Source organism: Hemiscyllium ocellatum, unplaced genomic scaffold (genome assembly GCF_020745735.1).
Source record: "Hemiscyllium ocellatum isolate sHemOce1 unplaced genomic scaffold, sHemOce1.pat.X.cur. scaffold_529_pat_ctg1, whole genome shotgun sequence".
Lineage (NCBI taxonomy): Eukaryota > Metazoa > Chordata > Chondrichthyes > Orectolobiformes > Hemiscylliidae > Hemiscyllium > Hemiscyllium ocellatum.
Window position 1 is genome coordinate 189,619 of NW_026869100.1, and position 72,089 is coordinate 261,707.

Here is a 72,089-nt window from a genome sequence, read left to right on the forward strand (position 1 = left end):
CTCAGAATAGTCAGGGCATGGAATGCATGGCCTGAAACAGTGGCAGACTCGCCAACTTTATATGTATTTAAACAGTCATTGGATAGGCATATGGGTCAGAATGGAATAGGGAAGATTAGATGGGCTTCAGATTGGCTCCACAGGTTGGCGCACATTGAGGGCCGAAGGGCCTGTACTGTACTGTCATGTTCTATGTTCTGTGTTCTGGAGGGCATAATGAGATGGGAGAGGAAAAAAACTTAAGAGGGTTTGGAGGAGAAGATTTTCCACACTGGGTATGGTGCAGGTATGGAATAGGTTTCGAGGGGAAGTGGAATTTAAAAGTACAATAACAACATGTAAAAGACATTTGGGCAGGTACATGGAGAGGAGAAGGTTGGAAGGCCTATGGGTCAAGTGCAGGGAAACGCGACTCATTCAGGGACTCTGGTCAGCATGGACTAGTTGGATTGAAGGAACCGTTTCTGTGCTGCATGACCCTGTCTCCTGTTTTTGAAGGAGGAGACTACTGAGATAAAGCACGTTAATGACACTGAAGCAAGTTACAGCGATAGGGATGGTAGTCTGGAATGCAGTACAATTCAAATATGTGGAGGGAGTATCGGGAAGGGTGGAGGTTACTGGGACAGGAACTGTTATAGGAGTTACAAATTATTGAAGACACTAGTGACCAAGACATGCCATAGATAGAGTGTTGCAGAGTAGTGAGTCTTAGCACAACAGAACTTACTGTACGAGTGTTGATTGAGCCTGGGATGTGTCTGTACTGTGCTCCCCTTCCAGCACTGTATCTATGTCATGTCTTGTTAGCCGATGTTTGGAGCCCTCTCTTTGCTCTCTGCTCTGTTCACTGTGTGTGATCTTACCTCACTGCAGGATTTATTGAAGACTCCAAATCTCCCTTCTCTTTGTCTCCCTGGCTGATCAACCATCTTCAATGTGGCGATGGACGAGACACCCAGCAGCTGGGAAGTCTATTGAGTCAGGCCCTTCCTAATATATACAGGAGTCAGAGGAATAGACAGTGTGGGAAATTAGACTGATCCAGTGAGGGATACACATGGAGAATGGCACTAAGTCCAGCAGAGATCTGAAAAACCCTGTCTCCATCCCTGGCCTGTGCTGTCCTGTCTCTCTGCAGTGAAAACTTCAATTGGCTCAGGATCCGGAGTAGCTGCAAGAGTGAGAGACGCTGACAGAGGCAGCAATTAGACCCTCACAGTGAGGGATACCACATGGAGTGAGACTGAGTGATATCACCAGAGGGCAGGAAGATTTCAGAACGAAACAATCATGTAGGAAGAACAGGTTTAGGTTCCTGATGCCCTGGTATCAGTGCTCAGGAATGAGCAAACTTTGAGCAGGTGAAGTGGTGGCCTCGTGGCATTACTGTGAGAGCATGTATCCGAAACCTCACCCAATGTTCAGTGGAGGCAGGTTTAAATCCCACCATCAGAAATGGTGAAATTTGCAATCATCATTTTTTTTAAAAATTGCAATTAACAATCCATGAATAAGTGCAAAATCATTGCTGATGTCCGAAACAATGTTTGTTCATCAAAAATACACTAGGGGACATCTGCCATCATCCCCACAGCAAAGTGTTTGCCTCTGAAATGGCTGAGCAAGTTACTCAGCTCAGGGGCAGCTAGGGCTGGGCAAGAAAGGCTAGTCATCCAGAGACACCCACATCCCATAGCTGAGTTTAAAAATAAACCATTCGGATGGTCCCACTGGGCCCAGTGTCCTGGCCAATCTCGTCGGTAGGTTTAGGGACAGGGCTTTAAACTGGCAGGGAGGATCAGGGACAGGGTTCAGTTGAAAAAGGAGCTTTCCAAATCCAAATGCAAAAGGTGAAGCTTTGGAACAGCATGGGGATGTGGCTGAAGACAAGCAGAAAGGAACAGGATGGGACCAAGTTGAACTAAACTGTACGTCAGCGAATCGATTTGTGACAGAAAATTGTAGGAAACAGTAAATTATGTTTTTTTTGTGGAATGGACAGAGTCTCTGCCATAAGGTAGATGGATTTGTGACACAGATACAAGAGAGTTAGACACCAGGGCGACGTGGTTACAAGGTGAAAAAATGTGGCATAAATATTCAATGGTTCACAACCTTGTGCAAACTCAGGCAAAGTGGACAATGCTAACAAGAATTGATAACAAAGGCATTACAGAGCAATCATTTGGCCGCAGACCATGAAGTAGTGTTAGTTTGAATGTAAATTCTAGCTACTACTTGCCAAGGACACAAGCAGCAGAACAGCTTTAGGCCACTGAACAGCATTTCATTGTTCATCATTGTATTAAACAAGAACTCATTGAATTTTTTAATAAAGGCATAATGACAATTCAGTAAAAAATCAAAATTTGCATAATCTTGACAAACACACTGACAACAGTGATATTGGAAGGCAAGTTCGGAGAATTTTTTTCAGTGTTTTTTTTAAATAACACAATGTGCAACTGGCTAGGGATGTAACTATGTCAGATCGACCGTTGCATGATGAAACTTAGTGAATGAGTAATGTCTTCTGGAGAAATCCTCTGGGAAATTGTGATAAAGTGCATTTTAAAGAAATATAAAATTTTAAAGTGAATCACAGAAAGGACAAGCTACAAATACAAACAAACATTGCCAAGTACATGAGTTTGAGAAGAGAACTGACCAAGCTAAACAATCTAAACAGACTGAGACATGTGTGCGTGTGTAAATGAACAGTGGTAAACATTTGAAGTCACTCAACAAAAGGACATTCCATTGAAACAGACAAAACCTCAGCAAGAAACTCACACCTGTCCCTCAATCAGGACAAAATGGATCATATTAGGTTATGGGGCTGAGAAAATCACCACAAAGTACTTAAAATCCTGAAGTGCGAGTGTGCTTTAGGAGTAAGATTTAAAGGGGTTGCAAAGGTTCTGCTAGCAGGAGGAGGGCAGTTGGCAGAGGAATCCCTGTGAGGGTGTAATGTCACAATAGGAACAGGGAGCGGTGAAGGTGCTGGAGGTGGTGAGAGTGTTACAGAGAGTGGTCAGGGCCCGAAGAATGTTTCAAACTAAGTACGTATTGTTGCAGCTGGAGAGGTTTGCAGAGGTAGGGAGAGACATAGGTATTTTTATTTCTTCATTTATGGGATGTGGGTATCACTGCCTGGACTAGCATTCTTTGACCCCCTCTTAATTACCCAGAGGGCAGCTCAGAGTCAGCCCTCTTGTTGTGGGTCTGGAGTCAAGTGTTGGCCAGACCAGGTGAGAATAATTGTTTTCCTTCCCTAAAGCAGGGAAGTGAACCTGATGAGTTCTTCCGACTGATCAGCAATGTATTTATGATGGCCTCGCCAATGTCTTGTACAGATACAACATGACATCCCAACTCCTACTCTCCATGCTATGACCAATGAAGGTAACCATCCCAAACGCCTGCTTTACCAGCCTGTCTCCCTGTGACAACACATTCAAAGAACTGTGTACCTGCATCCCTGGGTCTCTGACTGACAACACTACCCAGGGCCCGAACATTAACTGTATAAGTCCCACCCTGGTTTGTTTCACCACAATGCAACACTTCACATTTATCTGATTAAACTCCATCTGCTATTCTTCAGCCCACTATCCCAGTAGTACTGTTCATCCTGTTGTGTTATAGATAACCTTCTTCTCTGTCCACATTACCACCAATGTCAGTGTCACCCAAGAAGCTTATTTACCAGGAAACCAATATTCCCATCCAAACCATTTATCCAAATGACAAACAACAGGGGACCCACTCCACCGCTGGTCACATGCCTCAAGTCAGAAAAAAACAACATGTCTCCCATCACCCTCTGTTTCCAATCATCAAGCCAATTTTGTATCCAGTTGACTAGCTTCTCCCGAACGCCATATCATTTTACGTTGATTTGAGCTGATTACCCATTTCCCATACGGATCATAGAACCCAGGACAGTACAGAACAAGACATTTCGGCCATGATGCCAAGCCAACCTTTTATCCGACTGTAAGACAAACCTAACTTCCATACCCTTCATTTTACTATCATTCACGTGCCTATCCAAGAGTCATTAAATGTCCCGAACATATCTAATTTCACAACCACCATTGTCAGTGCATTCCAACCACCTACCATTCTCTATCCTTTTATCCATCCTCCAATCACCTTTAAATTACACCCCCTTGTAATAGTCATTTATGCTATAGGAGAAAAATTCTCCTATCATCTTGTTCACCTCTACCACATAGTCCCATCCCTTTCTTCACTCAAATGAGAAAAGACTTAGCTCCCTCAATCTACCTTCCTAAGAAATGCCCTCCATTCCAGGCAGCATCCTGGTAAATCTACTGTGTACGTTCTCTAAACTTGCACATCCGTCCTGTAAAGTGGGGACCAGAACTGAACACAATATTCCAAGTGCGGTCTCACCTGGAAGCTATAAAGATGCAGTAAAACCTCACTGCTCTTAAAATCAATCCCCTTGCTAAGGAAAGCCAACACAATATATGCCTTTTTAACAACCCTAAATTGGCAATTTTGAGGGATCTATGGACATGGACGCCTTAATCTCTCTGATCCTCCACACTGCTAATAATTCTGCTTTTTACCCTGTATTCTGTATTCAAATTCAACCTTCCAGAATGAATCACTTCACACTTTTCCAGCTTGAACTCCATTTGCCATTTCCAGCCCAGCTCTGCCTCCTGTCAATGCCCCATTGCAACCTACAACAGCCCTCCACATTCCCCACCACTCCACCAGATTGGCAAACTTACTAACCCACTCTGCAACATCCACATCCAAGTCATTTATAAAAATCATAAAGAGCATAGTACCAAAGCCCACTGTAACAGAACCCCACTGGTCACTGAGCTCCAGGCTCAATACTGTCCATCTGCTGCCATACTCTGTCTTCCCTGGGCCATCCAATCATGTATCCAGACAGACAGATTTCCCTGTATCCTATGCCTCCTTATTTTCTGAATGAGCTTCAACATATTCTGCCATATTCTCAAAGAATTCAATCAGGTTTGTGAGGCATGACTTGCCCCTCACAAACCCATGCTTACTGTCTAAAATTTAACTATGGTTTTCCAAGTAGTCATAAATTCTATCTGTCAGAGTCCTCTCCAATAATCTGCACACCACAGACATTAGACCAAATCTGTAATTCCCAGGATTCTACCTCCATAACATGGCCCTGTCTCTACAAATCTTTCCTCCTCTGCCACATTCCCCAAATGGGCACTGGAAGGTGGTGGGGGTTACAGAGATAGGGAGGGATATCAGGACAGAAGGATTTGCAGATATTCAGAGGGTTGCAGTGCCAAAAGGAGGCTTCAGTAATTGAGAGGTCACATGGTAATGATCACATTTGAGGGAGGGAGGGAGGATTGCTGCGAAATGAAATGTTTCACAGTTTAGGTGTTTTGTTAGGACTGCAAGAGGTTACAGAGTTGGGGAAGGTTTAAACGCTGGTGGATTTTACATAAACATGATTTTGATTGCAATGGCAGGAAGAGGATTCAGGAAGCTGGAGAGTATGGGGTCTGAACGAGGTTAAACAAATGGGAAGATATGTCAGAGGTGGAGGTGTTTACAGAGACAGCAATGGTCTGATCTGGAGCAGAGGACCCAGATTGGGAAGGTTGTGGGGACTGCAGGTGTTTTCACAGGGAGGGAGGACTATAGAGCCACAGGAGGTTACAAAAATGCAGAGAGCTATAGGGCCTGCAGGAGTTCATGGAGATGGGGAGGGTGGGAGGGATGGAGCAGTTTACAGGGATAAGGATAGTGGTAGGACAGTGCTGGTTTGTACTGACAGGGACTATAAAGGGAATGGAGCAGATTAGAAAGATAATGTAGTTTGTATAGACTGGAAGAAAAAACACACATGTGGAGGGTAGTCGGGACTGAACAGGTTTAGAGATATCGAAATTCATAGGTTCTGGTGTTATTTAGACATGGAGGATGTGGAATCGGACAGATTTTCTTGGAGATGAGAACAGCAATTTTGATTGGAGACAGTTACACAGATAAAGGAGCATTAGTAATCTCCTCCAGTTTGGCCTAAGTGGGAAAGGGTTGTTGGGGAGGTTGTCGTTAACACAGATATAGGGATGTAAGAGCTGGAGAGGTTTATGCAGATGAGTAGATGGGTGGAAATACTGGAAGAGCATACATTGACAGGGTGGGTGATAGTGATGACAGCATTTTACACAGATCGCAGGTCCTTTAGGAACTGAATTGGAACAGTCACAAGGACTGGAGTAGGTTCGACAGATCGGAGTGTGGCAGAGACCTGAGAAGATTATAGGGTCTCCACAGATTGATTGTGTCTTTAGGGCTGGACGAGGTTCGGTCGATACGGAACCCTTAAACCCAATTTATACCATCTTCATTTGCCAGGCCAGAGCCTCAATATCCCTCATCAGCCAGGGATCCCTAAACCTGCCATTTTCCCTTCACCCTAACAGGTACATACTGACCCTGGATTTTCAGTGTCACACATTTAAAAGCCTCCCATTTTCCAGTCGTTTCTTTTCCTTCAAACAGACTCACCCACCCAACCTCTGCTAGGTCCTGCTTCATGGTCACAAAACTGGCTGTGTTCCAGCATAGCTCATTAACCTGTGGACCTCTCCTATCATTTTCTGTAGTTATGTTAAAACCACGACAGTTGCGGTCACTGGACCCACAGTGCTCTCCGACGGACACGTCAGTCACTTCCTGACCTCGTTTTCTCAGGGGAGATTCAATGTTGCACCCACCTGAGTAGAGTAGGACCATCTACATATTGGTCAAGGAAACTTTCTTGGACCCATTTGACAAATTGTTACCCATATGGGCCTTTTATTCTCTGAATGCATAAGTCAATCCAGGGGAAATTAAAATCTCCATTCAATACTCCTCTCTTATTCCAACACCTATCTACAATCTCTCTAACATCTGCTCTTCTCATACCCACTGGCTATTTGTGAGTCTGTAATACAGTCTCAACAAAGTGACCGCCCCCTTCTTCTTTCTAACTTCTAACCACATGGCCTCATTTGATGACTCTTTAGGAGAATGCTCTCTGAACACTGTTGTTATGTTCTCCCTTATGCTGCCCCTCCTCACTTACTTATCCTTCTGTCACACTTGTACCTTCCGTATCCTGGAACACTGAGCTGCCCGTCCTGCCCTTCTCTCAGCCATGTTTCTGTTATGGCTATAACATCCCAGTCCCCAGAGCCAATCCATGCTTCTGAGCCCGTCTGCCTTACCAGTCAGGCCTCGTGTCAAAATAAATGTCCTTTAAACCAGAAGTCTTTTCCCTCCCTTGACTGTGCCCCTGGATATCCTGAAAAGGAAACTTGCTCTCGGTGGCTGGTGTATTTCCCTCTGACTGGCCGATGGTCTCTCTTTTTTTCAGAATCCCAATCGCCTGGCAAACCAGATTAAGCCCTCCCAGGTAACACTTGCAAATCTCCCTCCCAGGTTGCTAGTATCCCTCTGGTTCAGGTCTAACCCTCTCCCCTTTTCCAGGTCACCTCTACTGCAGAAGAGATCCCAATGATCCAAGACTAAAAACCTTCCCCCTCCACCAGCTCCTGAGGCACTCGTTCATCGGCTTATCTTTCTCTTTCCGTAATCACTGGCGAGCGGCACTGGGAGTAATCTGGAGCTCACTGCCCTTGTCATCCTGCTTTTTAACTTCTTACCTAACTCCCAATACTCACTTGACCAGATCCCACCTAACTGTATCTATGTCCTGTGGACTGATGTGCACAATTACCACTGGTTGTTTGCCCTCCTCCTAGAGTAAAGGGCAAAATCTGACCTCCCCTTGGGAAACAAGGTAGGGAAAGGGACTGAGGTGTTAGTTGGGGAGCACTTTGACAAAGTGACCACAACTATACTAGTTTGAAAAAGGTTATGGAAAAGGACAGGCCTGCTCCATAAGTGAAATATCAAAATTGGCCTGCCCTAATCCAGAAGGTATTGGTCAAGAGCTTTTAACAGTTGATTGTGGAGACTATTTGCAGGTACATGGACCTCAGTCAGGTGGAAAGCTTTCAAAAAAGAGAGATAAAATGAGAGTTCAGGGTGAGGATATTTCTGTTAGTGTGAAGGACAATGCTGATTCCAAGTAGGAAATTCTGGATGACTGGGGATATTGAGGTTCTGGTCAGGAAAAGGCGGCCCATTTTATATATGGCCAGCTGGATTGCTCAAAGAACATTGTGGGTACAGTAATATACTGAAGACGGAGATCAGTAGGCAAACAAGAGACCTGACAAAACTTTGGCTGGTAATGCTGAGGAAAATCCAAAGGGATTCTACGTGAATACTAATAACAGAAGATTATCTAGGCACAGAATGTGTCCCCTTGAAGGTCAATGGGATAATCCATGTGTGAAACCTCAGAAGATGGGTGAGATCCTTAACTAAAATTTCACATCAGAACTTAAAGACTGGTGAAGTCAGGGAAATAAAGTCTTCAAAAGACTCCGCATATCAGAATAAGAGTTGCTGGAGTTTTTAAAATGCATAAAAAAATAGAAAAATCCCTCGAGCTAATCATGTATATCTGAAGACATTGGGGGAAACTCAGGAAGAAGTGCCCCTTACAGAGGTATTCATATCAGTGACAGCCACGGGTGACAAGCTGGTCACCTGCATAAGTAGTGTCTCACAAACTTGACTGAGTTTGTTGAAGAGGTGACTAAGAAGATAGATGATGACAGAACAGGAGACTTTGTCTATACTGACCACAGCAAGGTCTTGGACAAGGTTTAGCGTAGAACCCTGGTTAGTAAGGTTAGATCACATGGGAGCAGGGAGAGCTATCCAACTGGATACAAAATTGACTTGACAGTGGGAGACAGAGAGTGGTGGGAGAGGGTTGTCTAAAAATAGATAAGTCCCTGGGACTGGATGTGATTTATCCTCGGATTCTCTGGGAATCCAGGAAGGAGATTTCCATGCCTTTGGCTTTGAGGTTTATGTCATCATTGTTTACTGGAATAGTGCCAGAAGGCTGGAGGAGAGCAAATGCTGTCCCCTTAGAATAGATTACTTACAGTGTGGAAACAGACCCTTTGGCCCAACAAATCTACACCGACCCTCTGATGAGCAGTCCACCCAGACCCATTCCCTTGCATTTATCCCTTCACCTAACACTATGGGCAATTTAGCACGACCAATTCACCTAACCTGCACATTTTGGACTGTGGGAGGAAACCTGAACACCTTGAGGAAATCCACACAGACACGGAGAGAATGTGCAAACTCCGCACAGACAGTTGGCTGAGGCAGGAATTGAAGCCAGGTCTCTGGCGCTGTGAGGCAGCAGTGCTACCACTGTACCACTGTGCCACCCCAAGCAGAGGAATGGAGACAATCCTAGTAGTTATAGACGTGTGTGCCTTAATTTGATTTTGGTAAAGTGTTGGAAACGCTTGTAAGGGATCGGATTTATATTCATCTGGAGATGAGTAAGTTGATAGGGGATAGTCAACCCGATTTTGTGAAGGGTAGGTCGTGCCTCACAAACCTTACTGAGGTCTTTAAGAAGGTGAACAAAGACAGAGATGGATGACAGTGAAGCAGTTGATGTGGTGTATATGTATTTCAGTGAGGCGTTTGTTCAGGTTCCCCATGGTAGGCTATTGCCGATAATACGGACACATGGGATTGTGGGTGATTAAACAGTTTGAATCAGAAATTGGCTCACTGAAAGAAGACAGAGGGTAGTGGTTGATGAGAAAGATTGATCTTGGAGTTCAGTTACTCGTGGATACTGCCAGGATGTGTTTTGGGTCCACTGTTGTGGTCATTTATATAAATGACCTGAATGAGGGCATTGAAGGATGGGTTAGTAAATTTGCAGAAGACACTAAGGTTATTAGAGATGTCGATAGTGACGAAGGATGTTGCAGATTACAGAAAGGTATAGATAAGCTGCACAGCTGGACTGAAAGTTCGCAAATGGAGTTTAATGTGGAAAGGTGTGAGGCGATTCACTCTGGAGGGAGTAACAGGAACACAGAGTAACGGGATAATGATAAGATTGTTGGTAGTGTAGATGAACAGAGACATCTCTATGTCCATGTACATAGATCCTTGAAAGTTGCCATCCAGGTTTAAGAAATCATTCAGTGTGTGAGCTTGTATTGGATTGAGTTTCGGAACCATTAGATCATGCTGCAGCTTTACAAAACTCTGGTGTGGCCACAAATGTTCAGGAAGGATGTGTAAGCTTTGGAAAGGATTCAAAGGACATTTACTAGGAAGTTACCTGGTAAGGAGGGAAGGTCTTATGAAGAAAGGCTGAGGGACCTTAAGCTGTTTTTGTTCAAGAGAATGTGTTTGAGGTCAATTAATTGAGACATAAAAGATAAATCAGCAGGTGAGATGGATTGGACAGTGAGAGCCTTTTCACTTGGATGGCGATGCCTAGCACGAGGGGAGACAGCTTTAAATTGAGATAGATATTAATATTAATAAATAGATATGGGACAGATGCCAAAGGTAGGTTGTTTACTCAGAATAGTCAGGGCATGGAATGCACTGCCTGCAGCAGTGTTAGACTCACCAACTTTAAGGGCACTGAAACAGTCATTGGATTGACAAATGGACAAGAATTGGAATCGTGTTGTTTCGATGGGCTGCGGATTGGTTCCACACGTTGGCCCAAAATCGAAGGCCGTAGGGCTTATATTGCGCTGTCATGTTCTGTGTTCCAGTGGGCATAAATATGAGGTGGAAGAGGAAAGACTTAAAAGAGATTTTAGGAGAATCTTTTCTACACAGAGGGTGGTGCAGGTATGGAATGAGTTTCCAGGGGAAGTGGTAGAGAGACGTACAATTACAGCATGTAAAAATTGGGCAGGTACATGGGGAGGAGAAGGTTTTTAGGGATATGGGTCAAATGCAGGGAAATGTGACTCATTCATGGACTCTGGTCAGCATGAATTAGTTGTATTGAAGGAATAGTTTCCGTGCTGCATGACTCTGTATCCAGTTATTGGAGGAGGAGACTACCGAGATAAGACATGTTATGGACACTGAAGCAAGTTACAGTGATAGGAATGGTAGTCTGGAATCCAGTACATTTCAAATATGTGGAGGGACTATTGGGATAGGAGGACATTACAGAGATAGGAACTGTTATAGGAGTTACAAATTATTGAAGACACTGGTGCACAAGACATGCCATAGATACATTGTTGCAGAGTAGTGAGTCTTAGTACAACAGAACTTACATTAGGAGTGGTGATTGAGCCTGGGGTTTGTGTGAACTGTGCTCCCTCTACAGCACTGTACCTGTGTCATGTCTTGTTAGCCGATGTTTGGAGCCCCCTCGTTGCTCTCTGCTCTGTGCACTGTGAGTGAACTTACCTCACTGCAGGATTTATTGAAGGCTTTAGATCTCCCTGTCCTTTGTCTCTCTGGCTGACCAACCGTCTTCAATGTTGTGATGGACGAGACACACAGCAGCTGGGAGTACCTACAGCAGACAGAGGAATGGACAAAATGGGAAATTAGACCGATGCAGTGAGGATTAGAAATGGCACTGAGTACCATCACAGACATCTGGAAAATCCCAGTCTCCATCCGTGGCCTGTGCTCCCTCATCTCTCTGGAGTGGAGAATTTGCTTAGCTCAGGATCTGGTGTAGCTGCAATCGAGATAGAGCGAGAGAGAGCGAGAGAGAGCGAGAGAGAGCGAGAGAGAGCGACAGAGAGACTAAGTGATAGAGAGAGAGACTAAGTGATATCACCAGAGTGCTGGAAAATAATAGTATCACACAATTGTGTTGGAAGAACAGGTTTTGCTTCATGATGCACTGGTATAACCGGTCTGGAATGAGCAACCTGTGAGCAGGTGAAGTGATGGCCTCGTGGTATTATTGTGAGAGCATGTATCCCAAATTTCAGCTAATGTTCAGGGGAGTAGGTTGGATTCCCACCATCAGAAATGGTGGAATTTGAAATCAATAATTTTTAAAATAATAATTAACAATCCACGAATAAGTATGAGACCATTGCTGATGTACAACAAATCCAAACACTTGTCCTTTCGGGAAAGACATCTGCCCATCCTGACGTGGTCTGCATGACATCCCCTCTCAATTACCCCCTGAAATGGCTGAGCAAGTCAGTCAGCTCAACGGCAGCTAGGGTTGGGCAAGAAAGGCTGGTCAACCAAAGGCACCTACATCCCATAGCTGATTTACAAAATAATCATTAGGATGGTCCCACTGGAACTGTGCTGGGACCAGTGTCCTGGCCAGTCATGTCAGTAAGTTTATGGACAGGGCTGGAGAAGTTTATAGAGATGGCTAGATGGATGAAAATACAGGAGGAGCTTAAATTGACAGGGTGGGTGACAGTGACGGGAGGATGTTACGTAGTTAATGAATCTTGTAGGAACAGGACCGAGAGAGGCACAGGCATTGGAGTGGGATCGACAGATCAGGAGTGTTGCAGGGACCTGAGAGGATAACACAGATACGGATGGTGTTAGGGTCTCCACAGACTGATGGTATTTTAGGGACTGGAAGAGGTTATGTAGACAGGGAGGACCATAAGAGCTGCAGGAGCTTATGGAGAGTTGAAGATTTGGAGCAGTTCACAGAGGAAGGTTCTTCGACAAGAGTAGGTTACAGATAGTGAGGGTTTTGTGGCCTGAGAAAGTTAAAGAGAGGGAGAGTTTTCACGTGCGTAAGATATTACACTGACAGGAACAGTTGAAGAGACTGAAGCAAATATGCCTGGAGAAGGGGAGAAGGTTACACAGATAGGGAAGTGAGTAGGGATTGAAGGTGAATACACAGACATGGAGGGTTGTATTGTTATATGGAGCTTAGTGGGATAGGGACTGGTGTTGGGATTTACACAGATAGGGAAGGTTGTGTTTTTGGAGAAGGTTACACTGATACAGACAGTGTTAGGGAGTGTTTAATGGACTGCAGAAGAGCTCAGAGAGAATGTATTATGGGGAGTGGAGGAGATTACAGACACAGAGATGGCTGTCGGTTTGAACAGAGCTTCTACAGATCCTCAGTGCTATAAGGCTGGAGGGAGGTTACAATAATAAGGGTTGTCGATACTTAATAACTTTTTTTACATAGAGGAAGTCTCAGCATGCGACTGTCAAAAGGAAGTATAGACAGTCCAGATGAGTTTACAGAGATATGAATGTTTTTGGGGGTTTCAGGATGGAACAGTGATTGGGAGTGATGTAACGAATGAAAACATTTATAAGGATTGTTCTAAAAGCAGGAAGAGGTGACAGTCATATCGATCGTGGTAAGGACTGGAGAAGCTTACATCGCCAAGGAGTGTTTTAGAGACTGTTGGAGATGACACATATAAGGAGAGTATTGGGGATGAGGCAAAGTTCAAGAGACAGGGATGGTTGACAGGACTGGGCAATAACCTGAATAGCATCTCCACACTGTGGAAACAGGCCATTCGGCCCAACAAGTCCATACCAACACTCTAAAGAGCATCCAAACCAGATCCATCCCTCTCCCTGTCCAATAAACCCTGCATTTCTCGTGGTGAACTCACCTAAACCACACTTGCCTGAATACCACAGTTGATTTATAATGGCCAATCCACCTATCGTGCAAATGTTGGGCTATGGCAGGAAACCAGAGCACAAATAAGAAACCCACACAGTCGGGGGGAGAACATGCAAAGTCCACACAAACAGTCGGCCAAGGCTGGAACTGAAGCCAGGTTCCATGCACAGTGAGGCTGATTATACAGAGCACTGCAGAGATTGGACCAAGTCACAAAGTTCACAGGGATTACTGGAACTGGAGGAGAATATAGTCAGGAGAATGTTACATAGATGCTGTCCATGAGAGGGATTGGAGGAGGTTAACGCAATAGGGAGGGTTGTGGATTCTGTCGACAATTAGTGGTAGGGACGGTTGGGGAGACAGGATGAAGTTAGTATACTCAGAGTTGTACACACTGTGTGAGGTTACCATGTTAGCAAAGGTTCTTTAGACTGGCTGAGGTTATGGACAGAGGCAGTTGTGGGAATGAGAGTTGTTACAACAATTGAGAGGATACTTCAGGCACATAGATTATTTTAGTGGCTGCAGGATGTTCGAGAGCTAAGAAGGCTAGAACGGACTGGAGGTGGTCAGAGGTAAGGAACATTGTAGTGATGGGAGTTAGTCACAGAGACAGAGGACATTGAAGAGCGAGATAGGGCAAGGTTTCAGATCTCAGGAGCGTTCAGGTTCAGAACAATACACAAAGGGAGGGTTGGCAGGAAAGGCTGTAGGAACTGGACGACTCTGTACAGACAGGGAGGTGAAGTGGATGGTGGAAGGTGAGAGGTAATGAGGTGCCATAGGATAGGATGGAGGAGTGCTGTTGGGACTGGAGAAGGCTACAGTGACATCATGTGCTGGAGAGGCTGGAGGAAGATACACAGATGGGGAGGTCAGTAAGGGCTGGATGTGACAGACAGAATGGGCTGTAGGCGCTGGACAAGATGACAGACATAAGGTTTTTTTATAGTGTTTTTGTGACAGGGGTCATGACACTAGATTTCAAAGTCGCTTTGGAGAAAATATAAAGATAGGGCAGAAGTGAAGAGGCCAAATTTGTGGAAGCTGCCTTATCATGAGAATATCACTGTCACTGGGCATTATCATTATGCCGAGACAGGATCTGGCAAACACAGACCGGGAGGAACTATTTGCAGTTGGATTCATATTCAGAAAGAGGGGGTATGTCAAAGTGATACAGGGAGAATTCAAGGCCAATGTGTTCTGCGAAGAGTGAATACAAAGGCAGTAACTCCAGTGAATACTGGTCAAGCAATATCCTGAGCTTGCTAAAGTAAGTACAATGCGATGAAAACAGGCAAAGACTAACCAATGTATAGAGAGTGCAAGGGGATGCTTAAAATGATGGGCAAATAATGGGCACAAAATAACCTTGGCTGATACTGTTAATGAGAGGCCACAAGGTATTTAATGAGTATAGTTAGAGAAAGAGGATTCCCAGGTAAACAGCGAGGCCTGTTAGAAACCAAAGGGACAATATGTGCACGGAGCCAGAGGAAGGAGGTGAGGTCTTGAATGAATACTTCCCATCTGTATTCACACAGGAGAAAGACATTGTCGCCGGGGATTTCAGTTGGGACAGTGAGATGCTAGAACATGAAAAGATGAATAAGGAGGTGGTATTAAATGTTTTCACAGGCATAAAGGTGGAGAAATCCCCACTGCCTCATGAAATGTATCCCAAGCTGCTATGGGATGGAAGGCAGGAGATTGCTGGGGCCCTGGTGGATATATTTAATACTTTGCTGGCCACAGGTGATGTGCTGAATGAATGGAGGATCGCTAATGTGGTTCCTTTGTTCAGGAAGGGCAGCAGGGGTAGGCCAGATAATTACAGAGCAGATAGTCTGACAGCGTGGGGTGGGGGGGGGGTGGAATTATTGAGAACAATTCTGAGGATGCATCAACACTTCCAAAGCAAGGATCACCTCGGCAGCGTCATCATGGATTTGGTAGAGGGACATACTGTCTGAGGAATTCAGTTCAGTGTTTTTTTGAAATGGTGTTTTAAAATATTGATGAGGGCAGTGCAGATGATGTGGGTTACATGGACTTGAATAAGGCCTTTGACAAGGTCCCCCATGGAAGGCTGGTCAAAACATAAAGAGCCACTGAGATCCAAGGCAAGTTGGTAAATTGCATCACAATTAGTGGATAGACTTCTTCGTGTTTGAAATTATTTCAACAGTGGGTGTCCCACAGGGATCTGTGCAGGAACCATTGCTGGTTATTATGTACATTAATAACTTGGATGTGAAAGCAAAAAGAATCATTAGTAGGTTTGCAGATTATACGAAAGGTGAGGGCAATGGTCTCAGACTGCAGTCTAATGTCCATCAGATGATAAACTGTGTAGAGTAATGGCAGATGGAGTTTACTTCTGATCACTGTGAGGTAATGCACTGTGGGAAGTCTCATAAGCGAAGGATATACATCATGATTGGTAGGTCCTCTTTGAGTACCGAGGAACACAGGGACCTTGGTGGGCAAGTCCCTGGATGTCTGAAGGAGTGAGAACAGGCAGACAGGGTGGGGAAGACACCTGAACTGGATCAGGAAGGGGACCCATATCCTGGTGGGGCGAATTGTTAGAGCTGCTTGAGAGGATATAACCTAGTCTGGCACTGTGTTGGATCTTAAACAATCGTAAGGCCAGACAGAAGATTGAGGCTGGTGCACAAGTTAAAGAGAGCAATTTCAGCAGACAAGGCGGACAAAAATATAGCAGGAAATAGGGAAAAACTGATGATTAAACTGCATTTATTTCAATTCAAGGGGCCTGACAGCTAAGGAAGATGAACTCATGGTACTGGGAGATTATAGTTATTACAGAAACACAGCTGAGGGAGGGACAGGACTGTCAGCTCATTGTTTCAAGATAGAGGGACTGCAGGAAGGGGAGGCAAGAGAGGAAACGTGATGGTGGGTTTTGATCGCATGAATCATCACAGCAAGACTTAGAGAGGATTTTCCTGTGGGATTGCCCAGTGAAGTTATGTTAGTGGAACTGAGAAATAAGAATGGGTCATTACCTTGATGCGATTGTCCGACTGACCCCGAATAATCCGTGGCAGACTGAGGAACAAATATATCAGGAGATCTCAAATATCAATCAGAATAATAGGGCTGTTATGGTTGGGATTTTTCAACTTTCCAAACATAGACTGGGATTGCCAGTGTTCAGCATTTGCAAGGGAGGAATTTGGTAATTGTGTTCCAGGATTTCCCAATCAATATGCAAATGGACTGAAAAGAGAAAGGGGCAAAACCTGATCGGCCCTTGGGAAACAAGGTAGGGAAAGGGACTAAGGAATGAGTGGGAACGCATTTTGCCAAAATGACCACAATTCTATTAGCTTGAAAATAGCGATGGAAAAGGACAGATCTGGTCCACAAGTTCAAGTTATGAAATGGGGCCAGACCAATCTTGATCGTATTAGACAGGAACTTTCAAAAGGTGATTTGCGAGTCTATTTGCTGGAAAAGGGAAGTCTCACAACGAGAATATTTTAAAAGTGAGTTATATTCAGCGATCACCACCAGTATGTTCCTGTTTGTGAGCAGCTCAATGCTGACAGCATTCAGAAACACTGGCTGACTATTGAGGGTCTGGTCAAGGAAAAGGGGGCACATGTCAAGTATCGCCAGCTGGATCCAGGGAATCCCTGAGGATCACAGGGGCTGTAGGGATACACTTTGCGTAGAAATCAGGAATGCAGAAAGGATACATGAAATAGCCTCGGCAGAGAAGGATAAGGAAAATCCAAAAGTGATTGTATAAATATATTGAGTAAAAGAGTAACTCGAGACAAAATAGTGTCCCTTAAAGAACAATGAGACCATCGATGTGTGGATCCGCAGGATATGGCTAAGACGTTGAACACATTTTTTACTCCCGAACGTACTGTGGACAAACACTGGGGAACTCAGGGAACAAGAGTAATACATTAGACCACATTTGGAGTTCGCTGCAATTCCAGTCTCCCTGCTCTAGGAAGGATGTTGTGAAATTTGAGAGTGCTCAGAAAAGATTTACAAGATGTTTCTGGGGTTGTTGCTGAATAATCTGGGGTTATTTTCCCTGGAGCATCGGAGACGGACTGGTGACCTGACAGAGGTTTATATAAACATGAGGGGTATGGATTGTGTAAACATTCAAGGTCTTTTCCCGGGGGTTGGAGAGTCCAAAACTAGAATGCACAGGTTTAAGGTTAAAGGGGAACGGTTAAAAGCGACTGAAGGGACAGCTTTTTTATGCACACAGTGATGTGTGTATGGAATGAGCTGAGAGAGAAAGTAACAGATACTGATACTATGACAACATTTAAGAGATAGATGGGTATATGAATAATAAGGGTTTAGAGGTACATGGGCCAAATGCTGGTATAAGGGATGGATTTATTTACATCTTCTGGTCAGCATGGATGAGTTGGACCGAAGTCTCTGTTTCCATGCTGTACATCTCTATGACTTGAAAAGAGTGTATGTTATAGAAGAGATGGTGCTCGAGGTTTCAAAACACAAAGATTATGTAAAGACCCAGGACCTGATTAAGTGTATCACAGTACATTGTGGGATGCTAGGGAAGAAATTGTGGAGCCCCGAGCAAAGGTATTTGTACCATTGACAGACATATGTGATGGGCTGGAAGGCTGGAGGCTGACATAGTGAACAGTGAAGGAGGTGTGCTACGATTACAAAAGGGATCTTGATGATTTGGGTGAATGTGCTGAAAAATTGTAGATGGAATTCAACCTGTATAAATGCAAGGCAGTGCACTTGATAAAACAAACAAGGGTAGAGCTTATACAATTAATGTTAGGGCCTCAGTTAGTATTTTAGAGCAGAGGGACCTCCGAGTTCAGGTACATAATTCTTGAAGTTTGCATCACAGGATGGATAAGACAGTGCTTGGCATGCCTGACTATTGCTCAGTCCATTGAGTGTGGGATTTGGGACGTCATGTTGAGATTACACAGACATTTGTGAGACCTGCAATAGTCTGTACAGTTCTGCTCGCCCAGTAATAGGGAGGATATTATTAAGCTGCGGGGGGTTCAGAAGAGATTTACCAGGACGTTGCTGGATACTGAAGGCTTGAGTTCTGAAAAATGGCTGGATAGGCTGAGTCTTTTTTCACTGGAGCCTGGAGTTTGAGATGTGATGTTATAAAAGTTCATTTTAAAAAATGACATATAGATCAATTTAATGGTAGTTGCCTTTTCCCTTGGATGGGGGAGTCTCAAGAGGAGGGACCACATTTTAAACATTAGAAGAGAGAGATGTTAAACAAATGGGTACAAATTGTTACGCAGAGGGTGTTTTGATTGTGGAATGAACTTCCTGAGGAACGTTTAAAAGACAGAGATACTAAACGAGTATTTTGTATCAGTTTTTACTGTGGAAAAGGATATGGAAGATATAGAATGTAGGGAAATAGATCGTGACACCTTGTAAAATGTCAATATTACAGAGGAGCAAGTTCTGGATGTCTTGAAATGCATAAAGGTGGGTAAATTCCCAGGACCAGATCAGGTGTACCCGAGAACTCTGTGGGAACCTAGAGAAGTGATTATTGGACCTCTTGCTGAGATATTTGTATCATGGAATTGTCACTGATGAGGCGCCGGAAGACTGGAGGTTGGCTAACATGGTGCCACTGTTTAAGAAGAGTGGTAAGGAAAAGCCAGGGAATTATAGGCCAGAGAGCCTGACGTCGGTGGTGGGCAAGTTGTTGGAGGGAATGCTGAGGGACAGGATGTACATGTATTTGGAAAGGCAAGGACTGATTAGAGATAGATATTTGTGCGTAAGGGATCATGTCTCATAAACTTGATTGAGTTTTTTGAAGAAGTATCAAAGAGGATTGTTGAGGGCTGAGTGGTAGATGTGATCTATATGGACTTCAGTAAGGCGTTTGACAAGTTTCCGTATGGGATTCTGACTAGCAAAGTTCAATCTCACGCAATACAAGGAGAACTAGCTATTTGGACACAAAACTGGCTCAAAGAAAGAACACAGAGGGTGGTGGTGGAGGGTTCCTTATCAGACTGGAGGCCTGTGACCAGTTGAGTGCCACAAGGATGGGACCTAAGAATGGTGAATAGCCAAGGGTAAGGGAGTCCAAAACGCAAGGGTACAAACTGGAGATGAGAGAGCAAAAATTTAAAGAGGGAGCTGAAGGGGAACATTATCCATAGAGGAAGGTGTACAGACAGAACGGACTGCCAGGGGCACATGGGAGAAACAAGAACAATGACAACATGGAAAACACATTTGGGCAGGTACATGGAGAGGAGAAGGTTTGAAGAGCTAAGGGCTAAACGCAGGCAAATGAGACTCATTCAATATATGAAACATGTGCAGCATTGACTAGTTGGACCACAGTTTCTGTTTCCGTGCTGTATCACTCTGTATCCAGGTAAAGAGGATTACAGTTCGGAAATAAAGCATGCTGCAGACACTGAAGCAAGTTACAGCGATAGAGATGGCAGTCTGGAATGCAGTACGTTTCAAATATGTGGAGGGACTATCGGTAAGGGAGGAGGTTACAGGGACAGAAACTGTTATAGGAGTTAAAAATGACTTAAGACACTGGTACACAAGCCAAGTCATAGGTACAGTGTTGCAGAGTAGTGAGTCTTAGTACAGTGTTGGAGGGAGAACACAGAACAGAAAGATCCCAGGCAGCATTCCCACCCTCTCATGGGAGGCCTGCTTTCCCTTCTGTTGCCCTGAGGTTCATAAGACTGCACCGGCCTGGATTGATAACTATGAACTCCCATGCTGTCTCAATGCAACGTAAATTAAAATAGAGGTGGTGTTTGAGCCAGAGGTGTGTCTGTACTGTACTGTGCTCCCACTCCAGCACTGTATCTATGTCATGTTTTGTTAGCGATGTTAGGAGCCCTCTCATTGCTCTCTGCTCTGTGCACTCTGAGTGATCTTACCTCACTGCAGGATTTATTGAAGGCTCCACATCTCCCATCCTTTGTCTCTCTGGCTGACCAATCATCTTCAAAGAGGTGTTGGACGAGACACACAGCAATTGGGAAATCTATTGAGTCAGCACTTTCCTGAGTACATACAGGAGACAGAAATAGACAGAATGGGAAATTAGACTGATGCAGTGAGGGTTACACATGGAGAATGGAAATGAGTCCCACAGAGATCTGGAAAATCCCAGTCTCCATTCCTGGCCTGTGCTGTTGCATCTCTCTGGAGTGGAGAATTCTGTTGGCTCAGGATCTAAAGGAAGTGCAAGAGCTGGAGGCACTGACAGAGGCGGCAATTAGACCCACACAGTGATGGATACCACATGAAGAGAGACTGGGTGATATCACCAGAGTGCGGGAAGACCTCAGGATCACACAGTCATGTTGGAAGAATGGGTTTAGCTTCATGTTGCCCTGGTACCAGTGCTCAGGGATGAGCAACCAGTAAACAGGCGAAGTGATGGCCGAGTGGTATTATTGCTAGAGCATGCATCCAAAACCTCAGCTAATGTTCAGGGGAAGTGGATTTGAATCCCACCATCAATAAATTTAAAAATAGTAATTAACAATCCATAAATAAATGTGAAACCATTGCTGATGTACAAAAAAGCCCAAACACTTGTCCTTTAGAGAAGGAATCTGCCCATCCTGACATGGTCTGCATGACATACCCACAGCAAAGTGTTTGCCTCTCAATTACTCTCTGAAATGGCCGAGCAAGTTACTCAGCTCAAGGGCAGCTAGGGCTGGGCAAGAAAGGCTGGTCAGCCAGAGACACCCACATCCCATACCTGATTTAATAAATAATCCATTAGGATGGTCCCCCTGGAACTGTGCTGGGACCTGTGTCCTGGCCAATCATGTCAGTAGATTACTGATAGAGAGGATGCAGGGACAGGGTTCAAGTGAAAGGAGCTTTCCAAATCCAAAGGGAAAAGGTGAATTATGAGAGCAACATGGGAATGTGGCTGAAGACAAGCAGAAAGGAACAGGATGGGACAGTTTAACTGAAACTGTACATCAGGGAATCGAATTGTGACAGGAAATTATGGGAAAGAGTAAATTATGGATAATGTCTCATCAATAAGGTAGATTGATTTGTGCCAGAGAGAAATGAGATTTAGACACCAGAGAGACGTGGTTACAGGGCGAACAAAAGGTGGACATAAATATTCAATTGTTTACAATCTCGCAGAAACTCAGGCAAAATGGGTAACACTAACAATAATGGGTAACAAAGGCATTACAGAGAAAGCATTTGGTCTCAGATCATGAAGTTGCGTCAATCTGAATGTAAATTCTGGCTACTACTTGCCAAGGACACAAGCAGCAGAACAGTTTTAGCCACCGAACAGCATTTCATTGCTCATCACTGCATTAAACAGGAATCAATTGGAATTTTTAATAAAAGATTTGTGATAATTTTGGGAAACTTCAATATTCCCAAAATCTCACACTGACAAGAGCGATATTGAAAGAAGAGTTCAGAGAATTTTGTTTCAGTGTTTCTTTAAATAACAAATTGTGCAACTGGTTAGGGACACAACTGTCACAGAGCGACCGTTGTGTGATCAAACTAAGCGAATCAGTAATGTCACCTGGAGAGATCCTCAGGGAAATTGTGATAAAGTGCAGTTTAAAGAAATATAAAGTTTTAAAGTGAATCACAGAAAGAACAAGCTTCAACTAGAAACAAAAACAGCCAACTACATGAGTTTTAAAGGAGAACTGACCAAGGTGAAGAGGTCAAACAAACTGAAACCTGTGTCTGTAAATGAACAGTGGAAAACATTTGAAGTAACAGTGTAAATCACTCAACAAAAGGACATTCCATTGAAACAGACAAAACCTCAGCAAGACATTCCCACCAGCCCCTCACTCAGGACAAAATGGATCATATTAGATTATGAGGCTTAGAAGATCACCACAAAGTACTTAAAATCCTGAAATGAGAGTGTGTTTTAGGAGTGTTAAAGGGATTACAAAGGGTCTGCTAGCAGAAGTTGGGTAATGGGATGGGGAATCATTGTCAGGGTTCAATGTCACGAAAGGTGAAGGTGCTGGAGGTAGTGAGAGTGTTACAGAGAGTGGTCAGGGCCTGAACGGTGTTACAAAGCCAGTATGGATTGCTGCAGCGGGAGGGGTTTGCAGAGGTAGGGAGGGACATAAGTATTTTTATTTATTCATTCATGGGATGTGGGTGTCACTGCTAATTACCCAGAGGACAGCTCAGAGTCAGCCATATTGCAGTGCGTCTGAAGTCACATGTTAGCCAGACCAGGTTAGAATATTTGATGTCCTTCCCTAAAGGAGGTACGTGAACCAGATGAGTTCTTCCTACTGACCAACAATGCTTTTATAGTGGCCTGACCAATGTCTTGTACAGATACAACATGATGTCCCAACTCCTACCCTTAATGCTCTGCCTAATGAAAGAACCCATCCCAAACACCTGCTTCACCAGTCTCTGTACCTGTGACAACACTTTCAAAGAACTGTCTACCTGCATCCCTGGGTCTCTGACTGACAACACTACCCAGGGCCCGAACATTAACTGTACAAGTCCCACCCTGGTTTGTTTCACCACAATGCAACACTTCACATTTATCTGATTAAACTACATCTGCTATTCTTCAGCCCACTCTCCCAGCAGTACTGTTCATCCTGTTGTATCATAGTTAACCTTCTTCACTGTCCACATCACCAGCAATTTCAGTGTCACCCAAAAACCAATATTCCCATCCAAACCATTTATCCAAATGACAAACAACAGGGGACCCACTCCACCGCTGGTCACATGCCTCCAGTCAGAAATACATGTCTCCCATCACCCTCTGTCTCCAACCATCAAGCCCAATTTTCTGTCCAGTTGACTAGCTCCTCCTGAATGCCATATCCTTTTGCACTGATCTAAGATTAGTACCCACTTTAAGATATGACACGTAGAACAAAGAACAGTACAGAACAAGACCCTTCGGCCATGATGATATGCCAATCCTTTGTCTGACCATAAGATTAAAAAAAAAGTGGCAGATAAAGTTTAATTCAGATAAATGCGAGGTGCTGCATTTTGGGAAAGCAAATCTTAGCAGGACTGAAACACTCATTGGTAAGGTCCTTGAGTGTGTTCCTGACAAAGAGACCTCGGAGTACAGGTTCATAGCTCCTTGAAAGTGGAGTTGCAGGTCGATAGGATAGTGAAGAAAGCGTTTCGTATGCTTTCCTTTATTGGTCAGCATATTGAGTACAGGGGAGGTCATATTGCGGCTGTACAGCACATTGATTAGGCCACGGTTGAATATTGCGTGCAATTTTGGTCTCCTTACTATAAGAAAGATGTTGGGAAACTTGAAAGGGTTCAGAAAAGATTTACAAGGATGTTGCCAGGGTTAGAGCTACAGGGAGAGGCTGCACATGCTGGGGCTGATGGGTGACCTTATAGAGGTTTACAAAATTATGAGGGACATGGATAGGGTAAATAGACAAAATCTTTTCCCTGAGGTGGGGGAGTCCAGAACTAGAGGGCATAGGTTTAGGATGAGAGGGGAAAGATACGAAAGAGACCTAAGGGGCAACTTGTTCACATAGAGGGTGGTACGTGTATGGAATGAGCTGCCAGAGGATGTGGTGGAGGCTGGAACAATTGCAACAATTAAGAGGCATTGGGATGGGTATATGAATAGGAAGGGTTTGGAGGGATATGGACTGGGTGCTGGCAGGTGGGATAGACTGGGTTGGGATATCTGGTCGGCATAGACAGGTTGGACTGAAGGGTCTGTTTCCATGCTGTACATCTCTATGGCTCTAACTTCCATACCCTTCATTATATTATCATTCATGTGTCTATTCAGAAGTATATTAAATGTCCCTAATGCATCTAATTTTACTGCCACCGCTGGTAGTGCATTCCACTCAGTCACCACCCTGTATGTAACGACCCTATCTCTGAAATCTCCCCTTAACCATCCGCTAATCACCCGAAAATTATACCCCCTTGTAATAGCTATTTATGTCAGGGTAAAAAAAAACTCTATTCACTCTATCTCTGACTGTCACCACCTTGTTCACCTCTGCCAAGTCACCCCTCACCCTTCTTCACTCCAATGAGAAAAGCCTTACCTCCCTCAACCTTTCTTCATAAGACATGCTCTCCAGTACAGACAGCATCCTGGTAAATCTCCTCTTTACTCTCTCTAAAGTTTCCACATCCTTCCTGTAATGAGGGGACCAGAACTGAACACTATATTCCAAGTGGAGTCTAACCAGGGCTCTATAGAGCTGCAGCATAACCTCACAGCTATAAAACTCAATCCCCATACTAATGAAATCCAACACAATATATTCCTAAGCCTATCAGCTTGGGTGGCTACATTGAGGGATCTAGGGACTTGGACCCCAAAATCCCTCTGTTCCTCCACATTGCCAAAGGTCCTGCCTTTAACCCTGCATTCTGCATTCAAATTCAATCTTTCAAAATGAATGACTTCACACTTTTCCAGATTGAACTCCATCTCCCACTTCTCAGTCCAGCTCTGAATCCTATCATTGTCCCGTTGCAACCTACAACCTACAACAGCCCTCCACACTATCAGTCACTCCACCAACCTCTGTGTCATTGGCAAACTTACTAACCGACTCTTCCACTCACACATCCAACTTATTGACAAAATCACAAACAGCAGAGGTCCTGTAACCACTCCCTGCAGAAAACCACTTGTCACTGAGCTCCAGGATAAATTGTTTCCACCTATCATCACCCTCTGTCTTCTGTGGGCCAGTAATTCTGTATCCAGACAGACAGGTTTCCCTGTATCCCATGTCTCCGTAATTTCTGAATGAGCCGTAAAGGTGTTTTGTCACATTCTCAAAAGATTCAATAAGATTTGTCAGGCATGACCTGTCCCTTACAAAGCCATGCTGACTATCTCTAATCAAACTATAGTTTCCCAAGGAAAAATAAATCCTGTCTCCCATCGTCCTCTCCAATAAACTGCACACCACAGACATAAGACTTACAGATGTGCAATTCCCAGGATTATCCCTATTCCCTTTCCTGAATAAGGGAATACTATTTTCCTGCCTCCAATCATCTGGTCCGACTCCAGTGGACAGTGAGGGTGCAAAGGTCATCATCAGGTGTGCAGCAACCCATTCCCTCGCTTCGTGCAGTAACTTTGGACTCATCCAGTCTGGTTCAGCGACTTATCTATCCTTATCTTTTACAAAATTCTCAGCACATCCTCCTTAACATCCACCTGTTCACGTACATCAGCCTGTTTCACACTGTCCTCACAAACGACAAGACCCTTCTCAGCAGTGAATACCTCTGCCCCTACCTCCTGTGACTCCAGGCACAAGTTCCTTCCACTATCCCAGAGTGGCCTTATCCTCACTCTGGCCATCCTCTTGTTCCTCACATCAGTGGAGAATGCCTCACAGTTTTCCTTAATCCTTCCCACAAAGTCTTTTCATGCCGCCTTCTAGTTGCCCTAAGTCCATTCCTCGGTTCCTTCCTGGTACCTTCAGGGAATCTCTACAGTATGGAAACAGGCCATTTGGCCCAACAACTCCATATCAACCCTCCAAACAGTATCCAACCCAGCCCCATTCCCCCACCATATTACTCTCCATTTGCCCTGACTAATGTACCAAACTACCCATCCCTGAACACTATGGGTAATTTAGCATGGCTGAGTCACTTAATTTATACATCTTTGGGCTGCGGGGGAGGGGGGGGGGAAACTGGAGCACCTGGAGGAAACCCACACAGACACGGGGAGAATGTGCAAACTCCCCACAGACAGTCGCCTGAGGCTGTAATCGAAATGGAGCCCGTGGTGCTATGAGGTAGCTAACCACTGTGCCACCGTGCCATCCAATGTAACTCTCTGGAGCCCTGTCTGATCCTCGCTTCCTCAACCTTAAGTAAGCATCCTTCTTCCTCTTGACTAGATGTTAAAGTCCATGTGGACAACGTTGACGGCTCTGCCTTCATCTATCTTTGGCCACCTCCTCGAAGAGTCAATCCGGTTTGTGAAACACGGTTTCCCACTCACAAAGCCATGCTGACCGTCTCGAATCAGCCCTTGCCTTTGTAAATATACGTAGCTCCTTTCTCTCAGAATCTCCTCCAACAACTTCCCAATCACTGGTCTCACTGGGCTGTAATTTCCTGGCGTTTCCCTGCAGCCCTTAAGTGATGGAACAGCATTAGCCGCCCTCCAGTCTTTCGACACCTCACCGTGTCTGTTGATAATATAAATATCGCTGTTAGGGACACTGCAATCTCTTCCCTAGCTTCCCACAATATTCTAGTATCGACCCAATGAGCTACTGAGGATTGATCTACCTTTATTTGTTTTAAGATTCCAGCACTTTCTCTTTTCTGTTGAGGATTCTTTGCAAGACATCGCTATTTATTTCCCCAAGTTCCCGAGCTTCCATGTCTTTCTCCACAGTAAATACTGACAAGATTATTTTGTCTAATATCTCACCCATCTCCTCTGGTTCCACACATAGGCGACCGTATTGATCTTTAAGGGGCCCTATTCTCTACCAAGTTACTCTTTAGCCCTTATTGAAACTTGTATAAAGGTTTCTGATAATTCAAATACATGATATCCCCTTTCCCACTACACCCTCCTACACCCTTACAACTCTGCCATTTATACTCACACCAACAAATTAAATCCAACAGACTCAAAAACAAATTCTCCTTTATCACACATGTATCTAAGTGGCCAGTTATTGTATATTGACAAATCCTTTCCAACAATGTCAGTATGGTCCCGACGTACTGTCAGGCTAACACTGTTTGGTTTCAGACTGACAGCAGAAAGGGTTGAGGGAGATCTTGTGTATCAATCTGAAAAAGGGAGCTCACAGGGTCAGCAGGGAATAGAGAGGGCAAATCAAATGCTGGCATTTATTACAGAGGGAATGGAGTCTAAAAATAGGCAGGTCTAGCTAAAACTATACAAGGTACAAGTCAGACCACACCTCGAATATTATGCACAGTGTGAATCCCCGAAGGAAAGGTATTGTCGCATTGGAGGCAGGTCAGAGAAGGGTCACTCGGCTGATCCTGGGAAAGGAGGGATTTTCTAATGAGAAGAGGTGGAGTAGGTTGAGGTTGAACCAATTGAAGTTGAGATAATGAGAGAGAAATGGAATGAAACATCCAAGATTCTGAGGGGCTCTGATCGGGCAGATGCTGGGAACAGTACAGCACAGCAACAGGCCCTTCGGCCTACCACGTCCATGCTGTCCATGATGCTATTCTAACTCATACCATCTGCCTGCACATGGTCTATATCCCTCTATTCTCTTCCTGTTCATGTTTCTGTCGAAATCCCACTTCAAAACTTTCCTCACGTTTCTGTTTCTATGACCTCGCTTGGCAACTTCCACTCTCTGTAAAAAAAACTTGCCTCACACATCTCGTTTAAACATTCTCTTTCTCACCTTAAACCTCTGCGCTCTAGTATTTGAAACTTTCACACTGGAAAAGAGATTGTGACTATCTACATTGTCTATCCCTGTCCTAATGTTATGTCCCTGAACCTGGTCACCTGTCAGCCTCTGATACTCTCACAAATCAATCCAACTTTGTTAAATTTCCTCTTACACACCTAACACAACCTTAAAAACCCTAACACAGGCGACGTGCTGATAAACCCCTTTTGCACCCTCTCCAAAGCCTCCACATCCTCCCTATTGTGTGGAGATGAGAACTGCACACAGTTCTCCAAATGTGGCCAATCAAATATTTTATACAATTACAGCATCAGATGCAAACCAGAATACTCAACGTTGTGACCGATGAAGACCAGTGCTCCATTTGCTTTCCTTCCCATCTGAAACATTTCTGTTGCCATTTTCTGGGAGTTTAGATTAGATTAGATTACTTACAGTGTGGAAACAGGCCCTTCGGCCCAACATGTCCACACCGACCCGCCGAAGCGCAACCCACCCATACCCTTACATTTACCCCTTACCTAACACTACGGGCAATTTAGCATGGCCAATTCACCTGACCCGCACATCTTTGGACTGTGGGAGGAAACCGGAGCACCCGGAGGAAACCCACGCAGACACGGGGAGAACGTGCAAACTCCACACAGTCAGTCGCCTGAGTCGGGAATTGAACCCGGGTCTCAGGCGCTGTGAGGCAACAGTGCTAACCACTGTGCCACCGTGTCACCCAAGATCCTTCTGTATATCAATATCCCTCGGTATGCGAACTTTCTTCTTGAATTTGACATCATCTCACACTTGTCCAGATTAAACTCAATTTGCCATTTCTGTCTATCTTTCCGAATGTTCTGTAACCTCCTGCAGATTTTAATGAATCAGGGAAACAAGGGTTGTGAGGAAAAGGCAGGAAAGTAGAATTGAAGAGTATCAGGTCAGCCATGATCTGACTGAAGGGCACAGTATACTCAATGGGCCAAATGGCCTCATTCCCCTCCTAACTCAATATGTCCTGCATAATATTATGGGTTTCTGCTCACAAAACTCCTTTACAATGGGATTATTGGATATTTATTCGTACACAGCATATGATCTACAAATATGATATGATGTTATAGAAAACTATCTCACATATAATCCAGGATTCGATCCATTACAGCACTGATACTCATTGCTGTATCAGTCGGCATGGAGACCACTGTCACACACAGGTACTGTACTGTTCTTGCTACAAGTACATTCAGTGTCCTGACTGTAACCATATTGACATTCCCATCACTGGCTGGTGCCTACAATAGAATTCCTGCTAATGGTTGCTGCTGCTTGCTTATTCTCAGCTCCACTTTTCATATTCAGATCCACATGACTGTCTCATTAATGCATTAACCTCATCCTTCCTTCACAACTTGTTGGCTTTTTGCCTAGCCTGCCTATTGGGACTAGATTGGGTTGGGATATCTGCTCAGCATGGATGGGTTAGACCGAAGGTTTCCATACTGTACATCTCTCTGACTCTATCCCAATAACCCTTCAGTATTCGCTTCCCAGTGATGGTGATTCTGCAGCTAAATCTCCGGAATGACAGTTCAATCGTATCTATTCACTGTCACTCGATCTGCCTTATGGCGAATGCAGGGAGTCATTCCTCAGTAGTGGGGGGTTGAACAGATGGGTAGAGATTACAGAGACAGGGAGGCTTACAGGGACTCGAGGATGTTAGTGTTAAACAGAGTTACATCTGGTCAAGAATGTTCATGGGACAAAGGGGTTTGGGGATTGGAGGAATTTACAGAGATATAAAGGGGCTGGATTAGATTCTGGAGATAGGAATAGGGATGGAGAAAGGAAGAGGTAGGCAGACTGAGAGGCACAGACAGGGGGCTGTTTCATCTAGGAGAGTATTGTGTATACTAACAGAGATATGGAAGGTTGTCTGACTGAAGACGTTTACAGATATAAGGCAGCTTCTAGGCTCTGGAGGCTACATAGATCGGAAGGCAATGGAGAATGCCAGGTTACTGGGTTGGAGACAGTTACACAAATGGGGAGGGTTGTACAAACTGAAGGAGGTTCCTGTGGTCGCGAGGGGTATGGTGTCGGGAATGAGGATGAAATTTAACAAGATAAAGGTCAAAGAATTGGAGAAGGATAAGGAGATTACAAATGTTTCACAGCTAAGGAAGGGTTGTAGGAGCTGGAGGGGATTACATAGGTAGGGACCGTTGGAGAGGTTAAATCCATTGACATGGAGGGTGGTGTTGGTGAGAGGAGCTTACAGGGATAGACAGGACAGTCAGGGATGAAGAAATTGAGTATCTACTACAGAAGTTTAGGAATTAGGATGTTAGGGATTGGAGAACCTGACAGAGACAGAGACAATGGTGTGGACTAGAGGAGATTCCAGACAGAGGTAGGATTATTTAGAGAATATTACAGAGATCACTAACACAGCATGGGCCAGGATTGATGCCTGCGATCCCCTGTGCTGTCGCATTGAGGACCAGTACAGCAGAGGTGAGAGCAGGACCCTCACAAGATGATGGGAATGAAGCCTAGAATTGCCCAGCTATCTATGTCCGGTCTTCCAGGTCTGAATATAGAAGTCTACCACCCCCAACCTGTGCTGTTTACTGTGAGTGATCTTACCGGCTGCAGGACTTACTGAAGGCTCCAGATCTCCCTCTCCATCTCTCTCAGGCTGACCAACCAGCTTCAATGAGGTGATGGATGAGACAGAAGTTAGGAACATCCTGATTACCTGCATGAGACAGAAATAGACAGAATGGAAAATTAGACTGATGCAATGAGGAAACCTCATGCAGAGTGGCACCAAGTCCAGCAGAGATCTCGGAAACCCCCGTCTCCATCCCTTGTCTGTGCTGCTGCGTCTCTCTGGAGTGAACAATTCTGTTGACTCAGGATCTCAGACCATCTGTTAGTGGGAGAAATGCTGACAGAGGCAGCAAATAGACCGACACAGCGAGGGATACCACATGGAGAGATACTGAGTGATATCACATTATTGGACATTGCATTAACAGAGAATTGTTTGAATTTGTAACAAAGTTACTGGGATAATTGTGAGGGGATTCAACCTTCCTATCTCATCATCTCTTTCGCGGTGGCTCACAGACAAGGCTGACTCTCCCACTCTCGATGGTGGGGGTGGGGGGGGTCTGGAGTTGGCTGTACAGACCGATGTGGCCTTCCACAGACTCTGTTACACTTGGGGCAGAAGGTGGCCATGGGAAGGAGGTGGGTGGGGCGTTGGTGTGGTCATGCGCTCCTTATGCTGTTTTCTCCTGGATTCCCATTTTCCCCACAGAAAGTCTCGAGGTGCTCGATACCTTCCAAATATTCCTCCCCGACTTTGGACAATCTTGGTCCTGGACTTATCAGATTTGATTAAGAGATGAAAAAAACTATCAAATCTGAAGAACCCAACATTTAGAAGTGCGGACGTATTTGTTAAAGAGATCTCTGGGGTGTCTCCTAGCAGGAGGATTTCAGTAGGAAGCGGAAACATTGTCAGATGATAGGAACAAGGAGAATTGAAGGTGCTGGAGGTGGTGAGAGTGTTACAGCGAGGGGCAAAGGCCTGAACAATGTTACAAAGCCAGTACAAATTGCTGCAGCTAGAGCTGTTTGCTGAGGTAGGGATGTACATCTGTATTTTCATTGATTCATTCGCGGCCTGAGGATGTCACCGTGTAGACCAGTATACATTACCCCACTGCTAATTGCCCAGAAGCAGCTCAGAGTCAGTCATATTGCTGTGGGATTGGAGTCACATATGAGCCAGACCAGGTAAGAATGCCACATGTCCCTCCCTGATGGACATACGTGAACAAGTTGATTTTTTCCAGGTAATTAACAATGCTTATACAGTGGCCTCACTAATATTCTGTACAAATACACCATGACGTCCCAACTCCTACTCTCAATGCTCTGTCCAATGAAGGGTAACCATCCCAAATGCCTGCTTCACCAGCCTGTCTACCCGTGATGCTACTTTCAAAAAACTGTACCTGCATCCCCGTGTCACTGATTGACACCAGCACCCAGGACCCGAACATTAACTGTACAAGTCCAGCCTGGTCTGCTTTACCACAATATAACATCTTGAATTTCTTCATCTGTTCTTCCTAACCTCACTGGCCCAGCAGTACTCTTCGATAACCCTCTTCACTGTCCCCTTTATCACCAATTTCATTCTCACTCACAAACTTGCTAACCATGATTCCTGTATTATCATGCAAACTGTTTATATAAATGATGCACAACAGTGACCCAGCACCGAACCCCATGGCACACCGTTGGTCACAGGCCTGCAGTTTGAACAGCAACCCTCTGTGAACACGCTCTGTCTCCTACCGTCAATCCTGTTTTGTATCCAGTTGGTGAGCACTCCCTGGTTATGTGTGATCTAAACTTACTAAACAGTCTGCCATGCAGACCCTTGTCAAAGGCCTTGCTAAGGTCCATGGAGACATCATGTCCTGCACTGCTTTGATCTCTCACTTGTCTACCTCCACACTCACGTTTGAAGCATAATTTCCCGTGCACAAAGCCATACTGACTGTCATTGATCTGTCCTTGCCTTTCCAAATGCATGATGATCGTTTCTCTCAGAATCTCCTCCAACAACTTACCACCCCTGCCATCCGTCTCACTGGTCCGTAGTAGCTGTCGATGATACAAATATCTCTGGGTGGGGCCCTGCAATTTCCTCCCTCCCTTCTCACAAGGTGCTGGGATACATCTGATCGTGTCCCAAGGTTTTATCTAACTTTTTGCATTTTAAGACATCCAGCACCTCCTGTTCTCCAATGTGCATTCTTTACAAGACATCACTATGTATTTTCCAAAGTTCCCGAGCTTCCATGTCTTTCTCCACAGTAAATCCTCACACAAAATATTTGTTCAGTATCTCCCCCATCAGCAGTGATTCCACACAGACAGCCTCATTGACCTTTCGGGGGCCCTATTCCCTCCCGAGCTCATTTTTAGCCCTTGTTGAAACTTGGCAAAATGCTTCTGAAATTTCAAATATCCCTCTACCACAACTAGCCTCCCTCACCCTTATCTATTCTGCATTTATGGTCACACCAAAATATAGAATCCAACAGATTTAAAAATACTCCCCTTTTATAAAATCATGCGTCTCCCATTGTTTTTAAGCATGCAATTATCATTTATTGTCATCTCCTTTATAACACATTCCAGCACGTTCCCGACTTACTGTCAGGGTAACACTGTTTGGTTTCAGACTGACAGCAGAAAGGGTTAAGGGAGTTCTTGTTTATCAATCTGAAAAAGGGAGCTTACAGGGTCAGCAGGGAATAAAGAAGGCAAATCAAATGCTGCCATTTATTACAGAGGGAATGGAGTCTAAATATAGGGAGGTTTTGCTAAAACAATGTAAGGTACAAGTCAGACCACACCTAGATTATAATGAACACTATGTGTGCCCTAAGGAAAGACATTCTTGTATTGGAGGCAGGCCAGGGAAGGTTCACTCGGCTGATCCTGGAGATGGCTGGATTTTCCAATGATCAGAGGTGGAGTAGATTGACCTGGAACCCATTGGGGTTTGATGAATGGGAGAGAAATCGAAAGAAACATCCAGGATTCTGATTGGCTTTGACAGGGTAGATGCCGTTAAGTTAGAAAATAGATCAGTACAGCAGAGTAATCGGCCCTTCGGCCCACCACGGCTGTGCTGACCATGATGCTATTCTAAACTAATCCCATCTGCCTGCACATGGGCGATTTCCCTCTATTCTCTGCCTGTTCATGTTCTCTGCAGGAGAAAACATGTTATTGTTTGGAGCAAGGTAGAGAAGTAAAGCATCTTTGATTAGACGTCAGAGACAGGGATGTGTGTAGGGTTGTGGATCGCTACATGAGAATATTACAGTGATAGGGAGGGGGGTATGGACTGGAAAATATTGCAAGCACATGGAAGATGATATAGACTGGAGAATGTTGCATGGATAGGGAGGAAGTTGTAGACTGGATAAAGTTAGAAGGAGAGATGATTTTATGCACTGGAAGGTATGTCAGAGAGAGAGAGTGGTGTGCATGCTGCAAGATACGACAGGGATAGGGAAGTTTGTAGAGACTGGAGGAGAGAGTCATAGAGAGGCTGGTGAGAGACCAGATTCACTTAAGAGCATAGGATGTGCTGCAGTGAGCAGAGCCTTTTGCAGATATAAATGAGGATACAATGGCCACAAAGCAGTCACACCAATACATAGGTATATAGGAACTGAAGGAATTGAAGAGATTACACGGACTGGGAGTGTTGTACGCAGTGGAGTAGATTAAACTGATAGGGATGGTTTTAGAGGCTCAACAACATTAGTAAATAATGGAGGTTGCAATACTGAGAGTGTGTTTCAGCAAGGTGGATGATATAGACCTGAAGGAGCTTTCACAGAGAGCGATGGCTTTCTGGTCTGGTGAGGGCTGCACAGTGCAGGGAATTGTAGTGGCTGGGGGCATTTACATAGATAGGGAGAGTATTAGTGGTCGGCAGAATTCACAAAAATTGGTCTGCAGGTCACGACAGAAATCAGAAGGGTTATATCAACTTGATTGTGTACACAGGCAGGAAAGGTTATGGGGATTGGAGCAGCTCACCATGACAGACGGACACATGGAGACTGGAGATGTTGCAGAAAGATTACTATGTTTAATTGTATAGAACTCCACATAAGTCTGTCCTGGTTCTTTCTTTATGTTTCTGAACCGCTGTCGTTACGCTTCTGGTACTAATCCATAAGCACTTACAATAGCCTGTTTGACATGTGCATAATCTCTTGATCACTCAGGAGACAGCGCTGCAAATACCTCACTGGCTCTGCCTAGCAGCTTAGACTGAACTAGCTTCACCCACAAGACCTCAGGCCACTCCATTTGTCTCTCCAATTTTTCAAATGAAGTACAGAGGTCCTTGAAAGTCGAGTCACAGGTAGATAGGATAGCAACGAAGGCACTTGGTATGCATTCCTTTATTGGTCAGAGTATTGAGTACAAGAGTGGGAGGTCGTGTGGTGGGGAGATATTTGGGGGAGCGACATTGGTTAGGTCACGTTTGGAAAACTGTGTGCAATTTTGGTCTCCTTCCTATCAGAAGGATGTTGTGAAACTTGAAGGGTTCAGAAATGATTTACAAGGATGTTGCCAAGGTTGGAGGATTTGAGCTGTAGGGAGAGTCTGTACAGGCTGGGGTTGTATTCCCTCGAGCGTCGGAAGCTGAGGGGAGACATTACAGAGGTTCACAAAATTATGAGTGGCATGGATAGGATAAATAGACAAAGTCTTTTCCCTGGGGTTGTTGAGTCCAGAACTATAGGGCATAGGTTTCGGTTGAGAGGGGAAATATGTAAAAGAGAGCTAAGGAGCAAATATTTCACACAGAGGGTGTTACGTGTTTGGAATGAACTGCCAGAGGAAGTGGAGGAGGCGGTACAATTGCAACAGTTGAAAGGCATCTGGATGGGTATATGAACAGGAGGGGTTTAGAGGGAGATGGGCCAGGTGCTGATTGGTGCGACTGGATTGGCATGGACAAGTTGGACTGAAAGGTCTGTTTCCATGCTGTACATCTCTATGATTCTCTGACTCTAATTGCCGAAGTTTCAAATCACTGCAGGCAGTTAGTGATCGAGATAGAATTGTAAGGCCTTTTGGGGATTACACAGTTCCGGAGGATTGTAGGGACTTGATGATGTTCTATATGGAAGTAGGGTTGTCGGGACTGAAGCTGGGAACAGAGATAGAGAGAACCGCAGGGGATTACCGAGATCTGGAGGCTCGTGGTCTCTGCTGAAAGTTCCACGTAGAGGGATGTTTTGTGGAACTTCAGGACCTTGGATAGATAGGCAGATTTGAAGGGGCTGGAGGGGACAACAGATGCATGGAGAAATGAAGTGACTGGAGCATACAGAGTTGGAGATGCAATAATTTGCAAGGACTGTAGAAGCTGGAGGGGTTCTCACAGACAAGGAGGATTGTAGGAGTGTGAGGAGTTTACAGAGGTAGGAGGTTGGGGCATTCTCAGTAATTAGTGGTTTGGAGCACTGTCCAGACTGGGGAGGTTTCAGAATGAGGAAGGGATAAAACAAAAGGAAGCAGTTACAGAAAATTGGGGAACATAAATATATCACTTCGGTGCTGTGTCACTGTGGGTCACCGGGAGGACAGATGTCCTCATTAAAATGTACATATCCTCAGGGGAATGGACAGGGTGGATGCTGAAAGGATGGTTCCTTCCACTTATGAGAGAGAGACAAACAAGCAGACTCTGTATGACGAAGGTGGAGAAGGGGAAGTTGTCTTTTTCTTCGAATGGCCCAAAACTACTTCAGGTTTGTTCCCACACAGCTCAAAGGAAAGCAATGCGATAACATTGGTCATTTAGAATTGCAGGAGATACAAGACCAAGACCAGGTGGGAAGGGCTGGAGGGAATGAGAGAGAAGGGAGATGTTCAACAGCTGGAAGGGTTTCCAGGGAGTGGACACGGTCAGGACTGGAGAACATGACACGCTCACTCATGAGAGGGTGATAACGATATGGCACAAGGTCAAACACAGCAGGAGGAACCCAACCCTGTCATTTACTCAGGGAGCTGCTCTCACCCTGTCTGGTACTAAGCCCCACATACAAATAGAGTCTAGGTTAGAGTGGTGCTGGAAAAGCACAGCAGGTCAGGAAGCATCTGAGGAGCGGGAACATCGACATTGGGCAAAACATCGATTTTCCTGCTCCTCGGATGCTGCCTGACCTGCTGTGCTTTTCCAGCACCGCTGTAATCGAGACTCTGATCTGCAGCATCTGCAAGTCTCACTTTTGCCACATACAATCAGCATGAGGTTTCCCAGTTCCTGGTGCTCAGGGCCCAGTGCACTCACCCCTGAACCTGTCGGTGAGGTATTTACACAGTTACACATTGTCCAGAAACACTGTGCCCGAGCTGACATCAACTGGGAAACTGACACTCTACCAAGCAAAGACTATCTGCACTCAGATTCCCTGGTCATACAATCCTCTGAGTGATAATCTGCAGAGAACAACAGAATCCACGAATCCCCGGTGCATGGGTCAGGGTCAATGATGAAAGTGTCATTCTTTCAAAAATGACAACTCTTCAATTCCTTCATCTCACAAAACTGCCATTTAAAAATATTAAAATAAAGACCATTCTAAACAAAGGCTTTGATGAGGTGAGCTGTGGTCAGTCTGTAGATCTGGATGTTACCGGATATATTGAGAGTGCTTTCTACCAGAGCACCCCCAGGTCAATCTCAGGCACACAGAGAGAATGGGCAAATAGATTCACATCTGAACTCACACCTCCCAGCCTGGGAACCTGTAGCTGTGCACAGCCATTCCGGTAAAGATCTCTAGAAACAGGACATCAGAGCCAGAAGACTGGAGGTTGGCTATCGTGTTGCTACTACTTAAGGAAGGCAGTAAAGAAAAGCCAGGGAACTATAGACTGGTGAGCCTGACATCGGTGGGCACGTGTTGGAGGGAATCGTGTGGGACAGGATGTACATGCAGGAGTCAGGGTCAAGGAAATGCAAGGACTGATTAGGGATAGTCAACATTGCTTTGAGAGTGGGAAAGCATGTCTCACAAACTTGATTGAGTTTTTTGAAGAAGTAACATAGAGGATTGATGAGGGCAGAGCAGTGGATGTGATCTATATGGACTTCAGTCAGGTGCTCAACAAAGTTCCCCATTGGAGACTGGTTAGCAAGGTTAGATCTCACGGAATACAGGGAGAACTAGCCAATTGGAGCAGAACTGTCTCAAAGGTAGAAGACAAAGTGTGGTGGGGAAGGGTTGGTTTTCAAACTGGAGGCCAGTGACAAGTGGAGTGCCACAAGGGTCGGTGCTGGGTCCAATATTTTGTATTGCTTAGATAAATGATTTGGATGTGAGCATAAGAGGTATAGTTAGTAAGTTTGCAGATGACAATAAAATTGGAGGTGTAGTGGCCAGCGAAAGAGGTTACTTCCAATTACAATGGGAACTTGATCAGGTGGGCCAAATGGCTGTGAAGTGGTAGATGGAGTTTAATGCAGATAAATGCGAGTTGCTGCATTTTGAGAAAGCATATTTTTGCTGGACATATACACTTAATAGTAAGGTCTGACTTGCTGAACATAGAGATATTGGAGTGCAGTTCATTGCTCCTTGAAAGCAGAGTCGCAGGTAGGTAGGATAGTGAAGGAGGCATTTGGTATACTTTCTTTTATTGGTCAGAGTATTGAGTACAGGAGTTGACAGGTCATGTTATTGTTGTACAGGACATTGGTTAGATTACTTTTGGAATAGTGTGTGCAATTCTGGTCACCTCCCTATCGGAAGTATGTTGTGAAACTTAAAAGGGTTCAGAAAATATTTACAAGGATGCTGCCAGGACTGGAGGGTTTGAGCTTTAGAGAGAGGTTGAATAGACTGGGACTGTTTTCCCCGGAGCTTCGAAGCTGAGGGGTGACCTTATAGAGGTTATAACATTATTAGGGGTGACCTGACAGAGGGTTTGAAATCATGAGGGGCATGGAGAGGCTAAAGAGACAAAGTCTTCACCTTCAGGTGTGGGAGTCCAGAATTGGAGGGTATAGGTTTATGGTTAGAGGGGAAAGATATAAAAGAGACTTAAGGGGCATTTTTTTTTAATGCAGAGGGTGGTAGGTGTATGGAATGAGCTGCCAGAGGAAGTGGTGGAGGCTGATACAAAGACATCTGGATGGGTATATGAATAGGAAGGGTTTGCAAGAATATGAGCCAGATGCTGGTAGGTAGGACTAGGTTATGTTAGGATATCTAGTCAGCATGGACAGGTTGGACCGAAGGGTCTGTTTCCATGATGTATACCTCTTTGACTCAAAGAATGGCTGAATGGTTCAATCAAAAATGATCTGTGGTTCAAATCATAACATCCTTCATGTTCCACAACCCATTCTTGGTCCCATCCTGCAGGCTCTATGAATCCCTGTCCCTCTAACCTCCTGAAGGATCCACGTCCCTTCCTACATTAGTACCATCCTCCAGGTTCTGCAGCCCTTCCTACCTCTGTAACATGGCCCAGTCTCTACAACTCTTCCCTCCTCTGCAATGTTTCCCATAAGGGCAGTGGAGGCCGGTGGCATTTACAAGAGTTAAGGAGGGATATCGGGATTGGAGTATTTTGCAGGCATTAGGAATATAGGGACTTGAGGAGGTTTCACAGTTTATGAGTGTTGTGGGGACTGTCGGAAGTTACAAAGATTGGGGTGGTTTCAGATTGGAGGATTCTGCAGAAAAACCTTACATGGGTAAAGGCAGGAACCTTAGCAGTGTACACAAACAGAGGGATCCTGTGTCCCTGAAGTTACCACCCAATTTGAGAGGGAGTTAAAAAGGCGTATGGTGTGTTGGCTTTCATGAGTAGATATGGCTAAGACCTTAAACAAATTTTTCACTCCAGAACTTACTGTGGACAAAGACTGGGGAACTCAGGGAACAAGAGTAATACGTTACACCACAATTGGAGTTCTCTGCAATTCCAGTTTCCCTGCTATAGCAAGGATGTTGTGAAATTTGAAAGGGCTCAGAAAAGATTTCCAAGATGTTGCCCGGGTTGTTGCTGAATACGCTGGGGCTATTTTCCCTGGAGCATCAGAGACCTTAAAGAGGTTTATATAAACATGAGGGGCATGGATTGGGTAAACATTCAAGGTCTTTTCCCTAGGGATTGGGAAGTCCAAATCGAGAGGGTATAGGTTTATAAAGGGACCGAAGGGACAGCCTTTTCATGCACATGGTGATGTGTGTATTGAATGAGTTGAGAGAGAAAGTAACGGAGACTGATACAATTACAACATTTAAAAGGTATCTGGTTGGATGTATGAGTAAGGGATCAGAGGTACATGGGACAAATGGGATGGATTTATTTCAATCTTCTGGTCAGCATGGATGAATTGGACCGAAGAGTCTGTTTCCATGCTATACATCTCTATGACTTGAAAAGAGTGCATGTTATAGAAGAGCTGGTGCTTGTGGTTTTAAAGTATGAAGGTATGGAAAGCCCCAGGAACTGATTAAGTGTATCACAGGACATTGTGGGATGCTAGGGAACAAACTGCGGAGCTACTAGCAAGGGTATTTGTACCATTGACAGCCATGTGTGATGGTCTGGAAGGCTGGAGGGTGGTTTAGTGGACAGCGAAGGAGGTTTTCTAATGTTACAAAGAGATCTTGATGAAATGGTTGAATGGGCAGAAAACCTGTGAATGGAATTTAATCTGACTAAATGTGAGGTAATGCACTTGGTCAAACAAGCAAGGGTAGAGCTTATACAATTACTGTTCGGGCCTCAGTTAGTGTTTTAGAGCAGAGGGACCTCCGGGTTCAGGTACCTAATTCTTGAAGTTTGCATCACAGGATGGATAAGACAGTGCTTGGCATGCCTGACTATTGCTCAGTCCATTGAGTGGAGGACTTGGGACGTGATTACGATATTGTACGGATATTGGTGAGGACTCTTCTTCAATACCCTGTCCAGTTCTGGTCACCCAGTTATAGGGAGAATATTATTAACCTGAAGGGTGTTCAGAAGAAATTTACCAAGACCTTGCTGGGTATGAAATGCTTGAGTTCAGAAAAATGGAAGATATGCAGATTTTCTTTTCAGCGGAGCCTGGAGGTTGAGAGGTGACCTTATAGAAGTTTAAGAAAAAAAGTAGGAATATAGATAGAGTTAATGGTCATTGCCTTTTCCTTCGGATGAGGGAGTCGCAAGTGGACGGGCCACATTTTTAAGGGTAGAAGAGAGAGATGTTAAAAAAAGAATATAAGGGGCAAACTGTTCCACAGAGGGTGGTTTGGGTGGAGAATGAACTTCCTGAGGTGGATGTTGGTACAATTACAATGTTTAAAAGACATTTAGTTAAGTACATGGATAGGAAAGGGTTGGAGGGATATGGGCCAGCAACAGGCAGCTGGGATGAGTTTAGTTTGAGATGATGGTTGGTACCAACTGAAGAGTCAGTTTCCATGCTGTCCAGCTCTGACAATAATATGGTTTTGATCCATTATTTAAGAAAGACAGCGATGGAAACCCAGCGAACTAAAGACCAAGTAGCCCAATGTCAGTGGTGGGTAAGTTGTCGAAATGATTCTGCCAGACAGGAGTTACATGTATTTGGAAAGGCAAGGATTGATGAGAGATAGTCAGCACGGCTTTGTGCGTACAAAGTCAGGTCTCACTAACGGGATTGTATTTGTTGAAGTGGTGACTGTACATTGTCTACACTAACGTCAGCAGGACCTTTGACAGGATTTAGCATGATATACTGGTTTGTAAGATTAGATCACATGTGATCAGGAGGAGTTAGCCAACTGGATACAAAATTGGCCTGACAGTAGGAGACAGAGGGTGGTGGGAGAGAGTTGTTGTTCAGACTGGAGGCCTGTGACCAGCGGTGTGCTACAAGGATTGATCCTGGGTCCACTGATGTGCATCATCGACAATCGATTTGTTTGAGAACATCGGAGTCATCGTTAGTAATTTTGTGGATGATCAAGTTAATGGCGTAGTGGGCATTGAATAGAGTTATCAAAGGGGATCTCGACCAACTGGGCCAGTGAACCAAGGCATGAAAGATGGATTTTAATTCAGGTATTGAGTTTTGGACTAACACAGTTATTGGTACAGCCCTGGGTAGTGTTATCGAACAGTGAGAGACCAAGGGGTGCAGTTACATTGTTCTTTGGAAGTGGCTTCACAGGTGGGCAGGGTGGGGAAAGCAGCATTTGGCACACTTGTCATCATTGTCCAGCGCTTTGATACATGAGTTGGAGATATTTGTAACATTATCTTCAATATTTCCCTTGGACAGAGGAGGCTTATAAGGGAAGACTCAAAAGTTTTTAAAACCATGCAGGGAATAAGAATGGTGAATAGCCAAGGGTAAGTGAGTCCAAAACTAGACGGTATAAACGTGAGGTGAGAGAGCAAAGATTTAAAGAGGGAGCTGAGAGGCAACAATATACACAGAGGATGGTGCACAGACAGAACGGACTGCCAGGGGCCCATGGGGAAAAACAAAAACAATTGCAACATGGAAACAATATTTAGGCAGGTACATGGAGAGGAGAAGGTCTGAAGGGATATGGGCCAAACACAGGCAAATGCAACTCGTTCAGTTTTGGAAAAATGGTCAGAATTGATGACTTGGACTGAAGGTTCTGTTTTCCTGCTGCATGACCCTGTACCCAGTTAAAGAGGAGGAGAATACTGAGATAAGGCACGTTGTAGACATTGAAGCAAGTTATAGCCATAGGGATGGTAGCCTGGAATGCGGAACGTTTCAAATATGCGGAGGCCTATATGGAAAGAAGGAGATTACAGAGATAGGGAATATTGTAGGAGTTAAAAATTATTGAAGACACTGATCCACAAGACATACCATAGGTACAGTGTTGGAGAGAGAACACAGAACAGAAAGATCCCAGGCAGCATTCCCACCCTCTCGTGGGAGGCCTGTTTTCCCCTCTGTTGTACAGATGCTCACTAAGACAGCACAGGACTGGATTGATAACTGTGAACTCTCTATGCTGTCTCAGTGCAACGTAAGTTAAAGTAGAGGTGGTGATTGAGCTAGAGGTGTGTCTCTACTGTGCTCCCCCTCCAGCACTGTATCTGTGTCATGTCTTGTTATCTGATGTTTAGAGCCCTCCCATTGCTGTCTGCTCTGTGCACTGTGAGTGATCTTACCTCACTGCAGGATTTATTGAAGGCTCTGGATCTCCCTGCCCTTTGTCTCTGTGGCTGACCAACCATCTTCAATGTGGTGATGGACGAGACACCCAGTAGCTGTGAAGTCTATTGAGTCAGGAACTTCCTGAGTACCTACAGGAGACAGACAAACAGACAGAACGGAAAGTTACACTGATGTAGTGAAGGTTACACATGTAGAATGGCACTGAGTCCCACAGGGATCTGGAAAATCCCAGTCTCCACCCCTGGCCTGTGCTGTTGCATCTCTCCTGAAAAATCAATGGGCAAACAATGGTCACAAATTATCCTTAGCAGATAATGTTCAGGATAAGACACAAAGATATTTAATAAGTAAAGTTAGAGTAAGAGGATCCCCAACTAAGCAGTGGGGCCTGTTAGAAACCAAAGGGACAATCAATGCATGGAGCCAGAGGAAGTAGGTGAGGTCTTCAATGAATACTTCCCATCTGTATTCACACAGGAGCAAGGCATTGTAACTGGGGATTTCAGTTGGGATGGTGAGGTTCTGGAACATATTAAGATCAATGAGAAGGAGGCATTAAATGTATTCACAGGCAAAAAGGTGGAGAAATTCCCAGTAACAATAAAATATATCCCAGACTGCTACGGGAGCTAAGGGAGCAGATTGCTGGGGCCCTGGTGGATGTATATAATACTTTGCTGGCCACAGGTGAAGTGCTGAATGACTGGAGGGTCGCTAATGTGGTTCCTTTGTTCAAGAACAGCAGCAATAGATAATTACAGAGCAGGTAGTCTGTCAGCAGGGGGAGGGAAATTATTGGAAACAATTCCGAGGGACACAATGAATCAATATTCGAAAGGACAGGAATACATTAGGGATAATCTGTATGTATTTGGTGGAGGATTGTCCTCTGATATTGATGAGGGCAGTGCAGATGATGTGGTTTACATGGAGTTTACTAAGGTCTTTGACAAGGTCCCACATGGAAGGCTGGTCCCAAAGGGAAGAGCCCATGGGATCCAAGGCAAGTTGGCAAATTGGATCCACAATTGGTGGAGGGTGTCTTTCACGATTGGAAGCCTTTGCCCAGAGGGTGTACCACAGGGATCTGTACAGGAACCATTGCTGGTTATTATGTACATTGATATCTCGCATGTGAAAGCAGAAGGTGTCATCAGTAGGTTTGCAGATGACATGAAAGGTGAGGGTGTTGTCCACAGTGAGGAGCATGGTCTCAGGCTGTCGTCTGATATTGATCAGATGATGAACTGAGCAGAGTAATGGCAGATGGAGTTTACTTCTGATCACTGTGAGGTAATGCACTGTGGGAAGTCTCATAAGCGAACGATATCCATCATGAATGGTAGATCCTCCTGGATACAGAGGAACACAGGGACATTGGTGGACAAGTCCCTGGATATCTGATTGTCTGAAGGTGTCAGCACAAGCAGACAGGGTTGGGAAGACACCTGAGCTGGGAGCAGGAGGGGGACCCATATCCTGGTGGGGAGAGTTGCTGGAGCTGTTGGGATTTTTTAAACTCGTCTGGCAGGGATGTGGGACCCATAACAGTTGTAAGGTCAGAAAGAAATTTGAGGCTGCTAAAGATGTTCAAGAGAGCAATATAAATAGACAAGGCAGGCAAGAACATAGCAGACAGTGAGGGAAAACTGGTGGATTAAACTGCATTTATTTCAATGCAAATGGCCCGACAGGTAATGCAGATGAACCCAGAGCATGGATGGGAACATGGGACTGGGATACCAGAGGTGTTACAGAAACAGCTGAGGGAGCGACAGGACCAACAGCTCAATGTTCCAGGGGACAGATGCTACAGGAAGGATAGAACAGGAGGCAAAACAGGAGGAGAGCTGGTGGTTTTGATTGGGGGGAAAACTCCCAGCAGTACCTAGAGGGAGTATCCATGCAGGATCGCCCAGTTAAGCGATATTGGTGGAACTGAGAAATAGAAATTGGTCATCAGTTTGCTACAGTCGTAATACAGTGATAGGCAATGGGAGATGAACGAGCAAATGTGTCAGGAGATCTCAGATATCTGTTAGAATAATTGGGTTGTAAGCGTAGGGGATCTTAACCTTTCCAAACTTGGACTGGGACTGCTACGGAGTTAAGCATTTGGATGGAAGGAATTTGTTAAGTGTGTTCCAGAAACTCCCAGTCATTATGTAAATAGCCCAATTGGAGAATGGGGCTAAACCTGACCTCCCCTTGGGAAACAAGGTCAGGAACAGAACTGAGGTGTTAGTGGGGGAGCACTTTGAAAAGTCAGCATAATTTTATTAGTTTGAAAATAGCGATGGAAAAGGACAGGCCTGGTTCACAAGTTCAAGTTATACAATGGAGCAAGATAGTATTAGACAGGAATTTTTAAAGTAGATATGGGGAGGCTATTTGCAGGTAAAGGGAAGTCTGGCAAGGAGGAATATCTTAAAACCGAGATAAAAGGAGCATTCAGCGCCAGCATGTTCCTGTTAGTGTGCAGCTCAATGCTGACAGAATTAGGAAACATTGGCTGAGTTTCGAGGCTCTGGAGAAGAAAAAAAGGGGCACATGTCAGATATAACTGGCTGGCTCAAGGGAATCCCCTCAGGAGCATCGGGGCTGTAGAAATACACTTAGGATGGAAATCAGGAATGCAAAAAAGGGACATGAGATAGCTTTGGCAGAGAAAGTTAAAGAGAACTGAAAGAGATTCTACAAGTGTATTAAGAGCAAAAGAAGAGCAAGGGACAAAACCAGTATCCTTAATGATCAATGAAGCCAACGATGTGTGAAATTACAGGATGCCAAACAAATATTTCACTTTGGAACTTACTGTGGATAAATACTGGGGAGCTCAGGGAGCTAAACAGTGTTTGACCCAATTACTATTGGAATACTGTGTGCAATTCTGGTCTCAATGCCATGTTGTGCAACATGAAAGGGTTCAGAAAAAACGTTGCCACAGTTGGTAGGTTTGCGCTACAGGGAAATGCTGAATATAGGAAGCTGAGAAATTAACTGATAAAGGTGTTTAAAATCATAATGATCATTGATCAGGTCAATAGACAAGGTCTTTTCCCCAGGCTGAGGGTTTCACAACCGACAGGACATAGCTTTAAACTGCGAGAGGAACTTTTTAAAGGGACCTAAAGGACAATTGGTTCCTGCAGAGTGTATGGAATAAGCTGCCAGAGGAAATAGCGGAGGATGATAGAAATACATTTAAAAGGCATGTGGATGTGTGTATGAATAGGAAGGGTTTAGAGGGATATTGGAAAAATTCTGGCAAATGTGACTAGAAACGTCATGCAGGAGTTGGTCCGAAGGATCTGTTTCTGTGCTATACACCTCAATGGCTCAATGTCTTGAAATGATTCCACATTATACAAGAGGAGGTGCTGGAGGTTTTAAAACACAAAGGTAGATAAATCCCAAGAACCTGATCAAATGTATCTCAGGACATTGTGGGAAGCTGGTGAGGAATTTGTAGGGCCCCTAGCAGAGATATTTGGACCATAGAGAGCTGCATGTGATAGGGTGATAGACCGGAGGGTGGCATTGTGGACAGTGAAGAAGGTTTTCTGAGATTACAAAGGGATGCTGATGAAATGTGTGAATGGCTGAAAAACTGTAGATGGAGTTCAGTCTGAATAAATGTGAGGGAATGCATTTGGTACAACAGACACGGGCAGGGCTTATACAATTAATGGTAGGTCCTTCGGGAGTGTTGTAGAACTCAGGGTTCAGGTACATAATTGATTGATGTTTGCAACTCAGAGAGACAGGATGGTAAAAAAAAACTTGTTTGCCACACTTGCTATCATTGCTCAATCTTTTGGATACAGGAGTTGGGAAGTCGTATTGACTTTATACAGGGCATTGGTGAGTCCACTTCTGGAATACTATGTCCAGTTCGGATCACCCAATTATAGGAAGGATATTATTAAGCTGCAGAGGGTTCAGATGAGATTTACTGGGATGTGGCTGGTTATGGAAGGTTTCAGTTATAAAGAAAGGCTGGATAGGTTGGTATTTTTTCATTGAAATCTGAATATTGACAGATGACCTCATAGAAGTTTATAAAATAATGAGGGGGATAGATAGAGTTAATGGGAGTTGTCTTATCCCATGGTCAGGGGAGTTTCAAGACAAAGCACTACATTCAGACTGTTACAAGGGGACATAAATTTAAGGTGAAGGGTGGAAGGTATAAGGGAGATGTCAGGGGTGGGTTCTTTACCCAGAGAGTGGTGGGGGCATGGAATGCGCTGCCCGTGGGAGTGGTAGAGTCAGAATCATTGGCGACCTTTAAGCGGCATTTGGATAGGTACATGTTCTATTCTTAAGTTTAGAGGAGAGATATTTAAAAAAAACACATGGGGACACATTGTCACACAGAGGGTGGGATGCGTGTGGAATTAACTTCCCAAGGAAAGGGTCAATGTGGGGACAATTACAATGTTTAAAGACATTTGGATTAGTACAGGAATAGGATAGGTTTGAAGGGACATGATCCAGCAACAGGCAGATGGTATGAGATCAGTCTTAGAGTATTGTTATTGTTAACCAAACAGTACGGTATGACTCTTATTATAATGTTGTGTCATTAATTAAGAAAGGCTGCAAGAGGAAGCCAGGAAACTACAGACTGATGACCAGACATCAGGGTGGGTCAGTTGTTGGATGTGATTCTGACAAGTAGGACTTACATGCATTTGGAAAGATGTGGATTGATTACGAACAGCCAGCATGGCTTTGTGCGTGGGAAAACATGTCTCACAAACTTGACTGGAGTTTGCTCAAGATGTGACCAAGAAGATAGATGAAGACAGAGCAGTAGACATTGTTTCTGGTTTCAGCAAACCCTTGGTCAGGGTGTAGCATGATACATTGGTCAGTAAGTGTAGATCACAAGGGATCAGGGAGAGCTAGCCAACTGGATACACAATGGGATGACAGTGGGACACAGAGGGTGGTGGGTGAGGGTTGTTGTTCAGACTGGAGGCCTCTGACCAGCAGTGTGCTGTAAGGATTGGTGCTGGGACCACAGTTGTACATCATTTACATAAAAGTTTTGAGTGAAAATATAGGAGTTCCTGTTATTATGTTTGTTGATACCAAGATTAGTGGAAGAGCGGGCATAGAATATAGTTAACGAAGGGGATGGTAATCAACTGGGCCAGAGGGTTAAGGAATGAAAGATAGAGTTTAATTCGGTTATTGAATTTAGTTCAGACAAACCAGGAAGGACTAACACAGTTAATGGTAGGGCCCTGGGCAGTGTTGTCGAACAGAGAGAGACCAAAGGGGTGCAGTTACTTTGTTCCTTGGAAGTGGCATCACAGGTGGACAGGGTGGTGAAAGCAGCATTTGGCACACTTGTCATCAGTGGCCAGAGCATTGAGTACATGAGTTGGAGATATTTGTAACATTGTCGTCAATATTCCCCCCAGGCAGAGGAAGCCACGGGGTGACCTTATAAAGGTTTGTGAAACAATGTAGAGCCTATGTAAGGAGAACTGCCAAGGGTAGGTGAGTCCAAAGCTGGAGGCATAAACGTGAGGTGAGAGAGCAAGGATTTAAAGAGGGAGTTGAGAGGCAACATTTCTCACAGAGGATGGTGCATAGACGGAATGGACTGCCAGAGGAAATGGTAGAAACAAGTACAATTACAACATGGAAAAGACACTGGGGCAGGTACATGGAGAGGGGAAGGTTTGAAGGAGAAGGGATTATGGGCCAAACACAGGCAAAGGCAACTCATTCCATTTCAGAAACCTCGGCCGAAAGGTCATGCCGCACAGAAACAGACCCGATGTCTCCAGTTATTGGAGGAGGAGACTATCGAGACAAGGAATGTTGAAGAGACTGAAGCAAGTTCCAGCGTTATGGATGGTCATCTGGACTGGAGGTTTCAAATATGTCAAGTAATTGGTGAGAGGGGAGGAGATGACAGAGATAGGAACTGTTATAGGAGTTAGAATGATTGAAGACACTGGTCCACAAGACAAGCCATAGATACAGTTTTGGAGAAGGAATAGGGAACAGAAAGATCCCAGGCAGTATTACTAACATCTCATTGCAGGTCTGCTTTGCCCTCTGTTGTCCTGATGCTCACCAAGACAGTACACGCCTGGATTGAAAAATGGGAACTCCCTATACTGTCCCAGTACAACAAAACTTAAAGTAAAGCTGGTGCTTGAGCCTGGGGTGTGTCTATACTGTCCTTCCCCTCCAGCACTATATCTATGTCATGTCCTGTTAGTTGATGTTTGGAGCCTCTCATTGCTCTCTGCTCTGTGCACTGTGAATGATCTTACCTGGTGACAGGATTTATTGAAGGCTCCCGACCTCCCTGACTTTGTCTTTCTGACTGACTAGCCATTTTTCAAACAGCAGTTGGCAAGTCTCTTGAGTCACGAACTCCCTGAGTACCTGCAGAAGACACAGAAATAAGCAGAATGGGAAATTAGACTGATGCTGTGAGGGTTACACATGTAGAATGGCACTGAGCCCACAGAGATCTGGAAAATCCCAGTCTCCATTCCGGGCCTGTGCTGCCTCATCTCTCTGGAGTGGAGAATTCTGTTGGCTCAGGATATGGAGTAGCTGCAAGAGTAAGAGACGTTGATAGAGGCAGCAATTAGACCCACACGGTGAGGCATCCCACATGGAGAGATACTGAGTGATATCACCAGAGTTCAGGATCAAATAATTGTGCAGTAAGAAATGGTTTTGATTCTTGTTGCACTGGGATGCTCAACCTGTGAGCAGGCAAAGCGAGAGCCTAGTGGCATTATTGTGAGGTAATTTATCCAGAAACTCAGCAAATATTCTCTGGACACAAGTTCAAATTCTGCTATTACAAATGATTGAATGTGAATCAAATACTTCAAAAAAGATATAATTTAAAACATGTAAGTGAGTATTAATCAATTGCTGATGTTAAGAAAAATCCATCGGGTGCATTGATGTCTTTAGTGAAGTAATCTAAGATGGGACTGGGATCTCACAGGTATTACAGAACAACAGCTGAGGGAGGGACAGGACAGGCAGCTCAATGCCCCAGGGGACAGATGCTGCAGGAAGGACAGAAGGGGAGCTGAGAGAGGAGGAGAGCTGCTGGTTGTGATTGGGGTGAAACATCACAGCAGGGACTGAGAGAGGAGATTCCTGCGGGACCGCCCAGTGACGCTGTGTTCATGGAATTCATCAGTAACAATGGGGCTTCCCTTTCCTCTGATTGTTCTACAGACCCCGAGAGCCCCGCCCTCCTGCACTTTGACCTTCTCAACATGGCGGCCCTGAGTCCCGCGCTCCCTCTTCCCTCAAACAAATGGCGGCCGTGACCCTGGGCCCCTTCCCTGATCAGAGACCGCCACCTCCTTCCCCGGGCCTGGAGGGGCTTTTTTTGTTTTTTTTTAACCATTATCGGGGACTTGTGAATTCTCTCCGCTCCTTTCTCCCAGCGAGGCTCCCACACCCCGGCTCTGAGCGCCGCTCTCTGAAGCCGATCGCAGCCGCTGCCGGAGAAAGCAGCTCCGTGTCCGTGTCCTGATCAATGTGACACTGCGCATGCTCCACATAGAAACCGAACTGCGCGTGCGTCTGACATTATCGGTGTTTATAGAGAATATTCATATCTGCACGGAATCATGGGTGAAATATACATCATTAATAATTTTTCTGTCGAGATAGAGACATTGAGATGTCTAGCATGCAAGTAGATTGTTCGGTTTACCTTAACCATACTGGCCAGGTTTGTAAATTATCAATTGTTCTGGGAGTTTGATAATAAGTTTCTTACTCTAGTTGTGTAAATCGATTGGAAATATGTACGTTATCAGACTTACATTTCAACTACTTCTTAAACTCTCACATTGATTTATGAGAGAGATTTAATGCTCCACTATGGAGTGAGAATGATCACAACCGTGCAAAACAGGTTGCTTTCTGACCAATCATTCCCCGAGAATGCATTGGCCCCGCCCCTCACTCACTCTGATTGGCGGACCGGCCTCTGTTCGGTCCTCCAGTTCCGCCCCTTCCTCCCAATTGCAGAGTTGATTCAGGCGGAACTCAGCAAGCTGAAGGACAAGGGAAGTGAGAACTGATGCCTTGTGATGTGAAAATATCCCGAATCTTGGACTTAGAGACCTGAGTTCAATTTACAGTTTGTGCAGGTGTGTGTAATAACAACTTTGAACAGGTTCATTTGGAAAAACAAGGGAAGTCAGGAACAAATTAAAAACAATAGAAAATGCACACAATGTCGTAGGGCTCTCAATGCGAGATGATTTTAATCTTTACCAAGTGTTTCAGAACCCCAGTGGGTCCCAGTGCAGACTGTTCCACTCCTTAGTGCACAGCCAGATACCACGATCGTGGGGTAAAATGTTGTGGTGGGATATGGAGGTGCTTTTCTGCAACACCCTCAGTTTTGGAGGTGAAAATAGATGAGAAGGAGCAGGGTTTTCTATGGAGTTACCTGTTCCCCTCCTGTTGCAGCATCTTATTATTGCCCTAGCTCTACCTTGTACATGTTTGGTAGAGAACAGTGACATTTAGTAAGCCCACAATACAAGATCCGTCACTCTGTTTAGGACAGCAGAAATCTCTTGTAGCACAATAGTCATAGAACAATATAGCGTAGAGCAGGCCCTTCGGTCCTTGATGTTGCGCCAACCTGTGAACTGTTCTCAGCTCGTGCCCGTATACTATTCTAAAATCACCCATGTGCTTATCTAAGGATTGTTTAAATCTTCCTGATGTGGCTGAGTTGTCTACATTAGCAGGTAGTACATTCCACACCCTTACCACTCTCTGAGTAAAGAACCTGCCTCTGACATCTGTCTTAAATCTATCACTCCTCATTTGCTCTTATGCCCCCTCGTGCACACTGACATAATCATCCTAGAAAAAGACTTCCACTGTCTACCCTATCTAAGCCTCTGATCATCTTGTATGTCTCTATCAAATCCCCTCTTAGCCTTCTTCTTGCCAAGGAGAATAGGTTCAAGTCTCTCAGCCTTTCCTCATAAGACCTTCCCTCCAGACTAGACAACATCCTGGTTAATCTCCTCTACACCTTTTCCAATTCCTCCACGTCCTTCCCGAAATATGGGCACCAGAACTGCACACAATATTCCAAGTATGGCCGCACCAGCATTTTGTATATTTGCAGCATGATATTGCGGCTCTGGAACTCAATTACTCTATGAATAAAACTTAACACACCGTATGCCGTCTTAACAGTACTATCCACCTGGGTGGCAACTTTCAGAGATCCATGTACATGGACTCCAACATCCCTCTGCACGTCCACACTACAAAGAATCTTTCCATTGACCCAGTACTCTGCCTTCCGGTTATTCTTCTCAAAGTGCATCACCTCATATTTAGCTGCATTGAACTCCATTTGCCACCTCTCAGCCCAAGTCTGCAGTTTTTCCATTTCCCCCTGCAACCTGTAACACTCTTCTGCACTGTCCACTACTCCACCGACTTTAGTGTCATCAGCAAATTTACTAATCCATCCACCTATGCCTGCATCTAAGTCATTTCTAAAAAATGACAAACAGCTGTGGTCCCAAAACAGATCTTTATGGCACACCACTAGTAACTGGACTCCAGGTTGAATATTTTCCATCAACCACCACTCGCTGCCTTCCTTTAGAAAGCCAGGTTCTAATCCACACTGCTAAATCACCCTCAATTCCATGCCTCTGCATTTTCTCCAACAGCCTACCATGTGGAACCTTATCAAAGACTTTACTGAAGTCCATGTATACCACGTCAATTGCCCTACCCTCATCTACATGCTTGGTCACCTTCTCAAAAAACTCTGAGGTTCACAAGACACGAACTGCCCATGATGAAACCATGTTGATTATCTGAAACTAAATTGTTGTTTGCAAGATGATTATAAATCTTATCTCTTATAATCCTTTCCAAAACCCTTCCTACAACAGAAGTCAGACTCACTGGTGTATAATTATCTGAGTAATCTCTACTGCCCTTCTTGAACAAAGGCACAACATTTGGAATTCTCCAGTCCTCTGGTACCAAATCTGTAGACAATGACGACTCAAATATCAAAGCCAAATGCTCTGATCTATCTTCCCAGTGAATCCTCGAATAAGTCCCATCCGGCCTAGGGGACTTGTCTACTTTCACTCCTCCTAGGATTGATAACACCTGTTTCTAACTAATCTCGATCCTTTCTAGTCTTAAATCTCGTACCACATTCTTCTCCTCTACAATAGTCTCCTTTTCCTGAGTGAAAACCAATGAGAAATGTTCGTTAGCACCTCTCCAATCTCCACAGGGTACACACTCAACTTCCCACTTCTGTCTTTGATTGGACCGATTCCTACCCTAATCATCATTTTATTCCTCACATACCTATAGAAAGCTTTAGGGTTCTACTTTATTCTATTTGCTAAAGACTGCTCGTGTCCTCTCTTTGCTCTTCATAACTCTCTCTTTAAATCCTTCCTAGCTGATCTGTAACTCTCCATCTCCTCATCTGAATCATCTTGCCTCATCAACACATAAGCCTCCTTCTTCTTCTTCACAAGAGATGCAATTTCTGTAGTAAACTACGGTTCCCTTATCTTATCACTTCCTCCCTGCCTGACAGAGACATACCTGTCAAGGACATGCAATATCTGTTCCTTAAACCAGCTCCACATTTTCATTGTCTCCATCCCCTGCATTTTGCTACCCCATTCTATGCATCCTAATTCCTGCCTAATTGCTTTAATTGTCCTTGCCCCATTGATAACTCTTGCCTGTGGCATGCACCTGTCCCTTTCCATCGCTAAACTAAACGTATCTGAATTATGGTCACTCGCTCCAAAGTGCTCACCTAAAACTAAATCAAACATCTGGTCTGGTTCATTACCAAGCACCAGATCCAATATGGCCTCCCCTGTTGTTGGCCCTTCGACATACTGTATCAGGAAACCCTCCTGTACACACTGGACAAAAATTGATCATCCAACGTACTAGAGTTATAGCATTCCCAGTCAATGTTGGGGAAGCTGAAGTCCCCCATAATGCCCACCCTGGTACTTTTGCTCTTACCCAGAATAATTTTGCTAATCCTCTCTTCCACTTCCCTGGAACTCTGTGGAGGCCTATAAAAAAACTCCAAGCAGTGTGTCCTCTCCTCTCCTGATTCTAACCTCAGCCCACACTTCCTCAGGAGGCGAGTCCTCATCAAAAGTACTCTCAGCCACCGTTATACTATCCTTGACTAATATGACTTGCATGAACCCATTGCAGTGATTCAAACTCCATGAGGCAGCCATACTCTCTATGACAGACAGACTCAGACTCAGTCTGGAACCTCCTCTGTCCTTAAGACCTTATACACTGCCTGCACTCCTCCATTTCCCCTTTGCATGTTCCCTTTCCAACCCACCCCACCTGCATCACTCCAATTGGAGCTGTCAAGAGCAGCAATCTGTCAAATAGCCTCCCTAATCTTTTCTGTCCTCCTTTAAGATTTTTTTTAATCATTCTCTTTAATCAATGTTTTGATCATCCATGAAGCACCTTAGGAGATTTGCCATTGTGAAAGATTCCATACAATGCAAGTAGTTGTTGTTTTTGCCGTACATTAGGAAAACAGGAATGATGCATTCAAAATTCTACCAAGAAAGTCACTGATAGGTGTAGTGTGCAGGCCACCAAATAATAACATCACATTGGGATGGGCAATAAACAAAGAAATAACTAATGCCTGTAAAAATGGTACGGTTATTATCATGGGTGATTTTAATCTACATGTAAATTGGTCAAACCAGCTCAGTCAGGATAGCTTTGAGGAGTTCATTAAATTTATCTGTGATATTTTACTTGAAGAGTATGAAATGGATCTACAACGGAGCAAGCTATCCAAGATCTGGCCCTCTGCAATGAGACAGGAATAATTAGTGATCTCAGAGTTAGGGATCCTCTTGGAAGAAGTGATCACTGTATAGTTGAATTTAATACATATGGAGAGTGTGAAGATAAAATCTAATACCTGGGTCCTGTGCTTGGACATGGGGAACTACAATAGAATGAGGGAGAACCTGGATAATGTAGACTGGAAACAAAGATTTTATGGTGGGACAGTTGATGAGCAGTGGAGGATTTTCAAAGACATTTTACAAAGTCCTCAGCAAAGGTATATTCCAGAGAAGGACTGTAAGAAAAGGTGTTCTCTGCGATGGGTATCTAAGGAAAGTGATCAAATTGAAAGGCATACAAAGTGGCCAAAACCAGCATGAAACTAGAACTGGGAAAACTTTAAAGGTCAACAGAAAGCCACAGAAGAGCTACAAAGAAATATAAGATAGAACATGAGAAAAATAAACTAGCACAGACTACAAAGACAGATAGCAAATGTTTCTATAAACATACATAATGAGAAAAGAGTGGCTAAAGTAAATGTTGGTCCTTCGGAAAAAGAGAAGGAGCATTTAGTGATGGGATGTCACAGTGGAAGACATAATATCTTTCCAGTAAATAACAAAGAGACAAAGGTAGGTGAGGATTTGGAAGCTATAATTATTACAGAACAGCTAGTTTTGGACTGTTGGAGGTAATTGAGCTAATAATAGAAAATTCTCTTGGCCGTGACAGAATGTATCCCAGGAGAAATAGCAAATGCACTGACAGTAATTTTCCAAAATTCACTGGACTTTGTGGCAGTCCCAGCAGATTGGAAAGCAGCAAAAGTGACACCACTATTTTTAATAGGAGGTGGACAAAAGATGGGTAATTATACCCTAGATAGCTTCTTCTCTGTAGTGGGAAAGATGTTTTGATCTATTATCAAGGAAGAAATAGCAGGGACTCGATAGAAATTATCCCATTGGTCATGCTTAACAAATCTTTTGGAATTCTATGAAGACATTTCGAGCAAGGTGGACAACGGGAAACCAATGGATACTGTGTACCTGGATTTCCAAAAGACCTTCAACAAGGTGCTGTTCAAGAGGCTGTTGCATAATATAAGGGGCCATGGTATTAGGGGTATAGTATTAGCATGGATAGAAGATTGGTTGACTAACAGGAAGCAAAGTCTGGGGATAAATGCATATTATCCTGGCTGGCAATCAGTGACTAGTGGTGTGCCTCAGGGATCAGTGTTGGGACTGCGAATCTTTAGAATTGATACAGATGATTTGGAGTTGGGGACCACATGTAGGGTGTCAAAGTTTGCATATGACACTAAGATGAGTAGCAGGACAAAGTGTGTGGAGGACTGTGAAACTTTGCAGAGGAACATAGATACATTGATTGAGTGGGCAATGGTCGGTCATATGGAATATAATGTTCATAAATATAATGTCATACTGTTTGGTTGGAGTAAATTAAAAACAGATTATTACTTGAATTTTAAAAAAGTTGCATTATTTGCTAAGCAGAGGTACCTGAGTATCCTTCTGCATGAAGGTTGGTCACCAGGTATAACAATCAATTCAGAAAGCAAATGCAATTTTGTCCTTCTTTGCTGAAGGGATTGTGTTTAAAAGCAGAAGTTATGTTCCAGCTGTATTGGGTGCTGGTGAGGTCACACCTGGAGTACTCCATGTAGTTTTTATCACCTTCATTGAGAAAGGATGTACTGGTACTAGAGTGGGTGTAGAGGAGGTTAACAAGGTTGATTTCAGAGTTGAGGGGGTTGTTTTAACAGAAACTGAGTAGATTGGGATTATACTCATTGGAATTCAGAAGAATGGAAACATATAAAATAATGAATGAAATGGATAAAATAGAAGTAGAGAGGATGTTTCCACTGGCAGGTGAATGTAGGACAAGAGGGCATCGACTCAAGATGAGAGGCAGCAAATTTAGGACTGAATTGAGAAGGAACTTCTTAACCTCAATGGAATTCATTGCCCAGGGAAGTAGTTGATGCTAGTTCAGTAAACGTTTTTAAAGCTAAGGTAGCTTTTTTCAAAAAAGAAATAATTAATTAAAGAATACGGTGAGAACTTGGGTAAATGGTTCTGCGTCCACGAAATGATCAGCCATGATCGTATTGAATGGCAGAGCAAGCTCAAAGGGCAGGATGGCCTTCTCCTGTTCCTAGTTCTTATGTTATACATTCCTCCCTCACTTGAGACTTGGAGGTGCTGGTGTTGGATTGGGATGGACAAAATTAAAATTCACAGAACAACAGGTTTATTTGGAAGCACTAGCGCTGCTGCTGCTTCATCAGGTGGTTGTGTGTTTTTAACTTTGTCCCTCACTGTTGTAACTTATGAACAGCAACAAAAGCCAGGAAGCAGTGCGCATGCTCCAGCCAACAACGGTACCAGGATAATTGATGTCAGCGGCGGATCAATGGAAGGACAGGGGCGGGGCTGGAGGACCTGCGGGGCTGTTGGCCCTCCGACCAATCAGAGTGAATAAGAGGCGGGACTTGACTATACCACGTGATCATCCTCGCGGACAGCGCGGCTGTGCGGATGGGGAGCTGTCGGTAAGGAAAGAAATAAACAGCAGCAAGCGGGAGGGAAATGGTGTTGGTCTGGGCTGAGAGGTTTTGCGAACATTTGGTGCACATCGGAAAATACAAATTTGAAACTTACAGTCTCGTTTTTGCAGTAAACCGGAAAATGCCTCATCTCGCGATTGACTCGAGTAAGTGCCGCCATCTTTATTCGGGGCAACGATTCACTGGACACGTGCAGCCGCCATCTTTGTAGGGGGCAAAGTTCAGAGGGGAGTATGTGCAGCTCTCCCTGATAGAGAGTCATAGGGCAGGATTTACACAGAGCACATTCACACCCAGGGAAATGGATTTTTGTTTTTCTGTGGATTTGTTTCGTCATTCATTAAATGATTTGGATGTGAATAGAGGCGGTACAGTTAGTAAGTTTGCAGGTGACACCAAAATTGTTGGTGTTGTGGTCAGTGATAAAGGTTGTCTCAGAATACAATGGGATATTGATCAGATGGGCCAATGGGCTGGGGAGTGGCAGATAGGGTTTAATTTAGATAAATGTGAGGTGCAGCATTTTAGAAAAGCAAATCCGAGCAGGACTCACACACTGAATTGTAAGGTCTTGGAGAGTCTTGCTGAACAAAGAGACCTTGGAATGCAGGTTCACAGTTCCTTGAAAGTAGAGTCACAGGTAGATAGGACAGTGAAGATGGCATTTGGTATGCATCCCTTTATTGGTCAGAGTGTTGAGTAAAGGAGTTGGACAGGACATTGGTTAGGCCACTTTTGGAATATTGTGTGCAATTCTGGTCTCCCTATTATCAGAAGGAGGCACTGAAACTTGAAAGGTTTGAGAATTGATTTCAAGGATGTTGCCAGGGTTGGAGGATTTGAGTTGCAGGGAGAGGCATAATAGGCTGTGGCCATTTTCCCTGGAGTGTGATGTTGAAGAGGTTTCTCTAATCTTGAGGGTCATGGATAGCGTAAATAGACAAGGTGTTTAGCCTGGGGTGGTAGAGCCCAGAACTAGAGGATATAGGTTTAGGGTGTGAGGGGGAAATTCAACAGTAGCCTAAAAATTGTAACATTTCAAAGGCATTTGAATAGGAAGGGTTCAGAGGGATGCCGGCCAAGTGCTGGCAAATGGGAATAATGAGGTTAGAATATCTGGTTGGCATAGATGGGTTGGACTGAAGAGTCTGTTTCGGTGCTAGACATCTCTGACTGTGGGATCATAAAAGTGAACACTGCTCTGACTCACCTCTGAGCTCCTTGATGTCCACTTGTTCATTATCTAGCTTCCTCAGTCTGAGTGTATTTTTGCTTTGTTTAGTAATTTACTATTTTGTTCACAGACCTTTTCTGTAAATGAATTGTCCACTGCTGCCCGCGTCCTAACCATATTACAGAGGAGGTAGTACTGGATGTCTTAAATCGTAGCAAGGTGGATAAATTCCTGGGACCTGTTAAGGTGTATCCCAGACATTTGTGGAAAGCTAGGAAAGTGATGGCAGTGCCCCTCCCTGAGATATTTATATCATCATTGGTGACAGGTGAGGTGCTGGAAGACATGTGCCATTATTTAAAAAGGTGGTAAGGAAAGGCCAGGGAACAAGAGAACAGTGAGCCTGAAGTCAGTGGCAGGCAAGTTGTTGGAAGGGATTCTGAGGGACAGGATTTATATGTATTGGGAAAGACGAGGAATGATTAGGGGTAGTTAACATGGCTTTGTGTGTGGGAAATTATTTCTCTCTCTAACTTGATTGAGTTTTTTTGAAGACCTGACAAAGATGAAGGCAGACTGTGGACGTTGTCTATATGGACACTGAATGATGTTCCACAAAGCAGACTGGTTAGATAACATAAAATGTTGGGAGAACTAGCCATTTGGATACAAAACTGACTTGAAGGTAGGAGGCAGAGGGTGGTGAAAGAGGGTTGCTTTGTGGGCTGGAGGCCTGTGAGCAGCAGTGTGCTGCAGGAATGGACATTGGGTCCTTAAATAATTGACTTGGATGTGAATATGAGATATAGTCAATGGGTTTACAGAAGACACCAAAATTGGAGGTGTAGTGGACAGTGAAGAAGGTTAGTTCTGAATGCAACAGGATCTTGACCAGATGGGCCATTGGGGCGAGGAATGGCAGACTGTGAGTTCAATTTAGACAAAAGTAAGCTGTTGGATTTTGGAAAGGCAAATCAGGGCAGGACTTAGACATTTAATGGTAAAGTCCTTGGGAATGTTGCTGAACATAGAGACCATGGAGTGCAGGTTCATTGTTCCTTGAAAGTAGAGTCACAGATAGGCAGACTAGTGAAGGTGGTGTTTGGTATGCTTATGTTTATTGGTCAATGCATTGAGTACAGAAGCTGGGACGTCAAGTTGAGGCTGGACAGGACATTGATTAATCCATTGCAGGAATTCTGTTTTAAGTTCGAAATTCCCTGTTCTGGAAAGAATGTTGTGAATCTTGAAAGTGTTCAGACAAGATTTACAAAGACTTTGCTAGGGTTGGAGGATTTGGGCTACAGGGAGAGGCTGAATAGGCCAGGGTTAATTTCCCTGGAGAGTCAAAGACTGAGAGGTGACTTCATGGAGATTTATAAAGTCATGAGGGGCATGGATAAGGTGAACAGCCAGGGTCTTTCTCCCCAGGTTAGGTGGGTTCAAAACAAAATCCCATGGGCTTAAGTTGAGAGGGCAAAGATTTAAAACGGATCTAAGGGGCAAAGTTTTCAAGCTGTGTGTGGTGTGTGTGTGTGGAATGAGCTGCCAGATGAAGTAGTGGAGGCTGATACAATTACAACATTTGAAAGGCATCCGATTGGGTACATGGATAGGAAGGGTTTCAAATGCTACGGACCAATCGCTGGCAAATGGGGCTCCATTTGTTGAGGATTCCTGGTTGGCATGGACAAATTGGACCAAAGGTCTGTTTCTGTGCTGTACATCTCTATGACACTAATAAATGAAAATAAGATGTGTTCCTCTTTTGTGGAGAGCTAGCAGAAGCACAGATAATTGTTCTTGGAGCTGAGAAGGTTAAGCAGTGATTTTGACCCAGTACAAATTTGTTTCTAGGATATTTTCATTTCCAGAGAGAGGGGAATTGTTAACAATGTCACAATTTTAGTAACTATTTTCAGGTAATTAGCAAATAATATGTGGATATGTGAACATTATTTTATTCAGTAAGTTCTGAGCATCTGGAACAGTCTGAATGGCAGCTGGACACAGACTCAGCAGTTATTCAAACAGATTTGGAATTTTACATTTTAAGGGAAGATTTGGGGGGCCATGGGCAAATGGGAAGGGAATTGGGACAGATTTGCAGCATCTCCAGAGGGAGAGAGTACAGCCCCAATGGGCTGAATAGCCCCCAGCCCCTGTGCTCTGTGATACTGCCCCATTGACTGTGAATGTTGAAGCTCATCCCAGGGCAGAGAGAGAGAGGGAGGATCCCACCACTCACCTCACAATGGCCCCGGATGATTGATGTCAGCGCAGGCCAATAGGACGAGAGGGCAGTACTGGAGGACCAGGTTGTCCAACCAATCGGAGTGAATGAGGGCAGCCTCAAGGCTGGAACTAAAGAAAGGCACATATCGCAGAGATTTGAGAAACTGGAGGACATGAGATAGGGAGCGTTCTGTGGCTGGTGAGGAATTATATAAATAAGGAAGAGTTGTGAGGCTGGATGAGGTGACAGTAATCGGGAGAGTTGTGAGGATGGAGGAATTTAGAGTTAGTGAGGATTAGAGTCATAATGTTATACAGCAAGGAAACAGGCCCTGTGGTCAAACCAGTCCATGCCGACCATAATTCCAAACTGAACTAATTGTACCTGCCTCCGCTTGGTCCACATCCATCCAAATATTTCCTATTTATGTACTTATCTGAATGTCTTTTAAATATTGTAATTGTATTCACAGCTACCACTTCCTCTGGAAGTTCATTCCACATATTTTTTTTGAAACCCTAATGTCTTTTCTCAAACCTTTCTCATCTCTTCTCAAAATGAACGCACCCGAGTTTTGAATCCCCCTCTCCCCCGGCCATTCACATTATCTACACTCTTTCTGATTTTATAAACCTCTGATAAGGTCACCCTCAACCTTCTGCACTCCATTGAGCCTATCCAGCCTCTCCTTATAATACAATCCCTCCATTTGTGGCAACATGCTGTTAAATCTCTTCTGAACCTGCTCCAATTTAATAATATCCTTCCTATAACAGCACAACCAGAACTGGACAGAGTATTCCAGAAGATGCCTCCCCAACGTCCTGTACATCCTCAACATAACGTCCCAACTCCTGTACCAAGGTTTAAACAGTGAAGGCAAGCATGCTAAATACCTTCTTAACCATCTACATGTGACACAGACTTCAAAGTTATGAAGCCCTCGGTCTCTTTGTTCCCATATCACTACTCAAGGCCCTATTTTTATTGAGTTTAAGTCCTGCCCTCGTTTGTTTTGTCAGGATGTTATATTTTGCATTTTTTCCAATCCAAACAATATTTGAGTATAAAGGCAGTAGGAGTATAATTAAGAGGGAAATCAGGAGGCAAAAAAGGGACGTGAGATAGCTTTGGTGAATGGGGTTAAGGATAATGCAAAGGGCTTTTGTAAATACATGAAGAAAAAAGGCTAACTAGGGAGAAAATAGAGACCCGCAAAGATCAGCAAGGCAGCCATTGTGTGGAGCTGCAGGCGATGGGCAAGATAGGAAACCAGTGTTTTGCACCAGTGTTTATTGTGAATAAGTACATGGGAGATATAGAATGTGGGGAAATAAATGGTGACATCCTGAAAAATGTCCATATTACAGAGGAGGTGGTGCTGGATGAGTGGTGAAGGAGCTGGTGCAGGGGAAAAGGAAACACATTTTTGGATCATTGTGATCTCCTCTGGAGTAGAGTTGACCTGCATAAGAAGGATGGATTGTACCTGAATTGGAAGGTGTCTAATATCCAGGCAGGGAGATTTGTTAGTGATACTCGGGAGGCATTAAACCAGTGAGGGAGTGGGTGTAAACACAAGAAGATAGTGAGAAAAGAGGTATGTCTGAGGCTGGTGCAGGTAAGGGCAAGGCACAGAATGAGGTCCGACTGAGCATTTGCGCTGCATTTACTTCAATGCAAGAGGCCTGACAGGGAAGGCAGATGAGCTCAGGGTATGGTTTTGAACATGGGACTGGGATATTATCGCAATTACAGAGGCATCACTCAGGGATGGATAGGACTGGCAGCTTAATGTTCCAGGGTATAGATGCTATAGGAAGAATAGAAAGCGGGACGAGAGGAGGGGGAGTGGCATTTTTGATTCGGGATAGCATTATGTTTTTGCTTACAGAGGATATTCCTGGGAGCAAGCTCAGTGAAGTTCTTTAGGTGGAACTGGGAAATAAGAAAGGGATGATCACCTTATTGGGGTATTCTGCATGGGTTTCGTCTGGGTCCTCTGGTTTCTTCCCACAGTCCAAAGATGTGCAGGTTTGGTGGATTATCCAGGCTGAATTGCCCACAGTGTTCAGGGATGTGCAGGTTGGGTGGATTGTCCAGGCTGAATTGCCCATAATGTTCAGGGATGTGTAGGTTGGGTGGCCCTGGGAAATGCAATGTTACAGAGGGAGGTTAGGAGGCTCTCATGGTCAGTATCAATGTGATGGGCTGAATGACCTACTTTCACACTGTTGGGATTCTCTGGTAATTCTACTAGTTTTAAAATAGTTACAGAAAATAATAGACCAGATCTACAAGATAAGGCTCTGAATTGGACAAAGGCCAATTTTGATGGCACAAGGCAAGAACTTTCATCTTGGCCCCTCCAGCCTGCTCTGCCATTCAATAAGATCAGGGCTGATCTTTTCATGGCCTCAGCTCCACATTCCTGCTCTCCCACCATAACCCTTAATTCCTTTCCTGTTCACAAATCTACATTTTGCTTTAAAGGCATTCAAGTTGATAACGTCAAATGCTGCACTCGGCAGGGAATTCCACAGATTCACAACCCTTTAGCTGAAGCAGTTCCTCCTGAACTCAGTCCTAAATCTGCTCCCCCTTATTTTGAGGTAATGCTCTGTAGTCTGACCCGCCCCCAGTGGAAATAGCCTCCCTGCTCCTGTCTTATCTACTCCCTTCATAATTTTACATTTTTGTATCCAACCTCCCATTCTTCTAAATGACAATGAGTATAGAACCAGTTTTCTCAATCTCTCCACATACACCAACCCTCTCAACTCCCAACTCAAACTAATGACCCTCCTCTGTACTCCCTCCAGTGCCAGTACATCCTTGCTAATGTAAGGAGACCAAACCTGTACACAGTACTCCAGGTGTGGCCTCCCCAGCACCCTGTACAGCTGCAGCATAACCATCCCTCTAGCAATGAAGGACAATATTCCCTTCACTGCCTTAATGACCTGCTGTACCTGCAAACCAGCTTCCTGTGATTCATACACAAGGACACCCAGCTCCCTCTGTACAGCAGCCTGCTGCATGTTTTCACCATTTCATCATCCAGTTTGTTGTTAGTCCTTCCAAAATGGATGACCTCAACATTGAACTCCATCTGCCAGACCCTTACCCACTCACGTAACCTCTCTGTATCCTTGTGCAGACTTAGTGGTCTCTGCAGACATTGCTTTACTCATCTTTGTATCAAATGTGAACTCTGATGCCGTACACTTGGTCCTCAACTCCAAAACATCTGTGTAAATTGCAAACAGTTGTAGTGCCAACACTAATTCAAACACCCGTTTATCCCCATTCTGTATTATGTTGGTTAGCCGATCCCGTATCAATGATAATTACCCATAATGCTGTGCATCTTTACCTTATACAGCAGCCTTTTGTGTGGCAACGTATCGAATACCTTCTGGAAATCCAGGTACACCACATCCACCGAATCTGCCTTGTCCAACGCACTCGTTGTATCCTCAAATAATTCCAGTAAATGTGTTAGACATGACCTGCCTTTCATGAATCCATGCTGTGTCTGCGAAATGAGACAATTTCAACCCAGATATCTCACCACTACTTCCTTGAGAGATTCAAGCATTTTCTCCACTGCAGAAGTTAAGCTAACGGGCCCTTTTTGAAAAATAGTGGCACCACATTTGCAGCTTCCAGTCTGTCAAAACCATCCCAGAATCCAACAAATTTTAGTGAATTATCACGAGTTTATTCGTTAATCTTTCTTCCCCCCCCCCCCCCCCCCCCCCAGCCTCCATCTCCTTTAGTCCCTGGGATGCAATCCATCAGGGCCAGGAGACCCATCTACCTTGAGGCTGTTATCTTTCCCAACATTGCCTCTTTACTGGGAATGATTGTTTCTCTGTCCTCATCTGCCATTGCCTCCATAGGCCTGCGACAATGAGAGTATATAGACAGTATGTTCCTGTTAAGGCCAAGGCTGGTAGATGTAGGGAATGCTGCCTGTCGAAAGAAATTGAGGCCCTGGTCAAGAAAATGAAGGAGGCATATGGGAGGTACAGAGAGCTGGGTTTGTGAGAATCCCGAGAGGAGTATAGGGGCAGTAGGAGTATACTCGAGGTAAACCAGGAGGGCAAAAAGGGGGCACAAGATAGCTTTAGGAAATGGGTTTAAGGCGAATCCAAAGTGATTGTACAAATACACTAAGGACTAACGAGAACAGGTACCCACAAACATCAAGGCTGTCTGTGGAACCGCAGGAGGTGAGAGAGGTTCTGTATGAGCGGAAAGGTTTAACAAACACAACGTGCACATCGGAAAACACACATTTGAACGTCCCAGTCTCGTGTTTTCAGTAAACGGGGAATTGCCTCAGTGTGGCTGCGGGCATTGTTGAGCGTCACCATCTTTATTTGGGGCAAGAATTCACTGGACATGTGTGGAGCCACCAGCTTTGTAGGGGGCAAGGTACAGCCAGGCGCATGTGCAGCCTTTCTCTGGTACAGAGTCGTTGGGCAGGATTTACACAGAGCACATTCTAACTCAGAGAAATGGATGTTTATTTCTAGATTTGTTTCATCATTCATTTAAATGATTTGGTATCGTAAATGAGTTGGCAGGTCATACAAAATTGGAGGTAATGTGGATAATGAAGAAGGTTACGTCAGATTACAATGAGATATTGATGAGATGGGGTATAATTTAGATAAATGTGAGGTGCTGCATTTTGGAAAAGTAAAACAAGGCAGGACTTATACACTGAGTGGCAAGGCCCTGGAGACGTTTACAGAAAAAAGAAACCTTGGTCTGCAGGATCATAGTCCTTGCAAGTCAAGTTGCAGGTAGATAGGATGATGAAGAAGGTGTTTAATATATATTCCTTTATTGGTTAGAGCATTGAGTATAGGATGTGGGAGGTCATGTCCTGTACAGCAACATTTGTTAAGCCACTTTTGGAATATTGTGTGCAATTCTGGCCTGCCTCCTATCAGAAGGGTGCTGTGAAACTTGAAATGTTCCAAAAAAGACTTCCAAGGATGTTGTTAGGGTTTGAGATTGAGCTACACGTTGAGGCATAAAAGGCTGGGGCTGTTTTCCCTGGAGTGCCATAAATTGAGCGGTGATGTTATGGAGATTTATACTATTATGAGGGGCATGAATGGAGTAAATGAACAAGGTGTTTTCCCTGGAGTGGTGGTGTCCAGAAGTAGAGGGCATTGCTTTAGGGTGAACGGATAAAATTTCAAAGGGACCTAAAGGACAACTCTTTCATGCAGTGGGTGGAATGAGCTGCCAGAGGAAGTGGTGGAGGCTAGTACAATTAAAACTTGTTAAAGGCATCTAAGTAGACACATGATATGATTAGGAAGCGTTTACAGGGATATGGGCCAAGTGCTGGCAAATGGGAATAGATTAGGTTCGGATACCTGTTGGCTTGGATGAGTTAGACCGAAGGGTCTGTGTCAGTGCAATACATCTCTATGACTGTAGGATCATAACAGCTTATTCTGCTCTACTTCATCTCTGGGCTCCCTCATGACCACTTTGTCAATATCTAACTTCCTCAGTCTCGAACAATGGGTGTGTTTTACTATTACTTTTACAGACATTTTTGTAAATTAATTTTTCACTGCCGCCCAGCCCCTGACCATGTGCTGCGCTTAATTTTTTTCTGGAAAATCTTTGACAGTCAAGAATTCTTATTTCCAAATAAGCAAGTGTATTTTCCTTCCATTTCTGCCTATAAATTCTGCATCATCTTCGTTCCCTGTAATCCGTTTTCCACTCCCTGAAACATCATGTGTATTTCTCCTTCCACAGATACCCGTGATTAATGCCAAAGCCCTGTTTCCTGGGGAGAGGGTGATGTTTGACTTTCTTGTACAGCTGCAGTTTGTGTGGTGAAGGTGCTCCCACAATGTGGTTGGGTAAGAGACATTACAGATTATTCATTACAGCAACAGTGATGATGTGAAGATAATGTCCAAATCAAGAACAGTTTGTAGTTTCATTATCCTGCTTATAATTTCACAAAAATATTATTGGGAACTTTAGACATCAGGCCAGAGAAGGATGATATTAGGTCAAGTGACAAAAAAGCATTGCCAAATAAGCAGGTTTTGAGGAATGTCTTAAAGGAGGAAAGCAGACCTGTGAGGTTTTGGCTGTGAATTTCAGACCTTGTTGCTTTGGTAACTATAAAAGCAGCCACACAGGTGAGGTAATGAATTAACAGATCATTGGGAGTCTCGAACAGAATGGGTTGTCGAGTTCTCAAAGGGTGTGTGATGCGGCGAGCTAGGGATGGTCACACCCAGGAATTATATCAAGGGTGAGAATTTTAAATTGAGGGATGTGGGCCGGATACTGGCAGGTGAGACGAGATTGGGTTGGGATATCTGGTCGGCATGGACGGGTTGGGATTGAAGGGTCTGTTTCCATGCTGTACATCTCCGAAGCTCTATGTTGTTGATTATGAATAGGAGCTTTTTGATGGAACAACATGTTTTGGTACAAGGGAGTACTTAGGCAGCAGAGATTTAGTTTTCTTGAGATAACAGGGAGGTTGAATGTGGGAAGCTGGCCAGGAGTGTGTTTGGATAATGAAGTCTGGAGATAACACAAGGTGGATGAGAGTGTATGAGCTGATGCAAGGTTAGAACCAGCTAGAAATAGTGGTCTTGGAGTGGGACTGGGCTGTCCCCCTCACCTCACCTCTGGGATTCAGCTGGTTGTCAGGTTGTGAATCAGGGCAGTACCACAATCGGGAGCTGAGTGGCCCTGGTGGAGACTAAAATGAGTGTCGCTGAGCTGGCTGTTGCTGAGCAGCTGCTGCTTGGTAGCCCTGTTGATGACATTTTCCATCACTTTACTGCTGATCGAGTGTGGACTGACGGAGGGAAATTGCCTGGGTTGGATTGCCCTGTGTTTTTGTGTTGAACGTCCATGGGCAATGTTTCACATTGTCAGTAGATGCCAGCGCTGGAGCGGTACTTGGCTTGGTGGGTGGCAAGTTCTGGAGCACAAGCCATCAGTATTGTTGCCGACAGTGCCGATAGTCTTTGCACTACTTAACCATTTCTTGATGTTATTCAAACTGAATAGAACTGGCTTAAAACTCACATCTGTGATGTTGGAAACCACTGGAGAAGGCTGAGATGGATCATCCCACTTTGCACTTTTGGCTGCAGATTGCTGCAAATGCTGTTATCTTATCTGGTACATGGATGTGTGAGGCTCCTCCATCAGTAAGGGTGGGGATATCTGTGATGCTTCCTCCAGTGAGTTGTTTTATTGTCCATCACTGCTCACAACTGGGTGTGGCAGAACTGCAGAGCTCTGATCTGACCCATTTGTTGTGGGATCGTTTAGCTCTGTTGCTTGCTGCTGATGCTGTTTGAAATGCAGATGGTCCTGTTTGGTAGCTTCACCAGGTTGGCACTTCATTTTTAGGTATGCCTGGTGTTGCTCTTGGCATGCCCTCCTTTTACTGTCCATTGTCATGGGCGATAGCCAGACTTACAAACCCATGAGATTACAGATTGTGCTGTAGTACTGTTCTGCTGCTGTTGATGTATCTCCGAGATATCCAGTTTGAGATCCTACATCTCTTCAAAGTCTGTCTCATTTAGAACGGTGATCGTGTCACTCAACGCGATGGAGGTTTTTCTCAACTTTAAGCCAAAACTTGTGACTCCAAAAGGAATGTGTGATGGTCGATCTTACCGATACTGTCATGGACAGATGTATCTGCTCCTGGTCAGTTCATAACAATGAGATCAAGTATGTTTTTCCCTCTTGTTGGTTCCCTTACCACCCACTGCAGACTCAGTTGAGCAGCGATATCCTTTAGGACCTGACCAGCTCAGTCAGTAATTCTGCTGCAGAGCTAGTCTCGATTGTGGATATTGAAATCCTGTCCCCCGAGTCCGTTTGACACCATTTTACTTCCTCAGTGCTTCCTCCAAATGTTGTTCAACATGAAGGAGAAGTGATTCATCAGCCAAGGGAGGATGGTACGTGGTAATCAGCAGGAGCCATGAGATTTCCTGGTGTCCGGAGTCAATGATGAGGACTCCGAGGGCAAATCCTCCCTGTCTGTGCCACTACCTCTATCTGGTCTGTCCTGCTGGTGGGACAGGATATATCCAGAGATTTCAGGAGAAAATGAAGACTGCAGATACTGGAGATCAGAGTCGAGAGTGTGGTGCTGGAAAAGCACAGCAGGTCAGGCTGATGAAGGGCTTAGGCTCGAAACGTCGATTCTCCTGCTCCTCGGATGCTGCCTGACCTGTTGTGCTTTTCCATCACCACACTCTCAATATCTAGGGATGGTGATGGTGGTGTCTGGTCATCCTCTGTAAGAGGGCTCCTGAAGAAGGGCTCATGCCTGAAACGTTGATTTTCCTGTTCCTCGGATGCTGCCTGACCTGCTGCGCTTTTCCAGGAACACATTTTCAGCATTGTCTGTAAGGGTTGATTTCATGAGTATGAGTATGTCAGTCAGTTCCTTGATTGGTCTGTGAGACAGCTCTACACATTTTGACACAAAACTCCAGATGTTAGTCTGGAGGACATCGCACCATCGAGTGGGCTGATTCTGTGGTTGTATTTTCTGGTGCCCTGTTAGATACCGAGTGGTCCATCCAGTTTCATTCCTTTGTTGAGACTTTGCAGTGATTAATACAGTGAGTAGCTGGCTGGGCCACTGTCAGGTTGGCAGGATTTTTTTCACCATTGACAATGGTTCCATGGAGATCAGGAGATTCCTAATTCCACTTATTTTTTTTCTTGAATTCAGATTCCACCGTCTGCCAAGTTGGGATTCGAACTAGGACTTCAGTTGTTTATTTTAATATTTTGGGTAAAAGTTAAATACATTAGGTTTGTTCACTCACTTTAAATATCACTTACCCAGGTTTTGTTTCTTTGTGAAACACTGTCCATCATCCTGTCTCCTCCATCCTTCTCTCCAACAACAAGAGTAAGGAGCACATGGAGTTTCTCTGTCACTAAGACTGAGACAATCCGATCTGTAGCTTCCCTCCCTCCCACTAGCCCGCCGAGCCAAACTGCCTCACGAAGTGTTCCCGGTTTTTGTCCAAATTTTCGCCAATCTCCTGTCAAGCCGTATCAGAGCTCATCTTGACCCTTTCCCCTAATCTCACTGAACCATAGAGTTTCCAACTCTCTTTTCTCCCCCTCCTCATCAGTCCCCCTCACCGATTCACAGATATTGTTCCTTGTTGTGTCTTTTCTGGTTATGTCCTTCTCTCTCGTTCTGTGAAAAACTTATATTTGACCTCACAGTTGTTGGAAAATCCTGCTCCATCTCCACTGTCCCTTTGCTTTCTGAATTCCTTGCATTTGCTGTCCCTCATGGATCAATCCTTGAGGTGACATAGTGCATTTGCACAATGTTGGGTTTCACATGTACACTGACAATGCCCAGCTCTCCCTCCCCATCATCCCTCGCCATTACTCCACTGTTACTCAGTTATCAAACTGCTTACCACATTCCCACTACTCGATTAGGTGCAGTTTCCTCCAATGAAACATTGTCATGGTTAAACCCGTTGCCTTACAAATTCCTTTCCCTTACTGCTGAGCCCCTCCCTCTCACTGGGAACGATGCAGCAGAACTACACTCTTCACAATATTGCAGTTGTTTCTGACGTGAAGCTGACCTTCTGATCAGACATCTACACAATCCCAAACACCAGGAATTCTAATTTCTTAAACGTTGTTTGTATCCTCCTCACCCCAGCTCCATTGCTACTGAAACCCCTTACCCGTGTCTGTGTTGCATTAAACTTGATGAATCCGAAACAGAACCCTTGATTCTGTGACTGACTCAGAATCTGGTTTCAGACTCCCCTCTCAGTATTTACCCTCAGACACATCAGTATTTATTCTGTCAAACCCCTTAAGGATCTGGTGGTGGGGTCTGATTGTAGCTTGTGGAAATGGCAGGGGATGATGTGTTGTATCTGGGTGGAAATGGCAAAGGCTGATGTGTTGTATCTGGGTGGAAGGTAAGGACTTGGGGGTGGAGGGGGTGTTCTATCCTTGTTGCAGTTGAAGGTGTGGGTTTCAAAGGCAGAGGTGCAGGAAGTGGAGGAGATCTAGTGGATGGTATTGACCACATGGGAGGGGAAATTGCAGTCCTTGTAATATGGGGCCATTTGGTATGTTGTGGCCTCACTGGAACACTGCAGTAAGCATGAGACAGAGATGGTGGCCAGGGAACAGGCTCGTGTGTGAAAGTGACAGGCAGCTGGAAGCTCGGGGTCTGTTTTTGCAGCAGAACGTCGATCATCAGCTGCCATTTCCGCCACCTCCACTGAGATGCTGCCAGACACAGGTTCCTGTCCCCTCCATTAACAGCTATGCACCCTCACAGCCAGATCGTAATCCACTCCTTTATCTTTCCAAATGTTCCAGTTTCTCTTTTGGTGTTCTGTCCCTGTCTATTATTTACTCTTTAACCCCTATCTCCTGCAGGACAAAGATCTGCAGGTTAGTTGAATTGGCCAAGCTAAATTTCCCATAATGCTCAGGGATGTGTAGGTGAGGTGCATTAGTCAGGAGAAATATACAGTCATAGGGTAGGGGAATGGGTCTGGGTGGGATACCATTCGGAGGGACGCTGTGGACTTTTGGGGCCGAATGGCCTGTTTCCACACTGTCAGGATTCTAATTTTCCCAGCTCCCATCGGTTCTGAGGAAGGGCCACTGGACAGATTCTGTTCCCAGATGCTGCCAGACCTGCTGAGCTTTCCCAGCACCTCCTGCTTGTTGTTCCTGATTGACACCATCCATCCACCTTCCGGGTTTGATTCAGGCAGGGGGAGGATCCCACCACTGACCTCACAATGGGGTCCAGCTGATTGGTGGAAGCTTCGGACCAATAGGAAAAGGTGGTGGGACTGGTGGACCAAGTGGAACCAGCTGGTCATCCAAACAATGGGAGTGAATGAGGGGCGTGGCCAGTGGGATGACACGTCACCAATAACTTCGCCTGTGCAGTGTCACGTGACTGTCGTTGGTGAATGTGGGAGAGGCAAACAGGGAAGGGGAGAATGCCTTGGAGATGGAGATAATGAGTCACTTTAGACTGGGAAGTTTTAATTACACTCTGTGCGGGTCGTTAATCTGAATTAGAAACTCTTTCCCGCGTTTGCAGCAGATGGGAAAATGGCTGCGGCCCTCAGGCAGTGAAAGGTCCTGGGATATGGCCGCCATCTTTATTGGGGGCAAGGTACAGTGAGGGGCATGGACATGTCCCCTTCCTAGGATGGGGCGGGTGTGTACGATTTGAAGAGAGGCATTTACACACCAAGCACATACCAATAGAAAAATATGTCTTGTATTCTTCCTGCACTGACTG

The 72,089-nt window shown here is 44.6% G+C and overlaps 2 long non-coding RNA genes across 3 annotated transcripts in view; one reads left to right on the forward strand and one right to left on the reverse strand.

Moving 5' to 3' along the window:
- Positions 1-11,394: 11,394 nt before the first annotated feature.
- Positions 11,395-42,952, reverse strand: LOC132813903 (uncharacterized). Its single transcript, XR_009644209.1, has 4 exons — positions 42,826-42,952; positions 30,694-30,805; positions 20,530-20,655; positions 11,395-11,491 (listed from the first exon to the last, which is right to left on the reverse strand). It is a non-coding gene; the product is annotated as an uncharacterized LOC132813903 (long non-coding RNA).
- Positions 42,953-57,252: 14,300 nt separating this feature from the next.
- LOC132813901 (uncharacterized) overlaps positions 57,253-72,089 on the forward strand; it is a 56,970-nt gene continuing 42,133 nt past the window's right edge. For both annotated transcript variants that reach the window (XR_009644206.1, XR_009644205.1), the window contains exons 1-2: positions 57,253-57,299; positions 66,521-66,627. This is a non-coding gene — a long non-coding RNA (uncharacterized LOC132813901). The remainder of the gene's footprint in view (positions 57,300-66,520; positions 66,628-72,089) is intronic.